This window comes from Rutidosis leptorrhynchoides, chromosome 2 (genome assembly GCF_046630445.1).
Source record: "Rutidosis leptorrhynchoides isolate AG116_Rl617_1_P2 chromosome 2, CSIRO_AGI_Rlap_v1, whole genome shotgun sequence".
Taxonomy (NCBI): domain Eukaryota; kingdom Viridiplantae; phylum Streptophyta; class Magnoliopsida; order Asterales; family Asteraceae; genus Rutidosis; species Rutidosis leptorrhynchoides.
In genome coordinates this window covers 485,751,391-485,823,479 of record NC_092334.1, presented here as the reverse complement: position 1 = coordinate 485,823,479, position 72,089 = coordinate 485,751,391, and the positions used below count along the sequence as shown (strand labels likewise).

Below are 72,089 nucleotides of genomic sequence, written 5' to 3'. Positions count from 1 at the left end.
GCCAAGTAAAAATCTAAGAAAACTCTTATCGTCTAACCTATCTACATCCTTATTTAAGGCTATAGTACTCATTAGCTCAACACATCAATGCTTATATACAGGCCTACGAGTGGTAAATAAATGTTTCCAATCAGAAAAAGAAGAGTTGTCATACCTTTGGATTAGATGCTGCCTAACTGGGTTAGCTAGGTGGACCCTTTCCAAAGGCTCCCAATCTATTACCCTTGGTACTTCTACATTTTTGGTCCAAAGCTTAAATTTGTTACTTTGGTACGTCGGGTAATCTCTCCAACTTCTATCAAATCTTAAATTGGGATGCAACTGTTCTTCATGAATTGTTGGGTGTTCTATTATATGGTGAACGGGAAATACTACGTAGGCAATAAAAATTGTGGTTCTGGTTCATAATATGGCACGTGTTGATCATAATGTTGTTGTTGTTCAGGTTGTTGTTCCGGTTCGTGATATTGCATCTCTGGCTGTGGTTTCGGATCAGATTTCCTAGATGATGATGCACCGTCCGTATCTGTATTTCTCTGCAAAACACATTAAACTCAAAATTTGTGCATCCAAGTATGCATTAGTGTTAGCAAAATAACAAATTAAAACAATTACAATAACATGTTTAATCCATATTAAACTTATACTCATTTTCATATTTTTATCAATTCTACACATTTTCAAATAATCATATATGAAAATGTTTACAAAGTTCATAAGCTTTTATCTCAAATAACATGTTAAAATAATCATTACTAGCAATTAAATAAGTTTCAAATGGCATTTATATCAAATTAATCAAGTTCATGAATTTTAGACTTAAAAAGTCCACTTTAATTCTCAAAAATCATGTTTAGGATCAAAGTTTGGATCATTTAGCTACCTAAACATGTTACACTACTTAATTTAGCAATAATTCATGACAAAAATCGGCCATAACTTGTTTATATCAAAAAGCCCCAAATTGCTCAAGAATACAAACCCTAGATTTCTAAAAAATTTGAAGTTTTTGACTTCAAATAATGTTAAATAGCATCAATCTAGGTTATACATGCATAATATACTAACAATTTAACTCTAATTACACTAGAAATTAACAAAATTAAATTAGATACAATAGTTGTAATTATCACAAAAATTAGGAAATTTATGAGTTTAGGGGTGAAATTTTTACCTTCCTGCATCCCTATCTGAATATAGGCATGATTATAGCGGATTATTGCAAGAAATTTCGAGTAATTTGGTTGAAAAATGATGATTTTAGGTGATGTTTTGTGAGAGTTTTCGTGTGTTTGTGTGTGTGTACTGTGAAGACAAAGAACCAGCTCGTTCCTTTTTGTTTCTGCCCAGTTTTTCTGTTTCATGCGATCGCATGGTTTCACAGTTCAAACCCCATGCGATCGCATGAGGTGTATTTTCTTTTTCTTTTTTCTTTTTTTTTTTAATAAAAACCTTATACTTATGAAACAAAAATTAATTAATTTTAAAAATTTGTTTTCTTTTAGAATGAGGGCGTTTCAGATCATTGTCCTAGTTCGTCTCTCGATAAAATTTTAAAATTTGTCATTTGTAAGCGTTGTTTTAAAAGCAAAGATTTTTGGGTTTTTTTAATATTTTTGGCATACTTTAATTCAATAAGATTAAAAATAATGATAACAAAATTTTTCGTCCCTCCCTTGGGTTAAGCAATTTCGGTTCCATAACCTAGTCTTCAACTTACGATGAATTTTAGATATCAAATTTTTAACTTAATGAAATAAAGTACATTTTTGTTTTTTTTTAAAAAATTCACACCAAACTTAAATTTAAAATGCATAAAATTAAAAATTCATATAAATATCATTAATATTTAAATATATTAGTTTTACAAACTTATATTAAAAATATTAGTTTTTAAAAATATTTACAAACTTAAATATATCGATTTTAAAAATTTACAATATTAATTTTAAAAATATGGTAAAAATAAAATAAAAAATCTCTTTGGTCTTTTACCCTACTTTAATTAATCAAATATTATCAAAAATATACGCCCCTCTTTTGGGTAAAGTAATTTCGGCTATTTTACCTAGTTTTACTCTTGAAGAATTTTTGAAATATTTTGGGTTGATTGATTAAAGATATTTATACCTTATGAATAAACGGTAAATTTCGCAGTGATGAATTAAATTTTTGCATGATATCAATAATTTCAGTTTCGCGTACCTAATTTTATTGAATATCAATTTAATACTTTACAACGAACGATTCAGCGTTTATTATCAAAAGGTTAAAAGCAATAAATAAAAACAAATAAAAACTGTACATACTTACCTGTGAGGTAGAATTCTCAGTGACCTGCTTTAGCCGACTCATAGGAGAGTCGTTCGATTTGGTTTTCCATAGCTACGTAAGCGTAACCTCGAATTTTCAATAACTTTTCTTCTAAACATATGAATGGTCCTTCTCTGCATAAAGTAACGAACTCGGTATTGGAATGTGTTTGATTGTTCGAACATTTCCTTTCGTGTGACCATTTTCCGCATTTATGACATCTTTCAAGGTGTCGTGCTCTTCTTTTTATTGCGGATTTTGATTTTTCTTTACCAAAATGTATCTTATTATGATTGTTCCTGAGTTCTTTCCTTACTTCGTCCATTTTGCTTCTTATGAAGGATACCACTTCACTCGGGAAGATGTTATTATTACGTTTAGTAATCATAGCATGTAGTAGTAGACCATGGTTCAGATCAAAGGAATTCTTCATCTCGTAAAACCTAAAAGAAATAAAAATTCAGAATGGAGGGAGAAGACTAGTTCTTTGAGGTCTGCTAGGGAAAGACCATTCGGATTCCATTTTCGAGAACTACACGAAAACAGAACATCTAACTCTAACAGAAATTCATATTACCCTTAAAAAATTCGAATCTTCCCACACTTAGTTAGCTGTGGTGTCGAAATTGTGATTAACTTCATTTTCAACTTCCATTGGATTATCTATGTAATGTTTAACTCTGTGACCATTAACCTTAAATTCAATCCCGTTTGAATTTATTAACTCTACTGTTCCGTATAGACCATCTTGATTTCAATTTTCCAGGAAATAGCTTGAATCGTGAATTAAAAAGAAGAACTCGGTCTCCTTCCTTAAATTCTTTTGAACTTCGGATTCTTTTATCATGCCATTTCTTCGTTCTTTCCTTATATATTAACGAATTTTTGTATGCTTCATGTCTTTATTCTTCTAATTCGTTATGTTGACTTAACCGTAGACATCCGGCTTCATGTAAATCAAGATTACATGTCTTCAAAGCCCAAAATGCTTTGTGCTCAATTTCTACTGGAAGGTGACATGCTTTTCCGTAAACAAGTCTAAAAGGTGTGGTGCCATTTGGATTTTTGTAGGCTATTCTAAAAGCCCAGAGTGCATCCTCCAATTTCATGGACCATTCCTTCGGATTTGATCCTACGGTTTTCTCTAGAATACGTTTTAAAGCTCGGTTGGTATTTTCAACTTGTCCACTTGTTTGTGGATGATAAGCGGTTGAGATTTTATGAGTCACTTCTGATGTCGAAGCTAAGTGTATACGAAATAGTTTATATTTTACTAGGAAATACTATTAAATACGATACAATTTTACACAAGATATTTATTTATTTATAGAATGGATATACTTAAACCTTGCTACAACACTTATAGGCAGTGTACCTAATCGTAAAGTAGTGTAGTTTTTAGTAAGTCCGGTTCGTTCCACAGGGAAATCTTTAAACAAAGCTCATCGCTATATTAGTTTACTTTTATAAAAATACAAACATATATATAAGTAATATTATTATTATAAAGGGGGGTTTTTACCGTTTAATGACCGGTTTGTCGATTTTAAAACTTTAGTCGCAGTTAAAACCTAATGTAAAATATTAAATAAATAAAAGACTTAAATTAAAACTTAAAGTAAATAACGATAATGAAATTGCGAATAATAAAAGTGCGATAAAATAAACTTGCGATAATTAAAAAGGACGATAATTAAAAGTGCAATTAAATAACAATAAATAAAGGTGCGATAATTAGAAGTGCAATTAAATATAAAATAAAGAAAATTAAATATGAAATAAAAGAATTATGCTTATTTAAACTTCCGTAATCATGATGTTCGACGTGTTGATTTTAGTTTTATGCCCATGGGTTAATTGTCCTTTGTCCTGGATTATTTAATATGTCCGTCTGGTTTTTGTCCATAACAGTCCATCAGTCATAAATATAAAGTGCGAGTGTCCTCATCAAATTATTCTTATACCCGAAGTTAAATATTCCAACTAATTGGGGATTCGAATTGTAGCAAGGTTTTAATACTTTGTTTAATGAATACACCAGGTTATCGACTGCGTGTAAACCAAGGTTTTACTACTTTGTTAACAATTACACCAATTACCCTTGATTGTAATTTCACCCCTGTTTTAATTATTCTAGTGGCTATTAATCCATTCCCGTGTCCGGTTAAATGAACGATTATTCGTACATATAAATACCCCGCCCATCGTGTCCGATTGAGTGTATATGGTAATTTATAGGGATGCCCAATTGTAAATCTTTATATTAACATTAACAAACTATCATTTAGTTAAACAAATATAAAGCCCATTAATAGCCCATAGTCTAATTTCCACAAGTGTCGTTCTTTTGTCCAAACCCCAATTATGGTACAAAGCCCAATTACCCAATTTTAGTAATTAGCCCAACATCATGATTACTTTGTTTTAAATAAGCATAATAATAACTTAGCTACGAGACATTAATATAAAAAGGTTGAACATAACTTACAATGATTAAAAATAGCGTAGCGTTACACGGACAGAATTTCGACTTACACCCTTACAACATTCGCTAACATACCCTTATTATTAGAATTAAAATTAAAATTAAAATATAAATTATATATATATATATATATATATATATATATATATATATATATATATATATATATATATATATATATATATATATATATATATATCGTTTACGTATGATAAGAAGAAAAAAAGATTATATTTTGCGTTCAGAATTCGGTTGGCTTTATAGGCATTTTTTCATTTTGGGGCTCCGCGACTCGCGGCTATTTTGGCCTTCAAACTCCGCGAGTCGCGGAGTTTGAAATTCCAGCTCACATCTTGGAGTCTTTCTCTGCCGACGGTTTTTATTTATAAATATAATATATATATAATTAATATAATTAATTATATATTATATTATATTTATATGCATAGTTAACTTGTAATTTTTAGTCCGTTGCGTCGAGCGTTAAGAGTTGACTCTGGTCCCGGTTCCGGATTTTCGAACGTCCTTGCGTACAATTTTATATTTTGTACTTTGCGTTTTGAATCTTGTACTCTTGTAATTTCGAGACGTTTCTTATCAATAATTGGAACCTCTTTGATTGTCTTTTGTTCTTTTGAGCTTTTTGGTCGTTTGCGTCTTCAATTCGTCGAATCTGTCTTTTGTCTTCACCTTTTATTATTTAAACGAATATCACTTGTAAATAGAACAATTGCAACTAAAAGCTTGTCTTTCTTGAGGAATAATGCTATGAAATATATGTTCGTTTTTAGCATTATCCACTTCATATCTTTTGAGAACTTTCTCAAGTTGATTATTACAAAAATGAGTACCTCGATAACTTATTAAAGCTTTCGGTGTTCCAAACCTTGCAAAAAGACGTTTTAAAAAGTTGACTACAACTCGTGCATCGTTAGTTGGGAGAGCTTGTGCTTCCGCCCATTTAGATACATAATCAATGGCAACGAGAATGTAGAGATTATTATGAGATTTTGAAAATGGACCCATAAAGTCAATACCCCAAACGTCAAATACTTCACATTCTTGAATGACATTTTATGGCATTTCATCACGTTGACTTATTTTTCCGGCCCTTTGACAAGCATCACAGGATTTACAAAGAAGGTGCGCGTCTTTGAAAATTGTAGGCCAATAGAATCCAGAATCGTAAACTTTTCTTGCTGTAAGTTGCGGCCCATAATGCCCTCCTATTTCTCCTGTGTAACAATGGTTTAAGATTTGACTAGCTTCATCTCCGAATACACATCGGCGTATTATTCCATCAGGACAACTTTTAAACAAATGTGGATCTTCTCAGAAATAGTGTTTTATATCACTAAAGAATTTCTTTCATTTTTGGTACGATAACCCTTTTTCAAGGAATCCACATACTAAGTAGTTTGCATAGTCTACAAACCATGGAATTTCATTATAATCTATCTTCAATAGATATTCATCAGGAAAGTTATCTTGTTTGGCCGATTCATTTAGAACTTCTAATTCAGGATTTTCAAGACGAGAAAGATGATCAGCTGCGAGATTTTCTGCTCCCTTTTTGTCTCGGATCTCAATATCAAACTCTTGTAAGAGTAAGATCCAACGGATTAATCGTAGTTTAGCATCTTGTTTCGAAAATAGGTATCTAAGATCAGAATGGTCGGTATAGACCACCGTTTTAGCTAGAACGAGATATGAACGAAATTTGTCAAAAGCAAAGACAATAGCAAGGAGTTCTTTTTCAGTAGTTGTGTAATTCGTTTGTGCTCCTTGTAACGTCTTACTAGCGTAATAAATAGGTTGAAATCGTTTTTCAATCCTTTGTCCTAAAACGGCTCCCATTGCAAAATCACTTGCATCGCACATAAGTTCAAACGATAGATTCCAATTTGGAGTTATCATGATCGGCGCATTAGTGAGTTTTTCTTTAAGAATATTAAAAGATTTGATGCATTCATCTGAAAAGATGAATGGAGCATCCTTTTCTAGGAGTTTATTCATAGGAGTGGCAAGTTTAGAAAAATCTTTTATGAAATGTCGGTAAAAACCGGCATGCCCTAGAAAACTCCTAACTCCTCTAACATTGGTGGGATGTGGAAGTTTAGCAATTACATCTACTTTAGCTCTATCCACTTCAATTCCTTCCTTTGAAATTTTATGACCAAGAACGATGCCTTCTTTAACCATGAAATGGCATTTCTCCCAATTAAGAACTAGATTTGATTGTTCGCATCTAATAAGCATTCGATCAAGATTAACTAGACATGTTTCAAAAGTATCACCGAAGACTGAAAAGTCATCCATGAAAACTTCCATGCATTCTTCTATCATGTCGTGAAAAATTGCCATCATGCACCTTTGAAAGGTTGCAGGGGCGTTGCAAAGTCCAAATGGCATGCGTTTGTAAGCAAAAGTACCATAAGGGCACGTGAAGGTGGTTTTCTCTTGGTCCTCGGGTGCGATTGGAATTTGAAAATATCCGAAAAAACCGTCTAGAAAACAATAGTAACTATTTTCGGCTAATCTTTCCAACATTTGATCAATGAAAGGTAAGGGAAAGTGATCTTTTCTGGTGGCATCATTTAATTTTCTATAATCAATACAAATATGCCATCCTGTTACAGTCCTAGTAGAAATAAGCTCATCTTTTTCATTTTTGATGACAGTCATGCCACCCTTCTTAGGTACGCATTGAACAGGGCTTACCCATGGACTATCAGAGATTGGATAAATTAAACCTGCATCTAGCAGTTTAATAATTTCTTTCTTAACAACATCTTGCATATTAGGATTTAGTCTTTGTTGGCGTTGCACATAGGTTTTATGGCCTTCTTCCATAAGGATTTTATGTGTGCAATACGAAGGACTTATGCCTTTAATGTCCTGTTCCTTGTAATTCTGGAAATTCTTCTAATAATTCTGCATGTGAATCTATAGTTTGAATGTAATAACATGTATCATTTGCAGATTGCGGTTGTTGCATGGCTCTATCAACAGAAAAGGTAACACTCTCGTCCTCTATACTTAGGGTCAGTTTCTTACCGAACACGTCTATTATTGCTTTAGCCGTGTTTAAGAATGGTCTTCCTAATATGAGAGGAACTCGAGAATCTTCTTCCATGTCCAGAATAACAAAATCTACTGGAAATACTAAAGTACCAACTTTAACTAGCATGTTCTCCATTATCCCTCTAGGATATTTTACTGATCGATCGGTTAGTTGTATGCTTATTCGTGTTGGTTTCAATTCTTCGAGGACTAGTTTAGCATATAATGAATATGACATTAAATTTATACTAGCACCTAAGTCTGCCAATGCTTCTACTGTACTAAGACTACCCAGAAAATATGGAATTGTGAAACTTCCTGGATCTGAGAGTTTTTCTGGTAGTTTATTCAATAGCACTGCAGAACAATTAGCATTCATTGTAACAGCTGAGAGTTCTTCCATTTTCTTTCTATTTGTGATTAGATCTTTCAGAAATTTAGCATATCTTGGCATTCCTGAAATCACATCAATGAAAGGAAGATTTACATTTATTTGTTTAAACATATCCAAGAATTTGGATTGCTCGGCTTCAAGTCTTTCTTTTCTCATTTTACTTGGGTAAGGAAGCGGTGGTTGGTATGGTTTAACATAAGATTTAGCCTTAACTGTGTTATCTTCATTAACCTTTTCAACTACCGGTTCTGTTTCCTTATCTTGCTCAGGCTGTGGTGCCTGTGTAGTAGGAATAGAGTCATCAGAAATTACAGGTATTTCAGGTGGTTTAAGTGTAATACCACTTCTCGTGGTAATGGCTTTAGCTGTTTCATTCCAGGGGTTAGCATTTGTATCGCTAGGTAGACTTCCCGGTTTTCTTTCACCTATCAACCTTGCTAGGTTACTTACTTCTTGTTCCAGATTTTGAATTGAAGCTTGTTGATTTTTAAATGCTTGAGCATTTTGTTCATTGGTTTGTTTATGAGATGTGAAAAATTGAGTTTGAGATTCAACTAGCTTTGACATCATATCTTCTAAATTTGGCTTTTTATCATCGGTTTGTGGTGGTTTAATTGAAAAAATAGGTCTTTGCTGGTTGTAAGCATTATTAGATACTTGTTGATTGCTAGGACCTTGTTGGTTGTTGTATGGAACATTTCGGTTATAATTCTGATTTTGATTGTAGATTGGTCTTGGCGGTTGATAATTACTTTGATAATTATTTCCAGGCCTTTGGTTCATGTATGAAACATTCTCTCTTTGTTTCATTGTTTGTTCAATACTGAGACAATCTTTTGTCAAATGTGGTCCTCCACACTGCTCACAACTAATTCGTATTGCGTGAATATCTTTAGTCATCTTTTCCATTCGTCTTTCGAAAGCATCTAACTTTGCGGAAATGGAATCAAAGTCATGGCTAGAATCGGCTCTAGCCGCTTTAGATGATCTAACGATGTCTTTTTCTTGATGCCACTCATGTGAGTGGGAAGCAGTGTTATCAATAATTTTGTAAGCTTCAGTTGCGGTTTTCTTCATAATGGAACCACCAGCTGCTATGTCGATGTCTTTTCTTGTAGTGATGTCGCATCCTTGGTAGAATATTTGTACTATTTGATAAGTGTCTAAACCATGTTGAGGACATCCTCTCAACAATTTTCCAAATCTTGTCCATGCCTCATATAATGTTTTATTTGGCTTTTGTGTGAACGTAACTATTTCTCCTTGAAGTCTCACAGCTTTAGATGCCGGAAAGAATTGTTTAAGAAATTTTTCAACTAAAACATCCCATGTATCAATTGCCCCTTCAGGTAACGATTCTAACCAATCTTTGGCTTCTCCCTTTAAAGTCCAGGGAAATAACATGAGATATATCTGTTCATCCTCAACTTCTCTGATTTTGAATAGAGTACAGATCCTATTAAAGGTACGAAGATGTTCGTTTGGATCTTCCTTCGGCGCACCACTAAATTGGCATTGATTAGTTACCATGTGTAGGATTTGTCCTTTGATTTCATAATCTAGTGCATTAATGTCTGGTTGAGTAATGGCATGACCTTGGCCAGTGCGTTTAGCCCTCATTCGGTTTTCCATACTTAGAGGTTCCAGATTTTCCATGATTGAATTTGTTGAATCTGAATCACTAGAGGATTCTGACTTAATAGTTTCTTCCTCAACAATTTCTGGATGAGTAATTTGTGGTTTAGGAGGAATGATTTGTGGTTCAGGATCTATGAATTGTCCCTGAATATCCTCTGGATTCTCAATTGTGAGGCCGGGTTCAAAAAATGAACTATCGGAAATTTAAATTGGAGTACTTGATTGACTAGATGATGATTCTAAAGAAAAATCAACGGCGACAATGTTGGCTAGATGTCTTGATCGAGTTACAGGTGGTGAACGTATGAAAGGTGGTGAACGTTTTGCTCGGTGCATTCACTGAAAATCCTATTAGTTATAAAGATAAAAATTATATAAGTTATCAAATTAATAGACTTTTCTCATTTGCCCACTTTTCGAATAGCCAATAGATGCAGCAGGTAGCCAGGACCCTTTAAATCGGAAGCCCACAACTCGCCGCTAACAAATCCAACTATTACTACGAATCAGAAAATTTTGGATGTCTATCAATTTAACCACTTAAAATAATTTTTCGTCGAAGTTTTAAAGAAAATAAAGAAAATTTTATGTCCTAAAAACTAGCGCGTCGAGAAATAAGAAAGAAAAAGAATGCGTCGAAAAACGTCGAAAAACGTCGAAAAATAAAAGGTCAAAAAATAAGCGTCGAAAAATAATAAAATGCAGCGTCGAAACTTAAAAGTCTAAAAACTAAATATTAAAAGTTGCATCTAAAGGAATTAAAACTTAAAGAAATTCTATATCCAAAACGGCAATAACTTAAAAGGTACTAAAATTTTAAAACGGCGTCGCAAAATTCTAAAGCACCTAAATCTTAGTCTAAAGAAAAATCACTTAAGGGATTTTACGGAAAATTTTAGAAATCTATAAATAAAAATAAACTACGGAAAAATACTAGTCTTAAAACTAATTATGAACGATAAATTATAAAATTTACGAATTAAACGATAAAAATATATAAAATATAAAAATAAGCTTAAAGTTATAAAAATACAATTTTTATAAAAAATATAATTTTTATATTATTATTTTATAAAAGTACCAAGTTATAATAAAAACTTAATTAAAACTAAATTATTAAAACTAAGAACTAAAATATTAAATAATTAAAACCCTAATTACTAATTAATTAATTATAATTATTATTAATACTCTAACCCTAATCGTACGTCCAAGGTTTCAGATCTGTCAAATTACCTCATGCGACCGCATGAGGTTCCTTTGTTTGGGTCATGCGACCGCATGGATCCAGAAACCAGGCCAGAAGTTAGGCTGCTACAGTACCTTGGCCCGATTACTTTTTAATTTAATTTTTATGATTTTTAATTTATAAAAATAATATATAAGTAATATTTAATTAAATAAATTTATATTTTTAATAACTAAAAAAAATACTTTTATACTTTATATAAATTATATAAAAATATATTTTCTTTTTATATAAACATTTAAATAGATAGATATATATATATATATATATATATATATATATATATATATATATATATATATATATATATATATTTGTATTTTTAAAATTTAAAACGTATTTTTACAAAAATAAATTAAACTTAAAAAAAATCTTTTTTTAATAGCGTTTCGCTTCGGCATTTAAGATGATCTCCGGCAGCGGCGCCAAAAATACTTTATGTTATGCCAGGTGTATACTAAATAGTTATATTTTTATTGCTAAATACTATTAAATACGATACAATTTTACACAAGTTATTTATTTATTTATAGAGTGGATATACCTAAACCTTGCTACAACACTTATAGGCAGTGTACCTAATCGTACAGTAGTGTAGTTTTTAGTAAGTTCGATTCGTCCACAGGGAACTAGCCAAGTTTAACGCTATATTTATTTTAAACTATATTTGTATAAATATATATAAGTAGTATTATTATTATTATAAAAGGAGGTTTTTTTTTACCGTTTAGTGATCGGTTTGTCAATTTTATGTCTTAAGTCACAATTAAAACCTAATGTAAAATATTAAATAAAAATACAACTTAATTTAAAGCGTAAAGTAAATGACGATAATAAAATTGTGATAATTAAAAGTGCGATAAATAAAATGACGATAAATAAAATTGCGATAATTAAAAGTACGATGAGATATAAAATAAAGGAATTATGGTTATTTAAACTTCCGTAATCATGATGTTCGACGTGTTGATTTTAGTTTATTACCAAGGGTTAATTGTCCTTTGTCCTGGATTATTCGATATGTCCATATGGTTTTTGTCCATAACAGTCCATCAGTCATAAATATAAAGTGCGAGTGTCCTCGTCAAATTATCCTTATACCCGAAGTCAAATATTCCAACTAATTGGGGACTTAAACTGTAATAAGGTTTTAATACAATGTTAATGATAACACCAGGTTATCGACTGTGTGCAATCCAAGGTTTTAATACTTTATTAACAATTACACCAAGTGTCCTTACATGTAATCCACCCCTGTTTTAATGAGTCCATTGACTATTAATCCATCCCCGTGTCTGGTTAAACGAACGATTATTAGTATTTATAAATATCCCGCCCATCGTGTCCGATCAAGTGTATATGGTTATTTATAGATACGTCAAATTGTAAATTTCTATATTAAATTAACGAACTATCATTCAGTTAAACAAATATAAAGCCCGTTAATAGCCCATAGTCCAATTTCCACAAGTGTCGGTCTTTTGTCCAAACCCCAATTATGGTACAAAGCCCAATTACCCCGTCTTAATATTTAATCCAACATCACGATTACTTCGGCTTAAATAAGCATAATAATAACTTAGCTACGTGACATTAATTTAAAAAGGTTAAACATAACTTACAATGAGTATTAATCGCGTAGCGTTACACGGACAGAGTTTCGACTTACAAACTTAAAATATTCGCTAACAAAACCTTATTATTATTAATCTTAAATTAAAATTAAAATTATAAATATAAATATTTATATAGATTGAGAATTAGAGAAAGGAAAAGAAAAAGGTGTGTTAAATTCGGCCAGAATTCGTGGTATTTATAGGACCTGACATGCTACAGTGTGCCATGTGATCGCTTGGAATTTCTTCCTCCAGGCCATGCGATCGCATGGCCGTCATTTCCTGCTCACAAAGCACAATAAACGTGGGCTGCTGTAATATATATATATATATATATATATATATATATATATATATATATATATATATATATATATATATATATGATAATATATATAATTTTATATAATTATATATATATTATATTATATTTTTGTGCATAGTTGACTCGTAATTTTAGGTCCATTGCGTCACGCGTTGATAGTTGGTTCATGTCCCGGTTCCGGATTTTCGAACGTCCTTGCGTACTATTTAATATCTTGTACTTTGCGTTTCGCAGCTCGTACTCTTGTAACTTTTAGAAATTTCTTATCAATAAATTGAACCACTTGGATTGTACTTTGTACTCTTTAGCGTTTTGGTCATTTGCGTCTTCAAATTGTCGAATCTGTCTTTTGTCTTCACCTTTTATTATTTAAACGAATATCACTTGTAAATAGAACAATTGCAACTAAACGCTTGTCTTTCTTGAAGGATAATGCTATGAAATATATGTTCGTTTTTAGCATTATCAAATACATGCGCTACTTTTATAACTGTTTTACGAAATAGACACAAGTAATCGAAACTACATTATATGGGTGAATGATCGAAGCCGAATATGCCCCTTTTTGCTTGGTAGCCTAAGAATTACGGAATATCACTAATTTTGAGAATTAGTACACCCCTAATTGACGTGAATCCTAAAGATAGATCTATTGGGCCTAACAAACCCTATCCAAAGTACCGGATGCTTTAGTACTTCGAATTCGTTTTTATCATGTCCGATGGATGTCCCGGAATGATAGGGGATATTCTTATATGCATCTTGTTAATGTCGGTTACCAGGTGTTCAATCCATATGAATGATTTTTGTCTCTATGCATGGGACGTATATTTATGAGAAATGGAAATGAAAATCTTGTGGTCTATTAAAATGATGAAAATGATCGTTTATGATAAACTAATGAACTCACCAACCTTTTGGTTGACACTTTAAAGCATGTTTATTCTCAGGTGTTAAAGAAATCTTCCGCTGTGTATTTGCTCATTTTAAATATATTACTTGGAGTCATTCATGGCATATTTCAAAAGACGTTGCATTCAAGTCGTTGAGTTCAGTAAAGATTATGATTAAGTAAATGACAGATTAGATCATTTATAGATGGATATTATGAAATGGTATGCATGCCTGTCAACTTTCGATGTAATGAAAGTTTATATTTTAAAACGAATGAAATGTTTGTAAAATGTATCATATAGAGGTCAAATACCTCGCGATGTAATCATATGTTATTGTATTCGTTCTTATGGATTAGGACGGGTCTTTACATGTGGTATCAGAGCGGTGGTCTTAGCAAACCAGGTCTGCATTAGTGTGTCTAACTGATAAGTCGTTAGGATGCATTAGTGAGTCTGGACTTCGACCGTGTCTGCATGTCAAAAGTTTTGCTTATCATTTCTAGTCGGAAATCATATACTTATCATCCGTAGGAAATTACATGCTTATCATTCTTAAGTCTAGACACATCCTACTGCATTGATTGCACGAATAGTGTATAGACAAAATTCATATCTTAGCGTATCTGTTGCTGTAAACTTTGCCTGACATATTCCGTAAATTCCTCCGTAATTTACGAAATCTTTTGCTCTATTTATATACATATATTCTATGTAATTAGAATACCATCCGATAACTGGAAAATCATTTCATATCTAAAAATCCTTTATTGATAATGCTAAAAACGAACATATATTTCATAGCATTATTCCTCAAGAAAGACAAGCTTTTAGTTGCAATTGCTCTATTTACAAGTGATATTCGTTTAAATAATAAAAGGTGAAGACAAAAGACAGATTCGACGAATTGAAGACGCAAACGACCAAAAAGCTCAAAAGAACAAAAGACAATCAAAAAGGTTCCAATTATTGATAAGAAACGTCTCAAAATCACAAGAGTACAAGATTCAAAACGCAAAGTACAAGATATTAAATTGTACGCGAGGACGTTCGAAAATCCGGAACCGGGACCAGAGTCAATTCTTAACGCTCGACGCAACGGACTAAAAATTACAAGTTAACTATATATATAAATATAATATAATATATAATTAATTATATTAATTATATATATATTATATATATATATTTAAAACCGTCGGCAGCAGGAAACTCCAAGGGTGTAAACTGTAAATACCTCTCCGCGACTCGCGAAGTTTTAAGGGTATTTGGCCGCGAGTCGCGGAGCCCCAAAAATCAAGTCTGGCTATAAATCAACCCGAATTCTGATCAAAATCATCATCAATTTTTCTTCTCATTCATACGAAGTAATATATATTTATATTTATAATTTATATTTTAATTTTAATTATAATTCTAATAATAAGGGTATGTTAGCGAATGTTGTAAGGGTGTAAGTCGAAATTCTGTCCGTGTAACGCTACGCTATTTTTAATCATTGTAAGTTATGTTCAACCTTTTTATATTAATGTCTCGTAGCTAAGTTATTATTATGCTTGTTTAAAACGAAGTAATCATGATGTTGGGCTAATTACTAAAATTGGGTAATTGGGCTTTGTACCATAATTGGGGTTTGGACAAAAGAACGACACTTGTGGAAACTAGACTATGGGCTATTAATGGGCTTTATATTTGTTTAACTAAATGAAAGTTTGTTAATGTTAATATAAAGATTTACAATTGGGCGTCCCTATAAATTACCATATACACTCGATCGGACACGATGGGCGGGGTATTTATATGTACGAATAATCGTTCATTTAACCGGACACGGGAATGGATTAATAGCCACTAGAATAATCAAAACAGGGGTGAAATTACATTCAAGGGTAATTGGTGTAATTGTTAACAAAGTAGTAAAACCTTGGTTTACACGCAGTCGATAACCTGGTGTATTCATTAAACAAAGTATTAAAACCTTGTTACAATTCGAATCCCCAATTAGTTGGAATATTTATCTTCGGGTATAATAATAATTTGACAAGGACACTTGCAATTTATATTTATGACTGATGGACTGTTATGGACAAAAACCAGACGGACATATTGAATAATCCAGGACAAAGGACAATTAACCCATGGGCATAAAACTAAAATCAACACGTCAAACATCATGATTACGGAAGTTTAAATAAGCATAATTCTTTTATTTCATATTTAATTTCCTTTATTTTATATTTAATTGCACTTCTAATTATCGCATTTTTATTTATTGTTATTTTATTTAATCGCACTTTTAATTATCGTACTTTTAATTATCGCAATTTAATTTTATCGCATTTTTATTATTCGCAATTTCATTATCGTTATTTACTTTACGCTTTAATTTAAAGTCTTGTATTTATTTAATATTTTACATTAGGTTTTAACTGCGACTAAAGTTTTAAAATCGACAAACCGGTCATTAAACGGTAAAAACCCCCCTTTATAATAATAATATTACTTATATATATATTTGTATTTTTATAAAAGTAAACTAATATAGCGTTGAGCTTTGTTTAAAGATTTCCCTGTGGAACGAACCGGACTTACTAAAAACTACACTACTGTACGATTAGGTACACTGCCTATAAGTGTTGTAGCAAGGTTTAAGTATATCCATTCTATAAATAAATAAATATCTTGTGTAAAATTGTATCGTATTTAATAGTATTTCCTGGTAAAATATAAGCTATTTTATATACACCCCGCTGCACATCAAGTTTTTTTGGCGCCGCTGCCGGGGACCTATCTTAAAAGCCGGAAGCGCAACGCTAATATAAAAAAAAAAAAAAAATTTTAGTTACTTTTATTAAAATTCGTTTTTGTAAAAATACGTTTTAATTATTGAAAAATATAAAAAGAAAAACAAAAATATAAGCATTTTTAAGATTTTGTTAAATATTTAAGTTTTATAAGTTTCTTTATTTTTATTTTAGTTTATAAAAATATAAGTTTTAATTTTAATATCTTTTAATTATTTAAAAAACAGAAAACAAAATAAAAAAAAAATAAAGAAAAACGCGTAAAAACAAAAGCTGTCAACTGAATTCCTGAACCCCGCGACTTGCGGGGTTTTCTTCTTTATTCGCCGCGACTCGCGGAGACCCTCTGACACACGGACAAAAACCCTAATCACGGGTTATTTTTAATTATTATTATTATTAAAACCTAAATATTATTATTATTATTATTAGTTTTAAGTTTTATTTTTATTTTTGTATTTAGTTTAAATAAGTTTTTATTAAATTGTAAAATTAATAGTTTTATTAAATAAATAATATAAAAATAATATTTTTATAAAAATTGTACTTTTTACAACTTTTTGTATATTTTTATATTTTGTACCTTTTTAATCGTTGTAGCGTAATATTTAGCTCATATTTAATTTTAAACTTAGTTTTTGCTATAGTTATTTTTACTCCTATATTTTTAGGCTTTGCCGTAGAATTCCTTAAGTGCTTTTTCTTTAGACTAAGATTTAGGTGCTTTAGAATTTTGCGACGCCTTTTTAAGTTTTAGTTTCTTTTTAAGTTATTTCCATTTAGGATTTAGTTTTTCCTGTAAGCTTTAATATTTTTAGACCTTTTACTATGTACCAATTATCATTCCAATTAGTAATTTCAATTTGCGATTATAATTTTAAGTTAGTTGTAGTAATAAGGTTAAATTAGTTAAGTATTTTTAAGTTTTTATAAGTTTCTTTTATTTTTCCGTCACCTTTTATTTTTCAACCATTTTTTCTTTTTCGACATTTTTCGACGCGCAATCTTTTTCTTTCTTATTTCTCGCCATTCTAGTTTTTAGGACTTAGAATTTTTTTTCTACTTCTTATCTAAATTTCTTAAAATTACGAAAATTTATTTTAAGTGGTTAAATTGATAGACATCAAAATTTTCTGGTTCGTAGTAATAGTTGGATTTGTACGTGGACCGGGTTATTGGAGCCAAACAGTCCTCAATTATATTGAGACCAAACGAATCCTGCCCCTCTGCTGCATCTTTTGGCTATTCGAAACGTGGGCAAAATCAGAAAAGTCTATTGATTGGATAACTTATTATAATTTTTCTTTCCTTTTAAAAACTAATAGGATATTCAGTGAATGCACCGAGCAAGACGTTCATCACCTTTTGTACGTTCACCACCTGTAACTCGATCAAGACATCGTTTAACAAATATAACCGCCGTTGATTTTTCTTTAGAATCGTCATCCAGTCAACCAAGTACTTCAGTTCAAATTTCCGATAATCCAGTTTTTGAAACAAACCTCACAATTGAGAATCCAGAAAATATTCAGGAACGGTTCGTAGATCCTGAACCATTAAACTTTCCTCCGGAACAACCAATCATTCAAACAGAGATTGTTGATGAACGAACTATTAAATCTGAAGCATCTAGTGATACCGATTCAACAAATTCAATTATGGAGAATCTGGAACCTTTAAGTATGGAAGACCGAATGAGAGCTAAACGCACTGGCCAAGGTCACGCAATTACTCATCCAGACATTAATGCGCCCGATTATGAAATCAAAGGACAAATTCTACACATGGTGACTAATCAATGCCAATTTAGTGGTGCGCCGAAGGAAGATCCAAATGAACATCTACGTACCTTTAATAGGATCTGCACACTATTTAAAATCCGAGAAGTGGAGGATGAACAAATATATCTCATGTTATTTCCCTGGACTTTAAAGGGAGAAGCCAAAGATTGGTTGGAATCGTTACCTGAAGGGGCGATTGATACATGGGACGTTTTAATTGACAAATTTCTTAAACAATTTTTTCCTGCATCTAAAGCCGTAAGACTTCAAGCAGAAATTGTTACGTTCACACAGAAGCCAAATGAAACTCTATATGAGGCGTGGACAAGATATGGAAAGTTGTTAAGAGGATGTCCGCAACATGGTTTAGACACCTGTCAAATAGTACAAATATTTTACCAAGGATGCGACATCACTACAAGAAAAGACATAGATATAGCAGCTGGTGGTTCGATTATGAAGAAAACCGAAACTGATGCTTACAAAATTATTGATAATACTGCTTCCCACTCACATGAGTGGCACCAAGAAAAAGACATCATTAGATCATCTAAAGCAGCTAGAGCCGATTCTAGCCATGACTTAGATTCCATTTCCGCAAAGATAGATTATAAAGAAATCCCATGGTTTGCAGACTATGCAAACTACTTAGTTTGTGGATTCCTTGAAAAAGGATTATCGTACCAAAGACGAAAGAAATTCTTCAGTGATATAAAACACTATTTCTGGGAAGATCCACATCTGTTTAAAAGTTGTCCCGATGGAATAATACGCCGATGTGTATTTGGAGATGAAGCTAGTAAAATTTTAAACCATTGTCACACAGGACCAACAGGAGGGCATTATGGGCCTCAACTAACAGCAAGAAAAGTTTATGAAGCTGGATTCTATTGGCCTACAATTTACAAAGACGCACACCTTCTTTGCAAATCCTGTGATGCATGTCAAAGGGCCGGAAAAATAAGTCAACGTGATGAAATGCCACAAAATGTCATCCAAGTATGTGAAGTATTTGACATTTGGGGTATTGACTTTATGGGTCCATTTCCAAAATCTCATAATAATCTATATATACTCGTAGCCATTGATTATGTATCTAAATGGGCGGAAGCACAAGCTCTCCCAACTAACGATGCACGAGTTGTAGTCAATTTTTTAAAACGTCTTTTTGCAAGGTTTGGAACACCGAAAGCTTTAATAAGTGATCGGGGTACTCATTTCTGTAATAATCAACTTGAGAAAGTTCTTAAAAGATATGGAGTAACTCATAAAATCTCCACCGCATATCATCCACAAACAAGTGGACAAGTTGAAAATACAAACCGAGCTTTAAAACGTATTCTAGAAAAAACTGTAGGATCAAATCCAAAGGAATGGTCCATTAAATTGGAGGATGCACTCTGGGCTTTTAGAACAGCCTACAAAACTCCAATTGGAACCACACCTTTTAGACTTGTTTATGGAAAAGCATGTCATCTTCCAGTAGAAATTGAACACAAAGCATTTTGGGCTTTGAAGACATGTAATCTTGATTTACATGAAGCCGGACGTCTACGATTAAGTCAACTAAACGAATTAGAAGAATTAAGACACGAAGCATACGAAAATTCGTTAATCTATAAAGAAAGAACGAAGAAATGGCATGATAAAAGAATCAGAAATTCAAAAGAATTTAAAGAAGGAGACAGAGTTCTTCTTTTCAATTCACGATTCAAGCTATTTCCTGGAAAATTGAAATCAAGATGGTCTGGACCATTCATAGTCAAAAGAGTTTTCCCATACGGAACGATAGAATTAATAAATTCAAATGGGATTGAATTTAAAGTTAATGGTCACAGAGTTAAACATTACATACAGGGTCCGATGGAAGTCGACAACGAAGTTAATCACAATTTCGACACCACAGCTAACTAAGTGTGGGGAGAATCAAGTCTTTAAAGGATAATATGTATTTCTGTTAGAGTTAGATTGTCTGTTTTCGTGTAGTTCTCGAAAATGGAACACGTATGGTCTTTCCCTAGCAGACCCTAAAGAACTAGTCTTCTCCCCCCATTCTGAATTTTTATTTTTTTTAGGTTTTTACGAAATGAAGACTGCCTGTGAACTAAACCATGGTCTAATGCTACACGCTTTGATCACTAAACGTAATAATGACATACTCCCGAGTGAAATAGTATCAGTAATCAGAGAAAGAATGGACGAAGTTAGAAAAGGATCCAGATGCGAAGATAATAAGTTACAATTTGGTAAAGGAAAATCAAAATCCGCAGCGAAAAGAAGAGCACGACACCTAGAAAAATGTCACAAATGCGGAAAATGGTCACATGGAGGTAAATGTTCAAATAATCAAACCTATTCAAATACCGAATTTGTTACTTTATGCAGAGACGGACCGTTCATATGTTTAGAAGAAAAGACAATGAATGCTCGAGGTTACGCCTATGCAGCCATGGAAGACCAATTAAACCGACTATCTTATGAATATAATAGATCATATAACTAAGAAATCTATTTCACAGGTATGTCTGTACAGTTTTTATTTTTATTTTTATTTTTAACCTTTTGATAATAAACGCTAATTTGTTCGCTAAAAAGTATTAAATTGGTATTAAATAAAATTAGGTTTGGCGACCGAAATTATTGATATCGTTCAAAAATTTATTACATCACTGCAAAATTTAACGTTTATTCTTAAGGTATAAATATCTTTAATCAATCATCCCAAAATATTTCAAAAATTCGTCATGAGTTAAATTAGGTCTTGGAACCGAAATTACTTTACCGAAAAGAGGGGCGCATATTTTTGATAATATTTGATTGATAAAAGTGGGATAAAAAGACAAAAAGATTTTTAAATTTATTTTTACCATGTTTTTAAAATTAATATTTAAATCTTAAATTAATATTGTAAACTATGTAAAAACAATATATTTAAAATTGTAAATATTTGAAAAATTAATATAAGTTTGGTGTGAATTTATAATATGAATTTTTAAATTAAGTTTGGTGTGAATTTTTAATTTTTAAAATATTAATTTTTAATTTTATGCATTTTAAATTTTGAGTTTGGTGTGAATTTTTAATTTTTTTTTTATTTTGAATTTTATATTTAAGTTGTGTGAATTTAAAAACAAAAATTTACTTTATCTCATTAAGTTAAGAATATGATTTTTAAAATTCGTCGTAAGTTGAAGACTAGGTCTTTGAACCGAAATTGCTTTACCCGAGGGAGGGACGAGAACTTTTATTATCATTATTTTTAATCTTATTGATTTAAAGTATGCCAAAAACATTAAAAAACCCAAAAATCTTAGCTTTTAAAACAATCGCTACAAAAAGACAAATTTTAAAATTTTGTCGAGGGACGGACTAGGACATCGATCCGAAACGACCTCGTCCTAAATAACAAGGGAAACAAAATTTTAAAATTAATTTCTTAATTGTTTTAAGAAGTTAAAGATTATATAAAAAAAAAAAAAAAAAAAAAAAAAAAAAGGGTAAACTCCGCGACTCGCGGAGTTTGCAGTGCAAACCTCCGCGACTCGCGGAGGGACCAAATTACAGAAAAAAAAATAAAACAGCTGAAACGATCAGTCACTCCCACACACACAAAACACAGAAAAATACTGCGAAAAAGAGCTCGAAAAAACCCGAAAATCACCCCCAAAAATCTCAATTTTTAACCGTTAATCACCAAATTTTTTGCTAAAATCATGTTGAGAAGGATGATATCTAAGAACTACTCAAGAAAAACAGGTACAATTACACCCCAAATCACCTTTAAATCCGAATTTTAGTGTGTTCTTGAGCATATTTTCATAATTTGAATTTTGTTAATTTTTAGTGTAATTAGTGTTAAATTGTTAGTATATTATGCATGTATAACCTAGATTGATGCTTGTTAACATGATTTGAAGCCAAAAACTTCAAAATCTTTAGAATCTAGGGTTTGTGTTCTTGAGCAAATTTGGGGCTTTTTGATATAAACAGGTTATGGCCGATTTTTGTCATGAATTGTTGCTAAATTGAGTAGTGTAACATGCCTAGGTAGTTAAATGATCAAAACTTTGAGCCTAAACATGATTTTGAGAATTAAAGTGGACTTTTTCAAGTCCAAAATTCATGAACTTGATTTTTGAAAGATAATGCCATTTGAGACTTGTTTATTTGCTAGTAATGATTATTTTGACATGTTATTTGAGTTAAATGCTTATGAACTTGGCGAAAATTTTCATATATGATTATTTGAAAAAGTGTAGATTTGATAAAAATGTGAAAATAAGCTTAAGTTTGATATAAATTGATAATGTCATTGTAATTATTTTGATTGATGATTTTGCTGACACTAATGCATATTTGGATGCACAAAATTTGTGTTTGATGTGTTTTGCAGAATGAAAGGGGTGAATCTTCATCCCAAGCCCGCCATGCTCCTGCTGAGAACTTGGAACAACAGGAGGTAGATAACTACTACAAGCAGGATGTACCTCATCCAGTCATGACCTTTTCAGATATGCACTTGGAACAGTTGCACCCGAACCTGCGATTTGACAGACTTTGGATAGATTATCCAAAATATCAACGGGGTTTGCATACTCTTCATTCCAAGGTTGTTGAGGTACCGAGGGTCATAGAATGGGGACCCTTGGAAGCTGTAGAATTGGCCGGGCCAATTAGGGAATTACTGGTACAGAGGTATGGTAATTCTTCTTTTAATGACTGGATATGTTTATTCACCATACGCAGACCTGTATATAAAGTATGGTGTGAAGAGTTGTTATGTAGTATAGAGTTGAATGATCGGGTAACTAGTTTAACCGATCGTTCTTTTATTAGATTTTTGTTAGGCGGTTCGATGCGCCACATGTCTTTATTAGACATGGCTCAGGCTTTACGTATATATACGCCTGAGGAGTTAGCGTCTGCCGATTGTAGAGGATTGATACTAAACGGTAGGAAAATAGATGAGAATTTTGATACACACGGTGTGTGGAGTCAAATGACAAGCCATCACCGTTTTAAAGGGGGAAACTACTCTTATTTGGATATAGATAGAGCCGAATTAAGAGTAATACATAGGTTTTTAGCTAATTCGATTACACAAAGGGGTAAAAACAAAGAAAAGGTAAATGAACAAGATTTGTTTTACCATATGTGTATTCGAGACCCACACAGCGCTGTAAGTATACCATATTGTGTGGGTTATTATTTATCAGCTATGGTTCGAGGGATGCGTCCACATAGCATAATAGGGGGTGGTATTTTTATTACTTTGATTGGTGAATATCTCGGTGTGGACATAAGTCGAGGGGGATTATTAGTAGAAGAGCCGGAACCCCGCGACACTATAGGTTTAAATGTATACCATGGTGCGAAAGTGTTGAAGCGGCGAAATAACGCCGCAGTACGATACAATGGTAGACATCCACAGGTAGAGAGAAACCAGGAACAAGGTAATGTAGGAGGGGGGAATGAGATGCATAGGTTTATAGCTTCTCAGGAATACGAAAATGCTAGACAGAGAGCATTTGAAGATTGGCAAGTTCATCAGAACCAGATCATAGCGCATTGCCAACATATAGGTAGAAACTATGTTCCTACACCAAAACCCGTCTTCCCTCCTTGGTCGATAGAGATGCAGCCACCATATCCTACGTATGACCCTGCCGAAGCATTCTATAGCACGTATGGGTATGCCTGGAACCCCTATTGGTACCAATATCATCCATAGTTTACTTATTTTTATTTTTATTTTGTAATTTGTAATTATTGATAAATTTAATATTTTTGTTAATATTGTAATCATTTTTATAATTTCTAACTTTTATTCTTAGATTTTAATAATTTTTGAATGTGGGGTAATAAACCAAACTTCAAAAATATGTATATATGTTTGCAGTCTATCTTATGTACACAACAGGGTAAAACAACGCATTTTCAAAGACTGGCATTAAGTTCAGCAAAAGCAACTAATTTTGACGACAAGATGCAAAATACATGTGAAATAACAACAAGACGGAATGAACAAATGATGTGCACCATTTATCATTCAGCAAACAAACGCCAATATATTTGGAAACTTTGGTAAAAATTTAATCATTTTCACACAAATCACCCTCAATAATTTAAATTGTTACTGATTTCTTGCAAATGAGGGCATTGCAAGATCTTAAGTGTGGGAAGGGATTAAATTCTTTCGGATTTTAAAATTTTTATATTAAACACTTGGTTACCATTAAAAATACTAGTAAAGCAGTAGTTGTATTAGAATCTAGTGCTCTCTGATAAAAAAGAACAGCCCTAGTCTTATATACTGACTACCCAATTCTAGTAAAATTTTTCAAAATTTTCAATTAAATGAATTAAAATCATGTTTATACATATTTATGAACGATAAAACTAGGTTTTAACACCGAAATTATTGTTACCTCAGAAAGGACATAAATTGAGAAACAAACTAAAATGTTATAATTCATTTAAAATGGAATAGAGGACGATAAAAAGAAAAATAAAAGCCAAGTGTGGGAAAATTTACCAAATTATTTTAAACATATGTCACATATATCTGTAACAAATAACTGAAAATACTTTTGCTTTGGACTAAACTAAACTGTTTTACCCAATGAAAGAAAAGAAGAGATGGATCTACACGATGAATCAATTCCATCATTAAAAGGAAGTAAAGTCTTCCGAAAAAGACACGCGCTTCTTGATTTAGGTCATGAAGTTGTCGTCCAGACCAGCTGTAGGTTGACGAAAAATCTAGAAAAGTCATCACTAAAATCAGCAGGAAATCCACGGACCTCAGCATTAAACAGGGTCGCCAAGTGGTCAGATTTATCCTAACCATGAGAAGGATTTATCTCGTACAATGGGGAGGCACCGTGCAAATTAGCTGGATAAGACTAATGAATCAGATCCCCAGAAAGGATAATCTCCTTAAAAATCAAAAATCAGCTTTTAAGCCTGATATTACTCAATCCTTGAGATTGACCTTAAAGATTGAGAATTACAAACTCATGGAATTCAATGATATCTAAACTCGAGCTTAAACGAGAAAATATTTTGATCAAAAATACAAACCGATTTGTTTTCTGAAAACCCTATTTTCAATGCGTTCATTACCATTGAACGTAAAATCCTAGGAATTCACCTGGAATTCATTAGGTCACCTGAACTAAATCGGGTGTCAACCGTAAGAACGGTGGTTGCATAACATGGTCAAAGACAGGACCTTGTGCCAGACCGAAAAATTATAAGGGTGAGCTTTTACTATTGCTCCTACCAAGGATAGTAATTGCGTCCGACACGTTATAGACCATAATCAAAAGCATGTCACGGGACATTGCCTTAAACAGTTGCTTGTTCAACGCTTTCCTTTACAACCGGACGGTAGTTTGCCGAAAGGTAATATACGGAACAAGTAAACTGGACGTGTTGCTTTCCAAATACAAGGTTAGCAAGTGGGTGACACAAAACCGCAAGTTTTGAGCTAAAATTTTCAAATCTGAAACCCACCAAACCCACAAAAATATTTTGCAAACACCGGTAAAGGGTTATTCCGGAAAACTAATCTAGGGTAAAAACTAGATTTAATTTTCAAAAGATCAAATGTTTTCATAAAGATCCAATTTCCTTAATGGATCTAAATTTTTATAGTCATGTGGGACTGTAAACCATATCGTTACTACCATTGTTTATACCGCCGTATAGAAATCACTGATGTACAAAGTGTGAAGAATAAAGAAGTGATTCTAGTATTTCAAGACAATATTGCTTGAGGACAAGCAACGCTCAAGTGTGGGAATATTTGATAATGCTAAAAACGAACATATATTTCATAGCATTATTCCTCAAGAAAGACAAGCTTTTAGTTGCAATTGCTCTATTTACAAGTGATATTCGTTTAAATAATAAAAGGTGAAGACAAAAGACAGATTCGACGAATTGAAGACGCAAACGACCAAAAAGCTCAAAAGAACAAAAGACAATCAAAAAGGTTCCAATTATTGATAAGAAACGTCTCAAAATCACAAGAGTACAAGATTCAAAACGCAAAGTACAAGATATTAAATTGTACGCGAGGACGTTCGAAAATCCGGAACCGGGACCAGAGTCAATTCTTAACGCTCGACGCAACGGACTAAAAATTACAAGTTAACTATATATATAAATATAATATAATATATAATTAATTATATTAATTATATATATATTATATATATATATTTAAAACCGTCGGCAGCAGGAAACTCCAAGGGTGTAAACTGTAAATACCTCTCCGCGACTCGCGGAGTTTTAAGGGTATTTGGCCGCGAGTCGCGGAGCCCCAAAAATCAAGTCTGGCTATAAATCAACCCGAATTCTGATCAAAATCATCATCAATTTTTCTTCTCATTCATACGAAGTAATATATATTTATATTTATAATTTATATTTTAATTTTAATTATAATTCTAATAATAAGGGTATGTTAGCGAATGTTGTAAGGGTGTAAGTCGAAATTCTGTCCGTGTAACGCTACGCTATTTTTAATCATTGTAAGTTATGTTCAACCTTTTTATATTAATGTCTCGTAGCTAAGTTATTATTATGCTTGTTTAAAACGAAGTAATCATGATGTTGGGCTAATTACTAAAATTGGGTAATTGGGCTTTGTACCATAATTGGGGTTTGGACAAAAGAACGACACTTGTGGAAACTAGACTATGGGCTATTAATGGGCTTTATATTTGTTTAACTAAATGAAAGTTTGTTAATGTTAATATAAAGATTTACAATTGGGCGTCCCTATAAATTACCATATACACTCGATCGGACACGATGGGCGGGGTATTTATATGTACGAATAATCGTTCATTTAACCGGACACGGGAATGGATTAATAGCCACTAGAATAATCAAAACAGGGGTGAAATTACATTCAAGGGTAATTGGTGTAATTGTTAACAAAGTAGTAAAACCTTGGTTTACACGCAGTCGATAACCTGGTGTATTCATTAAACAAAGTATTAAAACCTTGTTACAATTCGAATCCCCAATTAGTTGGAATATTTATCTTCGGGTATAATAATAATTTGACAAGGACACTTGCAATTTATATTTATGACTGATGGACTGTTATGGACAAAAACCAGACGGACATATTGAATAATCCAGGACAAAGGACAATTAACCCCTGGGCATAAAACTAAAATCAACACGTCAAACATCATGATTACGGAAGTTTAAATAAGCATAATTCTTTTATTTCATATTTAATTTCCTTTATTTTATATTTAATTGCACTTCTAATTATCGCATTTTTATTTATTGTTATTTTATTTAATCGCACTTTTAATTATCGTACTTTTAATTATCGCAATTTAATTTTATCGCATTTTTATTATTCGCAATTTCATTATCGTTATTTACTTTACGCTTTAATTTAAAGTCTTGTATTTATTTAATATTTTACATTAGGTTTTAACTGCGACTAAAGTTTTAAAATCGACAAACCGGTCATTAAACGGTAAAAACCCCCCTTTATAATAATAATATTACTTATATATATATTTGTATTTTTATAAAAGTAAACTAATATAGCGTTGAGCTTTGTTTAAAGATTTCCCTGTGGAACGAACCGGACTTACTAAAAACTACACTACTGTACGATTAGGTACACTGCCTATAAGTGTTGTAGCAAGGTTTAAGTATATCCATTCTATAAATAAATAAATATCTTGTGTAAAATTGTATCGTATTTAATAGTATTTCCTGGTAAAATATAAGCTATTTTATATACACCCCGCTGCACATCATTTATTCAATCATACGAAATGGAATTCGTCATTAGTTCAAGTCCCTCGGATTCCAAAATGGAATCCCACTCAAGCTCCAAAAGTAGTGTGACTGGAATGGATCAACCAATCAGCCATCATCTATTCTGGATGAATTGGGGATGGGTTCGTAGTCTCCTCAATCATTAGAGACAAGAAGAAGGTGATCCTTTCCATCCACCACATTGTCCTCTTGACGAAGAACCTGAAGCACTTACTGGAGAACCTGTCTGAAATACCATTTTTTCTCTCATTTCCAGAGTATCTCGTCATGATTATATACTACATCAAATCCTAGATTTTATTTATCCACTCGTCCGAACAGACAATCACCCCGGTGTAATAGAAGAAGTCAACAAGCTTCGCGCTCGGGTAGTGGTTTTGGAGAATATGGTGCAAAGATTACAAACACCAGCAGCAGCATCAGCAGCATAAACAGTACCACCATCAGCAACACCAACAGTACATCACCACCACCAACAACAACATCCGCATTCCACAACACAACATCACAATATGTACCTCAAGTATCAATGTCATATGCCCTGTAAATATCAAGAAATACCAACAGCAACAAACGATGAAGTATTAATTTATAACTTCATTGAAGAGGTATCTTTGCAGCGATTATGTAATCTCCAAAGTCTTAGAGATTGTTTAATTCTGACCGTAAAGTAGATGAGTAAACGGAGACGGTAGAGTAGAAACTTTGATCGAAAATGGTGCACGATTTACAAGCTAGACTTGTTTTACCAACAGCATCAACAGTACCGTTAGCATCACCAGCACAGTCAGTGCAGTCAGCATCGTCAAAATCAACAGCACCTGTAACATCACAAACTCCGTCAGTTCAAGAATCACTGTGGACATCATTACGAATCAACAACAAATATATTGTATCAACGAGTTATGAAGTATTAACTCATTTCCACCGAAAGGAGTTATATGTATATCTTATACATATAAATCTTTAAACCATAATAAATCTTTCCGTACTAAGCTATTATGTGTGAATCTTAACTACTCGGTTAATTCATATTACTAATATGCAATAATGTACGTCCTTCATCCGCAACTTAACCTTCGTTAACTATAATCTCTGTTTTAAATTTAATGAATTCTATCTTATAATAAATCAAATGTATTCTTCAAATATATGTTTGATTTTACACTTTCATCAACGATGTACTCGAAACTTTTCAGACAGCATCATTCGTATCTTGCGAAGTTCACAAGAATTTCACAAAAACCAACATCATGCATCAACAAATAACAAAGTATTGATTCATAATATCATTGAAGAAATACTTATATGATTTCTAAAGTTTTAGGGATTACTCAATTCTAGTTTCAACCGTAAATCAATGAGTTTAATTTAATATTAACTCATTAAATCTATGTTACATCTAAAGGAAATATAAACATATATATTTTCCTAAAGACTGTAATAAAAATTTGTTTGTAAAAAATATTAATAGTGAAATTTTTTTAACGGGTAGGTAATACCCGAGATATATATAAATTCACAATTAATATGTTACATTCTTCAAATCTGATTGAGCAAATCATCAACTATACTCACTACTTTCACAACAATATACCCTCTTTTATAGAAATCAAAACAATCATTCTCATCCAAAAATTGATTACAAATTCTGATTTTTTGACAAATCAAAATCCAATTCGAGATATAACTGGTATTATCATTTTTAGATTCCTACATCTTTCAAAGCTATACTTTGATTTCAAAAACTGTGTTAGAACATCATATGTATATTAACGATTACAATCTGTGTTCAAACCCTCCAAAATTTCTGAACACACTTCAAATAATGAGCAATCGAGATGATGATCCAACCACATATTACCCACAGTTATATACCTAAAAAAACTCTCGAAACCAAAGTCATAATTTAACACGTATCCGCGTCAAATCCTTTGGCATTTATTAGCAAAAATGACTTTTCAATTCCTTTCCAAAGTAGTCAGTTTAGTCACAGCTTCAGCAAGTCAACCTCGATTTTCAGTTGAAACAATCTTATTATAACCTCGATATACACGTTGCCTTTTCACCATCATTACCTGGGAACCATTTATGTTTCACCACATTAGCAGTAAACTTACCAACAACTTCATTGATCTTTAAGCCTCTCTGGAAAAAAAAATATCACTGTACCTATTCATTGGAAACCCCATAAATTACTCATCCGCATTTTGTAACAAGAATTTTCATACCAATTATTGAGAATCAGCAATCAATATTTTGAAATCTCGCTGCATGTCTACATCAACAGTTATATAACGTCTACCTCCAAGATTTACATACCTCGAATATGAAGTTTCTAAAAAACACCCGAACTGCGGAATAGTTCTCGAAATGCTGATGAAGCAGCAAAAACTATAAACGACCGTAACAGTAAAAAAGTTTGATGATAAAGAATAGTGTATTGGCAAAGCTCAGAAAAAGAGAAGTTTTGGAACTGGAAAACGGATTGAGCAAAGTATGAAGGAGGCTGTGGACAAATCACAAAGGCTGAACCTGCCTTCAAAGGATCCAAATAATTCAGTATCTGCTGAAGTCATTATCGAATACCTTGCTCCTGACTCTAAACCCCTACGAACAATATCCTTCATCATCCTCTGATATTAGCAATTCTAAGATATCATCGTATCTTTCAATATAAATATCCTCCATATTTCTGAAGATATTTCCATAATTATTCTTATCTAAAATCATTTACCTCTTCACGCTATCTGTATTACATCATAAAAGAAACTATTTTAGTTTCTAAATTATGAAACTTTCGAGTTTAAAATAGGAATATTTTTGAAGTAGTGTTGGGAACTGAAGCATGAGTTAGTATAATATAATGATACTTGATCAACGTGATTATATTACAGTAAGTCATGCTGAGTTTCTAATGGAACTTGATGATTCACATATCATAACGTCAGCATGTGCCATATTACATGACTTTTACATTCTACCAAATCTCCAAACAGATCGAGAACATATCTTCCTGATAGTTCTATCTTATCTCTCGAATTCTGGTAATTTAACCAATCAAGATCATTCTATTACAATTTCTATCTTAGAACATTAACTATGTTCATTCTGAAATTTATATCTACGAATTCTGGACCATTTTTTGCTTGACTTAAAGACGGGAAGAGAAAACAAAAGGATGGAACTCCAAAATAGAAAGGAAATGAAGAGAATGGATTTATAGTGAAATATCAGACAGAGCAATCTAGACAGATCATCGTATTTAACCAAAGGGGATTCTAATTACCTTAATTATCGAAGAACCAAATCTTATTACGAAGATTTCCTTTAAATCCCTTGAATTTCGGAAATCAACCGTGACTACGTCACCGGTTAAGATGAACTTGCATTTACCCATTTCACTCTTTTGTGATAGCTTCATTCGTACTCTTCGAATAATCGAATTGTTTATTCTATATTACTCAATGATAATAAAACTCTTTTTATCAACTCATATTCGTCATGAATACATTTTTATTGTTAGACATGACCACCTCACTCAAATTTCGGGACGAAATTTCTTTAACGGGTAGGTACTGTGACGACCCGGAAATTTTTGACCAAATTTAAACTTAATCTTAATATGATTTTGTCACGATAAGCAAAGTCTGTTAAACTGAATCTCAAAAACTTTGAACTGTGCTCATGTGTACATTTGACCTTTGACTAATCTCGACGATTCACGAATAGTAGTTTACGATTAGATAAGCATATATACATATAACAATTTGCAAAACAATTACAAAGTATTAATTGATATACTATGAGATAATTGTATCAATACATGATTAATATATTTAACTACTCAATATTTAAAACATAATTATAAATCTATATTAGTTTAATTATATATATATATATATATATATATATATATATATATATATATATATATATATATATATATATACATATATATATATATATATGTATATGTATGATTTCTGAAAATGATTACTGACTATATTATATTAAATTAAAATGTATAACTATTAATATATACAAGATATCTTATTATGTGATATATAAGTAGCAATATATAATGTTAATACATTAAATTTAAGTATGAATTAAAACATAGTTGTTTATTTAACACTAATATCATTATATTTATATTATTATCAATATTAGTATTAATGATATAATTATTATAAATATAGATATTAAAATTCTAATAAAAGTTATGATAATAAAAATAATAATTTTAGATATAAATATTCTTAGGAGAATAATTAAAACTATAATTTACATTTAGAATAAATTATTAACTATTAGTAAGACTTATCATATTATTTTTTTCATTATTATTAGAAAATAATACATTTTATCATTTTTATCATTAATAACATTATTATGATTATTAGTATCATTATTATTTATAATTATTATTAATATAATTATTATTATTATTAATATATTTATTAATTATATAAATTATATAAAAATTGAATATCGTACCATATTGTTACATGTATCTATCTTTCTGTATTTGATTTTGTCTCCTGCCTTTGATCTGATTATAAATCGAATATGAATTCAGCTACACAACAAATTCAGTTGTCAACCACGATTGAATTTTAATTTTTTTTCTTCTTTATTCTTGTTTCTTCTGCTTGGTTTGTCTGAATCGAATCTTTATACGTCGACCTTTAATAGAACGTGATTACATTTAGTGTTAGATAACACCACTCGACCTAAACCATCTATTATCAATTATTATTAGTAACTGCATTTTTTTTTAAACAGAAAAGAGAACTGAACTCAGTTCATCTTCCTTGTTCTTGTTTAATTTTCCAAAAACTCAAATACGAATTCCATTTCAAAATCTGTAAATGTAGTTTTGTTAGTAATTGTCTAAGTAAACTATCTGCAAAGATCGAAATCTCAATTTTTCTTATCGAAGTCTAATTGTCGAGTCAAAGTTTTGAAATTAAAAAGTCAACAGAGTGTTCATAGTGAGATTCGAGTTCAATTCAATGATTTAGGATCAATTGATGATCCAGATAGTTTATAGGTGAGATTTTAAACCTTTTTCATGTAGTAATTGAAATCTAAAACTGTCTAAATTTTAAGATTGATGTTTGAGTTTATATACGAGTGTTCTTCATTCTGTTCAGCTCTTTTTTTTTCAATCGTCAAACGTTTCTGTAACAATTATAAGTCCTAAGGTAAATAAGAAATTCATATTTAGTGAGTTTCGATCCCTGGTTGATGCAAAAATGGTGATGAATCGACTTGTAATTATGAAGAAGAAGGGAAACAGTTTAATCGAATTAAATAGATTTCTGTTGGGTTTTAATTCAGAAAAAGGAGAAGTGGTGGGGTGGTGTTGAGTGTTTTGGGTTAAGCTTGAGGTCGCGGGTTCGAGCCCGACTGGTGCCATTTTTTTTAAAACCGATTTCTTTTGAGGTAGTTTTCAAATTTTCAAATTTATTATTATTATTAATATTATTATTATTATTATTATTATTATTATTATTATTATTATTATTATTATTATTATTATTATTATTATTATTATTATTATTATTATTATTATTATTATTATTTGTATTGTTATTTTTATGATTATTATTGTTATGATTATTATTGTTATTGTTATTAATATTTGAAGTATAATTATTATTGTTATTTATATTACTAAATAAATAGTAATTATCAATTATTACTATTATTAGGTATTAGTAATATTATGATTATTATTATTATTATTATCATTTTGCTACTATGTAACATCATTAAGTATTATTAATGTTATTATTAGTATTATTAATATCAATATAAGTATTATTATGATTATGATTATGATTATTATTGTTATTATGAAAATAATACAAACTATTATTACTAAGATTAATATTAGTATTAGTATCATTGTAGACTTATTATTATTATTTTATTATTATTATTTTATTATTATTATTATTATTTTATTATTATTATTATTATTATTATTATTATTATTATTATTATTATTATTATTATTATTATTATTATTATTATTATTATTATTGTTATTATTATTAACAAAAGTATTGTTATTAAGATTATCATTAGTAATGAGATTGTTATAATAATTATTATTATTATTAAGTATTATGTATTATTATCAATATTATCTTCATTACCATTATTATTAAACTTTTCGTTTTATTAAAAACTATTGTTATTATCATTATTATAAAATTTATCATTAAAATTATCATTAATATTATTAATTAATAAAATCATTAACATAATTATCATTATTATTAACACTAGTATTATCATTATTATTATTTTAATCACTACTAATATTATGTTAGTATTAATATAATTACTGATTTAATAAACAAATGAAATATATACGTATAAAATATTTGATACATATAACGTAACAAAAGTTATATTTTTGTATAGTAATAATAAGATATATAAATTAATAATATAAAAATTATATCACTAATAATAATATATATATTTGTTCGATTACAAGTATATGTTTTAATATATATACGAATGATATACGTTCGTGAATCCGAGGCCAACCCTGCATTGTTCAGTTGTTCAATGTCGTCATGTGTATTTTTACTACAAAATACAGTATAGTGAGTTTCATTACTCCTTTTTTAAATGCTTTTGCAATATATATTTTTTGGAACTGAGAATACATGCGCTGCTTTTATAACTGTTTTATGAAATAGACACAAGTAATCGAAACTACATTATATGGGTGAATGATCGAAGTCGAATATGCCCCTTTTTGCTTGGTAGCCTAAGAATTAGGGAACATCACTAATTTTGAGAATTGATGCACCCCTAATTGACGCGAATCTTAAAGATAGATCTATTGGGCCTAACAAACCTCATCCAAAGTACCGGATACTTTAGTACTTCGAATTCGTTTTTATCATGTCCGATGGATGTCCCGGAATGATAGGGGATATTCTTATATGAATCTTGTTAATGCCGGTTACCAGGTGTTCAATCCATATGAATGATTTTTGTCTCTATGCATGGGACGTATATTTATGAGAAATGGAAATGAAAATCTTGTGGTCTATTAAAATTATGAAAATGATTGTTTATGATATACTAATGAACTCACCAACTTTTTGGTTGACACTTTAAAGCATGTTTATTCTCAGGTGTTAAAGAAATCTTCCGCTGTGTATTTGCTCATTTTAAAGATATTACTTGGAGTCATTCATGGCATATTTCAAAAGACGTTACATTCAAGTCGTTGAATTCAGTAAAGATTATGATTAAGTAAATGACAGATTAGATCATTTATAGATGGATATTATGAAATGGTATGCATGCCTGTCAACTTTCGATGTAATGAAAGTTTATCTTTTAAAACGAATGAAATGTTTGTAAAATGTATCATATAGAGGTCAAATACCTAGCGATGTAATCATATGTTATTGTATTCGTTCTTATGGATTAGGACGGGCCTTTACATGTGGTTGCCTGGGTGGTTTCCGTTTGGTCTGTTGAGCTGGAGGTTCAAAGTTCGAACCTTGTATGACGACCCGTCAAAATCCCTATTGACGCAGCACAACATTCATCGGTCCCATTGCGAGGTTTGCCCTCTATATGATACATTTTACAAATATTGCATTCATTTCAAAAGACGCGCTTTCTATATAAGAAAGTTTTTAAATCAGTATACATTTTTAAAGCATGTACATAAATGTTTTCGACCTATGGTGATTTCTACATATAGACAATCCCAATAAATGATACTCCCTCCGTCCCAGATTAATTGTCCCCAGACAAAAAACACACAGTTTTAGAAAATCCCACTAACTTTATTTCTCCACCAATGAAATATCTTCTCTCTCCAGATCCACCAATGAAATATCTCCTTTCCTTTCTATTTATGGAAGTAGACAATTAATTTGGGACATCCCAAAATGGAATACTGGACAATAATTTAGGGACGGAGGGAGTAGTTCATAATAATACATCAGTTGACTAAACAGTCAAAATATAATACATATTAATGTATGAATGCAAAGTTTCCTTGAAAAATATGTCATGTAAGACTCCATGCACATAGCAGTTAAACAGCGGAAGCTTCTTTATACCTGAGAATAAACATGCTTAAAAGTGTCAACCAAAAAGGTTGGTGAGTTCATAGTTTATCATAATCAATCATTTTCGTAATAGTAATAGACCACAAGATTTTAGTTTTCATAAATATCCGTACACTTGCAAGTGTATAAAAGTATTCTATAAGTTGTTGAGCACTTCGGTAACTATACTTAACAATTAATGTGGCATATTCCCTTTATTATGAAATCTCCCTACACTGTACCAAGTGTAGTAAAAACGAAGTACTATGCAACATTTTACGATACTAGAGTGACTAGCCCGATTGGGGTTGTCAAACCCGATAGATCTATCAATAGGATTCGCGCTTACATGCTCTTACAACATGTAAATATTAGTTACCAATCTATTAGGGAAAAATATGCAAAGTGTTACAACTCAACGTAGAATATGTTTTTAGTACTTGTGTCCATTTCGTAAAACAGTTATAAAATACGCATGTATTCTCAGCCCAAAAATATATATAAAAAGGGAGCTATGAAAACTCACATATCAATATTGTGGTTCAATATTGCAGGAAAAGTATGCAGACGCAACGGAAATGATAAATGCAAGGTTGACCTTTGATTCACGAACAATACCCCAGATCAATACCCATAACCTCCTTATTTAATACCCATGAATTCCTTAGCTTTAAACCATTTGAAAAACCCATTTTGAAATCACTTGAACATAACCTCGTCGTAGTATTTTATGTATATTTTGTAACCATAATACTAATACTACTAATTAAGAATAATAATATTAAGGATAATAATTATAATAATAATAACAATAATATAGTTAATTACGGAGTAACATATGATCTATATGTGATATGTGTGATTTCAACTAGAACATGAACGTAGTATATATAAGTAAATATAATAAAAGCATAAAACGACACGGGATTTAACGTGGTTATATTCCAACTCCAAAACACGGAGAATGGTTCACTCCACGGGCGCAAACCAGAGACTTTTCATTATAAATTTCGTGCACAAATGTTAGGGTTACAATAGGGTGTTTAAATAGTCAAAACTCAATAAGGATACAACTTAACGAACAAGAAAACACGATTCTGGTGGTCGCGAGTTTTGTTTTCTCAGCAAACTCTTTCTCTGATGTGATTCTTGCGACCATAACTCTAAACTCGCGGTCACAAATTTTAAAGATTCAGCAAACCTTTTTTAATTCGAATTTCGCGCTCCAATATAATTTTCATCCTAGATTCGCCCAACAAAAGAACTTAACACGGGTAAAAGCATTACACTTCTATGTCACTCTTTGTTTTGTTACCACCCTTATGTGGGACAAGTTGGAAGCAAACAACTTGCTTTCAATTTTCACCAAACAACTTTGAGATTTATTATCTCGTTTATCTTCATTCTATTTATAGTATGTTGTTAAGCTTAAGCAAATATCTAGACTTGCATTTCAAACCACTAAACAAGGTAGTCGTGTAAGCACAATATAGTATTCTTAATCCCTTCATTAGATGCTACAAAACTCATTTAATAGTCATTGATATATATTACTTTGTCATTTAATTAGTATTCAAACTTTATGAAACACACTTTTAACTAAATTTTCCAACTTTTTTCAAGATATTGGGTAACTCAAGAAACAACAGCTCAAGATTTGAGAAAATTAGTCAGATAAATATAACAGTGCAAAATTTTCCCAAAACATTGAATTTTAGTGAGAAAATTTTGTTTGTTAAATTCAACTGCCACTGAACAGAAGAAGCCACACTTACACATCGAAGCCTGTCCCTTCTTCTCCAAACATCAATTTGACTTTCTGTCAAATAAGATATTATAATTCCTTTTACGTATATATTTATTTTAATATTTACATAAATACTCCGTATAATTAGTTTATGTGCATGTTTTAGTTTTGTCATTTTTTCCATCTCAAATAGTAACTCAATCTCATGAAGATTTCTAACATCACATCCCTTTACCAGCACCATTTGAAAATTAAAATCAACTGTTCCCATGCATGCACGGAATAATAGTATTAAATTATCCACTGTCCCCTTGATTATAATTTCATCTTCTATATATATATTTATTACTCTTGTTCTACTTATAGATATATATTTCATATTTCGTATATGATCACTGTTAATACATAAAAAATACCCTTCAAGCTGTTAACTAATTGATGGCACCTGCAAGTACCTACCTACTTGGTTTCAGGGTAGTTGTCACAGTCTTCTTTATCTTATCTCTCACTCTTTCCTATTCCATTTCAGGTAATACTGAAAACCAGTCTAAAGAGGTGTCTGGATTTGGTTATTTACACATTTTGTTATCACTTTATTTAAATACAATAAGATGTTTTTCTGCTTACAAAAAGCTTATGTCTTAACAATTTATATGAGCACAACAAGCCAATTTTAACATGTCACAATTGACATCATTTTACAATTATCATGTTAGTTATTATATATATTGATTTTTAAATTTTTATTTTCTATTTTTGGTAATATAGGTGATGATGATGAAGGGTTGGCTCCAAGTTTTAGGCAAAACACGAAAATATTGGGATCAAGGCCACCAGGGTGTGTGAATAAGTGTTGGAATTGTAGGCCTTGTGAGGCTACTTTGGTAATTCCACCACATCCAAAGATGATGAATTATAAGTCTCAATCTCATTGGGAAGATAATTACTATCTTCTTTCATGGAGATGCAAATGTGGTGACAAAATATTTCATCCTTGAACAATTTTACTTGTTATTACTGTGCTATATATATGTGTGTGTGTCATATAAGTATTGTGTTATATAGTTAGAGATGCAGACAATAACCAATTATGTGATTATCTGTTTTTCTTTCTGATTCAGTTGAAAAACTAGTTTAAGTGTTATCTAATTGAATTCAAGTATTAATTGCATATTTGCTTTTATACTTTGATTCTTTGTTAAGAGCAACCGGAGTGGACACTGTTATCAACAGTGTTCCACTTTCGTTACCCTGCAAATAGTGTCTCCTTCACTCCCCAACAGTATTACAAGCAAAGTCTTGAGCTGATCACAGCCACATAATGTTCTCCCTCCTTTTTAGAATAGTTTCTTCCGAAAGACACTGTCGGTGATGCTATCACACTCTCTAATTAGTAGCATGATAAACAAAGCGGCCACAAAATGAACGTACAACAAGATGTAGGGGGGTCGCGCTACGCAGCGGAACATTACGAGCCATAAGCTCATAGATTGCATAGATAATTTACTTGTTTAACGGTTGCAAAATATAATGTGCGCAAAACTACAAACATGTACATAAGTTTCTTTTAACCACCATTAAAAGTTAACAAATATTCTAAACCAAAAAAAAAACAAAAAAATGTTCACAAAGGTTAATATGTCTAGTAAGATTAAAACATAACACTACACAAACAGTAAAATTAATAATAATAATAATAACACAAACAAAAGAACACATGATGAGTCAAATGCAACAGAAATACTATACGCTGATAGGATCGATACATGAGCCGAAGTAGCACCAGCTGCAGCACGTCAGTAGAATATTGGTATCGTGTGAAATGGATCAGTAGAGAAAAGTTGTGTTCCCCACATTCAATTGAACATCCTACAGACTACTAATATTTTTAATTAAAACAACTAGCTTATTTGCTCTGTAAATGAAAGATAAGAAACAATATAGACAATAGATTGAAAACTTGAAGTGTTTTGGAATGAATTTCTTATGGTTACAACACTCCTTTAAATACAAGTTAAAAGTAGAAACAAGATGATTAGCACACACTTAATACACTCATTAAAGCCATAAATCATTGAGACAAAGTGCCCATTAAACAAGAAAAAAAAAAAAAAAAAAACTAGAAAACCCGGAGTGGGAAAGTTGGTGAGTGACCAACTGGATACAGACATAGATGCGCCGCATCTATAGAGGATGCGCCGCATCCTCTCCTTCAGACACGCAGCATCCAAGTGAGGCTCCGCATCTAAAACTGTCGGGACATTTTTGGTGAAGAGATGCGCCGCATCAGTGAAGTGATGCGCCGCATTCAGGTGAATCACGCATACCGAAATCTTCAAAATTCGTACAAGACATAGGTTAACTTTTAGTGGCACTTAAATATTGCATTTCACTTTTAGTGACACTTTGCACTAACATTTTAATATTAATAACTTAGATTCACTCTTATAAACGTAAACTTTAGTTATTAATATTAATATTGATAATCTCACGTAATAAGCTAGAAATTGTAAAAGCGGGTGTCTCAAGTAATAAGCAATTGAAGAAACAGCTAATAGCAGATATAGGGACTCACAAAGATCTGACAGATAAATTTATCTTCATCTTCATGTGAAGATTACGATACATAAGTCACCAATTTCCGTTTATAACTGGTATTCAATTCAGAGAGTTCTCGAATGACATTTCTCTCTTCATCACTCTTCATATTGTTTTTCCGCACGATTGCCACTACTTAAATGTCCAGTCACCTCACGTCGCGATTGCCGACAAAAAAAAAAAAAAAAAAAAAATTTGTCGTCTTTCTTCTACTTCTGCATATGCGACTTTTTGATATATAGGAGTCCTTTTAACAATTTAAATCATGTAAAGAAGTTAAAAAGGGAAACAAACTTTAGACTTATAATTGAAGATTTATTGTAATTTCCCGTTGAAAAGTACCTGCTTATGTTAATTGAAGAAGAGATCTTTAATCTCACTTGTAAAGAGAAAGTTCAAATTTAAGGTTTGTTTGAACATATCAGCCTCTGTATTTCTGCAAAAAAAAAAAAACTAAAAGACATTAAACTAAACATCATCTAATACTGTCGATAATCATAAATCATTTAGCTAATCTAAATAATTATATCTAGCAATTTAGTATACCACCTAAAATTAACAAAAAGAATAAAAAATAAAAGAAAAACTGAAACAAATCATATATTTTCAATTTAAGAGCTTTAGTTTAATTTGCAACCTAAATAACCCCTTTATCATATTTCGATACAACTACAGCTAAAGGGACGGAGGCGAATTTTAAAAAAATGCATAAGGTGATTCAATAGCAACTTCAGCAGCAGCTGCAGTAGATTCCCATGTGTTCCAAATTGATGTAAAATAAAACCAAATACTCAAACTTTGCTTATAGAAATATATATATTGTGAATTCAAGAAATAATAACATTTTACGAATTTGTATAAACATTAAATAGTAGGGTAAAAAGCAACCTGGTGATATTAACCTAAAGCCCCTGCAAACAGCAAATGCATTCGGCAACAAAAAGTGTGGCGAAATCAACTACAACAACAATCAATGTTACCAAACGATAACCATGCAGAATAATCGAAGCAACCGTAAGCAAATCGTAAGTTTTGACAGTGAAACGGTGTTGACGATGACAGCAAATATTAATTCAATAATTCGAAAGGAAACCATGGATTCCTATCATTTACATCAATAAATGTTTAGATTGCTATCATTCATGGTTTTTCTACTATTATTACTGAGTTGTACATAACCTCACAAGTTTGGAATCCATCTTTTTAACCTATCACTAACAGCTAGACGCAATTAAACTCTATTACTATAAATGACATCAAAACTTGGCTTCAAACATCAAAGTGATTGCAATTAAACTCTATTACTATGGACTATGTATTTTTTTTTTTATGAAATTGCTCTAATAAACTGATGAAAATAACATAACAATGCTAGCGCACATTTTGATACAAAACATGGCTAACTAACAAAAAACAAAGAAGAAGAAAAAGCCATGTAGCAGACAAAAATATGAGTTAGGGTAAAGGAAAAAAGAGGGGAAAGTAGAAGAAAAAAAGAAGATACTTTCGCGACATCAAGAAGATTAACGATAATGGCAGAGTGAAGCGGCGATGGCGGCAGACAAGGCTCTTTTAGAAAGCGTTAATTTATCAATCGATTTCATAGAGTGTTGTTGCGGCGATGGTTTAACCGGTTCAATCACCATGGATCAACTCAAGTTCTGTTTATTTTGATCACCATAACTGAAAAGTATCAAATAAAATATATTAGGCAACAAATTAATGAGATGTGAGATATTTAGCAGCTTGAATTATACATTAACTGGAAAATTAGTGGATATACATACAGCTCCGTCTAAAGTCATCATTATGCTATCGGAAACAACACTCTTAAAAGGAATATGAAAGCGAATTCTTTGAGACAAATAATCGAACACTTGGACTACATAATAAAGGCTGCAACTCAATATACTTATATAAATAAAAAACATTATGCAACAATTATGAAAACCTATAACAAAACAATAACACAAATGGAATGCAACACTGAACACATAATGAAAAACAACTGTAAACAGTAGCAATTAGTTACAATACAAGCGAGAAAACGCAACCTGAGGAATCAAACGGTGCAACGAGAGTGTATAACGTTCCAATTACTCGACTTGACGATTTGATAGGGAGTCCAACAGCAGACATAGACCCACCAACACCTGCAAAGAAGTAACTATAAGGACATAAAAAGAGACCAAACAGATACAAAAATAAAAATAAAAAAATTGGCAGGAAATAGCATATCACTTTGATAACATACAAAACCAGGGATACCATTATAGGGATGGCAATGGATCTAAAAAAATCTGAGATCAACCGTGATGGGCGGATAAAATCAAAAATCTTTACCCGCGGGTGGGCGATGGATTTAATCTTCTACCCGTTAGCGGGTCGCGGGCAGGTGATGGATGTATTACATCTGTTGCGTGTAAAATCCGATCCGCGGATCCAATACATCCGTTTGAAGAATCCGCGGTTATACCCGTTAAATATCCGTGGATCCTTACATTATTGTAATATTCATTGACTTTAAAAAAAAATCATACAATAACATAGAAATTTGGTGATAGATCACTATTAAATTCCAGTAGTTTGATGCGTGCAAGTAGTACTAGACTACTAGTATAACGTATTTTGAGTAATTTAACTTATATTGGTGTAGCTTCTAATAGAACCGGAGTTGGCTAAGTCATTAAAATGTGTCAGACTCGTGTTTTAGTCTCTTTTCTGCATTCTTCATTTTTCAGTATTAGCCTAAATGTAATTTAAGGGCCTGTTTGTATGTAATGCGCATCATACGTTGTAAATATTGTTTATCTTTATAAAATTTATAGCTTTTTTTAAAAAAAAAAAAAATTAGATACAAATGTAGTACTAATTTATGAAAAAGATCCGCGGATAAATCCGTAGCCCGCGGATATTCGCGGGTACGGGCGATGGATCCAAAATTAAATCCGATAATGAAGATCCGCGGGTTGACGGGTTGACAAAAAATTCGTGGGTACGGGCGATGGATCCAATGGATCCGCATCCGCGACCCGCGGGTGCCATCCCTAGATACCAACAGCAGAAAACCTCGAAAAATGATCCATCAAACAGAGGAACGAATTGTTGTTTATTATCGATTTCGCCTTCGATCAGGGAGTTTCTATCGGTAGGTTAATCGGGAATTATAATCTCGTTGTTTATATCAATCAATTATCGATTATTGGTTCGAGGTGATCTCCACCGTCACCTTTTTTAATCAATGTGTATGGGCCGAAGGAATGGGTGGAAGGATGGTGAAGTTTGTACGCTACTCAAAGTCAAAGTTACACTACCCAATTTTATTTTATTTTTATCAGACATTGGTGTAAATAAGCCCAATTTTGCAAAATTGTCGCCCAATTAATCTAAAAGAGCCCATCTAAAGAGTATTTGATTAGAAAACAGCCCAAATAGGCAAGAAAAAAAAAAAAAAAATAGGAAAACACATTATAAAGCCACAAAAAAAATGCTGAAAAAATAAAACCAAAACGTGAATGGTGTTTTTTTGGCCAATGGAAGCCATCAAATAGGCTCACAAATAGAAGATGGATAATATTCTTAAATCATTCATAATAACATAAAAAGGTTGTCTTGCAGCGGAATAGCTCAGTTTTTTTATGGATAGTCTTGTTGATCCGAATGGCTAGAAGGTTTAGCTCATTTTAGTGTTGTGTTGTTTGATTTGTAGCTTTGGTGCTTCGTTGCGTTTTTATTAGTCATGTCCTGGTTTGCTTTGTTTTGTTTTTTTTGGTTTGTCCGGTTAGTTTTTATGATTGGCTAGATTATGTTAGGGTGTGTTAAGTTTGATTTGGTGTTTCGTGGCTTGTATTTGGATGGTTGGTTCTTCTGGTGAAACGCCCTGGACTCGAGATTTTTTTTCTTAAGTCTGACACTTGTGCGGAGCGCACGGATGTATGCGGAATGCACTATGCTGAAAACAGAAATTTTGTAAAAAGCAGGTGCGTAGAGCGCACTACAGCAGGTACATAAATTTTGTTTTTGACCCAAATTGACACCTGACCCATTGGACTTCAAGGAACGATTTCAAACACTTCCCGACACCTATTAAATGACGAAATAACCCACTATAGATGTCGAAACAATAATATGGCCAATCACCAAGTTAGCGACATCAAACACTTCATACAATTTACCAACTTGGATAAATGATACCCATTTGACAACTTTTACACTTTTGCATACTAACATGTCAAGCTGCAATTTGACCATCATTTCTACAGTTCAACAAAACATACCAAACTCGACTTCTACATATGACATCATACAAAAAGACTTCCAAGAACAATATATAAAACGAAACAACATGACTTCAAAAGTTGGCATTACATATTCAAGTGGTTTTTATCTTCGCAATGATAAGAGATTAAGAGCCAGAGTATCCACTTTCCAAAATAAGTCTTCTAACACGTCTAATCTACAATTTATCTTTTCCTTTCGATCCGACCCAAAAATCACCTACATCAACATAATAAAGCTACATGGGCTAAGCATATGCTTAGTACATAAACAAGTAACTGTAAATAAACTACAAATAGTAATGCATAAGCTCATATACGTAACTTTTTCTACAAGCAACTAATGAATCCGTAGTCTTCGACAATCGAGGTAATTGCACATGGCAATTACCACCTACAAACACTAGCCTTGGCTAGTAGCATGGCCTCGTGCCAAGCTACAATATAACATGGGGACCCATCCCTGATAATCATACATCACCACTTGCACGAATGCAAGTTAATGACGTACGACCCATTTACCCACCAATGTACTCACCTTGCAATTAAGCGTTCACAATTCCGGCACAAAACAAGCAACTCATCAACGACCTAATAACATGAATGTACATACACTTATTATTCACGAAACTTCTTAATTACATTTCTTCATTTCAATTAAGGATATGTGGCTTAGCACACTTCCTTTCATACCAGTCTTCTTACTAGATAACTTCTTGACTCAAACCCCATCTTGACACTTTTAGAGGTACAACAAACATTGAACATTACATCTTTTCTACAACTCCCCCTTTTTGTTTATTTGACTTTATCACAAGGAATTCTTACAAACACGCCCATTTTTAACATTAAATCATCATGTTTAAGGGAATAATTTCCATTTAACACGAGATTATAATTTATAAAGTCCCTTTGTAATTTAGTCATCCTTTAACACAAATATGACTAACAAAGTTAAAAAAGATATGACTTACAACTAGTGAACTAGACAAAAGAAAATCCTATGATTAAAACTCATTTCTTAGGTTTTCTACAGCATCCAACTTCATGTTCTAGCTTACAAAATCCACAAATCAACATACGTTAATAAAACCCTAAGAAGGCCATCCTATTGCATTTCTAAGTAAAACATTGGCAACACGACATCAAGCGTTATCTACTTGCGAAAGGAAGATCCTTGCTATTATTCACGCATTGGAGAAATGGCGTGGGTACTTGATGAAATGACATTTCAAAATTGTTACTGATCACGTGAGGCTCAAATAGTTACCGTTTATCAACTCCACACAATTGAAGTGGTTGCAAAAGCTAATTGGGTTTGATTATGAGATACACTATAAACGTGTTCAAGAAAATGTGTGACCGATGCTTTATCACGGGTTGGTGGAAATGCCGAACTATTTCACATGTATGCTACTACTATTGCCAAGGATGTGTTTGACCAAGTTGCTTTGAGTGTGCATAATGACATTGATTTGCAATTGGTAATTGCTAAACTTCAACAGGGGGATTCCAAAGTTCACAGTTAAACATTGCAAGATGGCAAACTATACAAAAAAAGGCAAGTTAGTAGTGGGCTCAGATGATTCATTAAGCCAAAGAATTATTCAACACTTCCATAACGATTCAATTGGTGGCCATGTGGGTATTGCCTCAACATTCAAAAGATTGCAGCTTGTGTTTATTGGCGTAAAATGAGAAATCACATCAAGCAAATTGTTAGAGAATGTCACACTTGTCAAAGGTTCAAAGCGGAGATTTAGCTCAATACCCCAGTTTGATTCAATCATTGCCGATTCCCACGACGGTGGTCGGATATTTCAAAGGATTTCATTGAGGGATTGCCAAGATCAAATGGTAAAAGCGTTTTTTTTTTTGTCGTGGTCGATTGTTTGAGTAGATATGGTCATTTTATGACTTTGGCACCCGTTCACCGCATCAATGGTTGGAACTTGTTTCCTTGACAACGTTTATAAGTTGTGCGGGTTGCTAAAGACGATTGTGACTGATCGTTACAGAGTCTTTTTGAGCATTTTTTGGAAGGAGTTGTTCAAAATTCTCAAAGTTACGTTAAACTTTTCAACGGATTACCACCCACAAACCGATGGTCAAACGGAGGGGTTAACCGATGTCTTGAAACTTATTTGCGATGCATGAGTGTGATCAACCAAAGGAATGGACCAAATGGTTACCACTTGCGGAAAATTGGTATAATACCAACTTCCACACTTCCATTCAAACCACACTATGAGGTGCTTTATGGTCAACCACTACCACTTTCTATTGCTTATTCCGCTGGAGATAGTTGAGTTGAAGCGGCGCACTGATCTTCACAAGCGCATGAAGATGGCATTAAAATTTTAAAGTTTCATATGGGGCGAGCACAGGATCGAATGAGGGGTTATGCTAATCGTAGCCATACCAATCGGGAACTTGATGTTAATAGTTGGGCTTATGTGAAACTACACCCACATCGTCAAGTCACATTACACACAGGCAAATACAATAAGTTGTCACCCAAATACTAAGGTGCATTCCAAGTTGTTGAGCGTATTGGGAAAGTAGCTTACCGACTACAATTACCTTCTCAAAGTCAAATTCATCCGGTTTTTCATGTTTCACAATTAAAAGTTGTATAAAGGTGTTATGTCTCCAACGATGGGCACTATTACAAACGTTGATGTTCATGGTGATGGGAAAATAGGTCACAACGGGCAATCTACAAAGCGGAAACGAACCCGTTTGACAAGCATTTCCCGACCCGTATGAACCCGTGAGGAAACTAACAAACAAGCTATATCAAATCCAACCCAAATCAGTCACCAAATCTGTTCCAAATCAGTAGCTAAACAATAATCAAGCACACACTAAATACACGAGACTTTTTACGTGGAAAACCTCTCAAAATCGAGAGTAAAAACCACGGGACCCGTAGGCCACTTAAATTCCACTATCACCAACAAGAGAGCAATACAATAGGTCTTCTCTAGATCAACTAGAGGCATACAACATCATCATACTCTTGAACTACAACAATCAACAAGTATATGAAAAACTAAAGACAAAAGAGGAAATTCGTCACCCAAAAAAACTGCTACTGTTTGACCGGCTGTAACTTGAGTTAGAGGCCACTTGAGACGAATTCAACGGTTGAAAACCTTGGCCCAAATGTAAGGAACACGCTTTCCAAAAATAGTGAATATTCAACGGTCGGATCTCCGGGGATCGTCCGATTTGTGAGCTGCAGTCTTCAAAAACGGGAATTGGGGTTTCTCTCTTTTTCTTAATCTCACAACTCTCTTGATAGATCAAAAATGGCTGCACACTTGGAGGTTTTAATGCCCTAAAATGCTTGACCAAGTCAACAAGCATATGGGCCTAATTTGTTGGGCTTTGGGCTTGGGCTAGCATTCCTCATATTTGGAAACCCATATAAAACCCAACAAATCTCCCCCTTTCCAATTATGAGGAAGGGATCGCCATCCCGGCAATCGAGCAACATACCTTGAGCTTCTCACTTGCTAAAGCCTTTGTGAACATGTCGGAACCATTATCATCGGTGTGAACTTTATCAAGTTCAAACGAACCATCTTCAAGACGTTCTCTAATCCAATGATACCGCACATCTATATGTTTTGTCCGCTTATGATACATAGAATTTCTAGCCAAATGAATCGCACTCTCATTATCACAAAGAACCACATATCGTGGTTGCTTAAACCCAAGGTCTTGAAGAAACCTTTTCATCCACAATAGTTCTTTGCACGCTTCTGTTGCTGCCATATACTCAGCCTCGGTCGTAGACAATGCAACACACTTTTGTAACCTTGATTGCCATGAAACTGCTCCCCTTGCGAAAGTCATCAAATATCCAGAAGTGAATTTCATGTTATCTTTGTTTCCTGCCATATCTGAGTCTGTATAACCAACAAGCACCGGCTCTCCATTTCCGAATGTGATACCTAACTTTGAAGTACCTCGTAAGTATCTCATAATCCATTTAACTGCTTCCCAATGCTTTTTACCCGGATTTGACATAAACCGACTAACAACACCTACCGCATGAGCTATATCAGGCCTAGTACACACCATAGCATACATCAAGCTACCAACCGCTGAAGCATATGGAACTTTATCCATCTCCTCAACATCCTCCTTTGAAGTAGGACAATCTCTATCTGTTAGCTTAAAGTTGTTAGTAAGAGGAGAACTAACCACTTTAGCATTCTCCATGTTGAATCTACTAAGCACCTTTTCAATGTATTGCTCTTGTGATATATGTAACGTCTTAGCACCTCTATCTCTAGAAATACGAATGCCAAGAATCTGTTTTGCTGGTCCCAAGTCTTTCATAGCAAAAGACTTGCTCAATTCTCGTTTCAACTGCGCAATTCTTTTAATATTTTTACCAACAATCAACATATCATCAACGTATAACAACAATATGATGAAATCATCATCACCAAACCTTTGAAAGAAAACACAATGATCTGAAGTTGTCTTTCGGTAGCCTTGCTTTTCTATAACCGACTCAAACTTCTTATACCACTGTCTCGGTGCTTGCTTCAACTCATATAGACTTTTCTGAAGTCTACAAACATAATTTTCTTTACCCTTAACCCGAAAACCTTCAGGTTGCATCATGTAGAATTCCTTATCCAAATCACCGTGAAGAAAAGCAGTCTTGACATCCATCTGTTCAACCTCAAGATCAAGACTAGCAGCTAACCCAAGAACCACACGAATAGATCCCATCTTCACAACCGGAGAGAAAATCTCATCAAAATCAATACCCTTTTTCTGGCTGAATCCTTTAACGACTAACCTAGCTTTGTACCTTGGTTGTGAAGTAAGCTCATCTGTCTTCACTTTGAATACCCATTTGTTTCTCAAAGCTCTTTTGCCTTTAGGTAACTTCACCAGGTCATAAGTATTGTTCTCATACAAAGAATTCATCTCATCTTGCATAGCTTCACCCCACTCTTTCTTATGCTCATCTTTCATTGCTTCTGAATAACACTCTGGCTCTCCCCCATCAGTGAGTAATACATACTCATCAGCAGAATATCTAACAGAAGGATGACGGTCTCGAGTAGATCGCCTAAGTGGGACAAATGAAGGAATATCTGGTACTGGAATCTCTACCTGCTCCGGATCATCACCAACATCAGTACCATGTTCATCATTCTGAACATCATCTCCAACATGTTGTGGAGTAACTGGATCCAAATCAACAAGATCAGTACTAAGTTGAGGAACTGAATCTGTCTTCTCAACATCTTTTAACATCTGATCTTCTGTAAAAACAACATCTCGGCTTCGTACAAGTTTCTTCTGAACTATATCATATAACCTGTACCCAAAATCATCTTCACCATAGCCGAGGAATACACATGGCTTAGTCTTCATATCAAGCTTTGACCTCTCATCTTTGGGAACATGAACAAAAGCTTTACATCCAAAAACTCGTAAATGACGGTAAGAAACATCTTTGCCACTCCAAACCTTGTTAGGAACATCAAAACGCAAAGGAACACAAGGGGTTAGATTAATAATATGAACTGCCGTATTTAAAGCCTCACCCCAAAAGAAATCGGACAACCCTGCATGTGAAAGCAAACATCTAACTCTCTCAACCAAAGTTCTGTTCATCCTCTCTGCTAAGCCATTCAACTGAGGTGTCTTTGGTGGAGTCTTTTGATGCCGAATACCATTCTCCTTACAGTAAGCATCAAATCTGCCAATGTATTCACCGCCATTATCAGTCCGAATACACTTGAGTTTCTTCCCCGTTTGCCTTTCAACTAGTGCATGAAATTCCTTAAACTTCTCAAATACTTGATCTTTTGACTTTAAGGTGTAAACCCACACCTTCCTGGAATGATCATCAATGAATGTAACAAAGTAGGAACATCCACCAAGTGTTCTAGTCTTCATAGGCCCACAAACATCCGAATGAACTAGATCAAGTACGTTCTCCATTCGAAAAGAAGAATGACTCTTAAACACAACTCTGGTCTGTTTCCCTGCCAAACAGTGAGAACACTTACTCAAATCAATACCACTAACACCCGACAACACATTCTTCTTGAACAAGATAGACATCCCCTTTTCACTCATGTGGCCAAGTCTTTTATGCCACAACTCAGTAGAATCAACATTGTCCACTGCGTTAACAATGCTCTGGATGATCTTCGGAAGCGTGATGTATAATCTTGAGTCTTTCTTGCCTCTTCCCACTATCATAGAACCAAGAGTTAGTTTCCAAATACCATTACCAAAACCGTTATAATAACCATCATCATCAAGAATGCCTGTTGAAATAACATTAAGTCTCATATCCGGAACATGTTTTACATTATGCAAAACTAACTCCATTCCCGTGTCAAATTTCAAACAAACATCTCCAATACCAACGATCTTTGATAACCCGGCAATACCAACGATTTGTGAGCTGCAGTCTTTAAAAACGGGAATTGGGGTTTCTCTCTTTTTCTTAATATTACAACTCTCTTGATAGATCAAAAATGGCTGCACACTTGGAGGTTTTAATGCCCTAAAACGCTTGACCAAGTCAACAAGCATATGGGCCTAATTTGTTGGGCTTTGGGCTTGGGCTAGCATTCCTCATATTTGGAAACCCATATAAAACCCAACACATGGTCTCAGAACCCCTGTGCCAACGAAAATTTTAGATCGAAAGTTAATCAAAAAACAAATTAGGCCGGTGGTGTTTCTTATACAATGGCAACAAGGGAGTGTTGATGATGCCACTTGGGAACCACTTGACGAACTATTGCAACGTTTTCCTGAATGTACTTTTTTGACCAATGCTTGAGAACAAGCATTATTTCAAGCGGCAGGGATTGATGTGTGCAGCAAGTGCGAAGCTACGCGATTAGTTAAAATCCCACATGCGAGGCACATGAAGTTGGTTAGAAGAGGATGGACCAACAACTTTTCCCGCCTAAATTCTGTTTGTTTTAATTTCAGTTGTAGTAAAATAGCAAGCTCAAGAGCATTGTAATTCAGTTTTTGATCTTGTAACAGAATTCTCTCTTTTCTATATTTCGGTTATCAATAAAACTGTGTGGCGAAATTACTATGAAGCTTTTCTTGTTATAGACTTTAAGGTTCTTTCGTTAGTCCATTTAATATTGGTTAATCTAGATTGGACATTGTTGTTAAAATAATAAGTGGAGGTTGGTGAATGGTTGGTGAACGATGGTAGGTGTGGTCAAATATTGAGGCCACATTCCATTGAAGATTTGTACGTGCCTAACTCTCACCAACCACAATTCTAGCACTATAAATACAGACACCATGAAGCACATTCAATCCATCCCAAAAACACATTCTCCATTGTATACTAAAAGAGTTAAATAGAGAGTTAGTGAGTATTAATCTCCTAATTACAAGAGATATAAAGATTAGTGCTTATCCTTGTAATTAGAGAGAAATGTAATTCCTATTATTTTTATTAGTGAAACGTTTCTTTCCTTGCCCATGGTTTTTACTCTATTGGGGTTTTCCACGTTAAATCTCGGTGTCTGTATTACTAGCGGGTTGATAATGGAGGAGAATACACTGGTGATGAATTTGATAAGTTCTGCAAACAAGAAGGTATCAAAAGGCAGTTCACGACGGCATACACTCCTCAACAAAATGGAGTGGCAGAGCGGATGAACAGAACCTTGTTAGATAGAACAAGGGCGATGTTGGCAACTGCAAGCCTGGGGAAATCATTCTGGGCAGAAGCAGTAAGTACTACCTGTTATGTGATAAATTGGTCACCATCAACTGCAATTGAGTTGAAATCACCGATGAAGATGTGGACTGGAAAACTAGTTGATTACTCCGACCTTCATGTATTTGGAAGTCCTGTGTACGCAATGTACAATTCTCAAGAAACGACAAAGTTGGATCCAAAGTCCAGAAAGTGTTTGTTCTTGGGGTATGCTGATGGAGTTAAGGGGTATCGCTTGTGGGACCCCACTGCCCACAAAGTAGTCATCAGCAGAGATGTTGTCTTTACGGAAGACAAAGATCTTGAAGATGTTAGTACTTCAAAAGAAACTACACCGATACAGGTTGGAAATGAATTTCATAAAGATTCTTCTGAAGCAGTACCAGAGCACGATGAAAATCAAGTAGTCGTTGATGAAGCTCCAGCGACTCGTATTTCTAATCGGGAACGAAAACGTCCAGGGTGGCACTCGGATTATATTATGGAAAGCAATGTTGCATATTGTCTTCTAACAGAGGAAGGAGAGCCAACAACTCTTCGCGAGGCACTGAATCATTCAGATGCATCTCAGTGGATGACGGTGTGATGACCCGGGAATTTCCGACCAAATTTAAACATAATCTTATATGATTCGACTCGATAAGCAAAGTCTATTAAACCGAGTCTCATTATGTTTGAACTATTTCATGATAACATTTGACCTTTAACTATTTCCGACGATTCACGAACCTTTAATTGTAACTAAGAATGTAAATATAAATAATTATATATAAAACTAATTATATTAGTATTAATGAACTATTAAGTAATTTTGTTATTATAAAAGATAACATTTAATAACTAAAGATTTTCATTTTGAATATATATAGTATATTGTATATAAATGATTCAAACATATTTTACCAACGTTATCAAAATATTAAATGTACAATGTTATACTTTGTAGTTAATTGTAAAAATATACATAATTAATCATCTACTCAACATTTAAAACATGATTTTATATATATGGTAGTATACATATATACATAAATATAACTATATATATATGATTTTATACATAATTATTATATTATGTATATGTAGAAATTTATAATATATCTATGATGAAATAATGTACTATTTTAATAAATATATATAATACTTACATATATAAAACATTTATATTTTTCATAATTACATACATAAGTATAATATAATTAGTATGTAAATAAATATTATAATATATTTATATTAAAATGCATAAATATATAATATTCAGTATATGTTACAATACATATTACATAATTATTAAATATTACATAATAATAGATGATATTAATAAATTAAATTTAAATACAAATATAGTTATTGTAGTAATGTTATTTGTATCGTCAAATATCAATATTTGTATTCATAATATCACTTTATATCATATAAAGATGAAATTGGATGTATATATTAGATTATTATTACTAATATTATTATTATCGATAAAATATTAATATTATCATAATTAGTATGGTATTATTATTATTATTATCATTTTTACAATTATTATTATCATTAATATTATATTTATCATTATTATTAATTTTATTAATATTATTAGATATTAATAGTATTGTTATTATATATTATTATTATTAATTAAAAAAAAAACAGTAGGGATCTATATTATACGCGTGACCTCTGTATCCTTTATCTCTATTATTATTATTTTTTTGTTTCTTTCCTGCTCCCAACTCGTGAACCTGTGTTGACATTTTCTCCATTTTTTATCAACCGATCTCTATTATTACAACATGATTATGTATAATTGCAAATCAAATAAAAAGGAAATCCAATGGGATTAAAGAGCACAGCGATATTTTTTTTTCTTCTTCTCTGCACGCTCCAATTTTTTTTTCTCTTAATTCAATTTCGAATAAAGTTTCAAAATCTAAAAATGCAGAAAGGTTAGAAATCTTTCTTTGAATCTATCTGCAAAATCTCAACTCTCAAATCTTTATATCGATCTTGAATTTTGAAGTCAAAGTTTAGTTTAAAAAAAGTCAACAATTGTTCTTGAGACAAATTCGCGTTCGTGTATATGTTTCTGATCAAATTGACGATTCCAGTAGTTTTTATACATGTTTAGAAAACTATTTCGTGTTATAAACATTATCTATAATGTTATCTATTACGAAATCAATTTTTTTTTTGTTCCAAGAACCGACGCTGCAGTAGGCCTTTAGTATTTTTTTTTTATTTTAGAACCCAAATTATTTTTTTTCTGTAATGTTTTGAAGCTTTAAAGGGAACCCCGATTTTGTTTTTTTTTTGGTTATTGATGTTTTGTTGAATCCATGAGACTTGTGGAGAAGAAGAGGAATAGAAGAAAAACAGTTTATATATAAAATTTAAATTCGATATTAGTACAGAGAATCAGAATTGGTGGGATGGTCGAGAGTGTTTGCGTGTGAGCATGTGGTCACGAGATCGATTCCAGAGGACGGTAGTTTCTTTTTTTTTTGAAACTCTTTTCATGTGAGGTAGTTTTCTTTTCTAATTTTATTATTGTTATTATATATTAATTATTATTAGTATTATTATTATTATTGTGATTGTTTTGATTGTTATTGTTATTGTTATTATTAGTATCATACTTGTTATCATATTTGAAAGTATTATAGACATTACTATTATTATTATGATAGGTATTAATAATATTATTATTAGTAATAAACTTATCATTTTAGTATTTTATCATCATTAGGATTATGATTATGATTATCATTATTATTATTATGAAGGAAATAAAAATATATTATTATCATCAATATTAGAATTTGTACCGGTTTATAAATAATTGTATCATCAGTACATTTACAATTAATAATATCATATTTATCAGTATCATCATTAATATTTACTAGTATTATTATGATTATCATTTATCATTTTATAAATATTAGAACCCTTATTATTAACATAAGTATGGTATTAGTATTAATATTATTTTAGAGTTATTATTATTAGTATCATTAACAGTTATCATTTTCATTTTTTTTGCTATTAGTATTATCATTATTAATAAAATTATTATTATTATTAGTAAATCATTATTATCTAAATTATTATTTTAACAAATAAATCTTTTGTACACTATATATATACTTATGGTATATACTAGGATTGTATTAATAATTCACATAACAAACTAATAAAATTTCATAAATACAATACTAACCACAAATATATGTATATAAATATATTAATGTCACTATTTATATAAACGTAAATCATTATAGATATATATACATAAAATCGATATATATATAAAATATAATATAAGTATACGTTTTAAAATAAAGGTTAGAATAAATTCTACAAAACTATAATATATAAATAATACATATTAATAAATGAAATTTTGTAACTTACATTATACGTATTAATATATACACAATTGATATAGGTTCGTAAATCCGAGGCCAACCCTGCATTGTTCAATGACGTCATATGTATTTTTACTACAAAATACAGTATCGTGAGTTTCATTTGCCTTTTTACCCTTTATATTTTTGGGCTGAGAATACATGCGCAACTTTTATAACTGTTTTACGAAATTGACACAAGTACGTGAAACTACATTCTATGGTTGGATTATCGAAGTCGAATATGCCCCTTTTTATTAAGTCTGGTAATCTAAGAATTAGGGAACAGACACCCTAATTGACGCGAATCCTAAAGATAGATCTATCGGGCCCAACAAGCCCCATCCAAAGTACCGGATGTTTTAGTACTTCGAAATTTATATCATGTCCGAAGGAGGATCCCGGAATGATGGGGATATTCTTATATATGCATATTGTTAATGTCGGTTACCAGGTGTTCAATCCATATGAATGATATTTTTGTCTCTATGCATGGGACGTATGTTTATGAGAAATGGAAATCTGAAATCTTGTGGTCTATTAAAATGATGGAAACGATTGTTTAAGTTAAACTAATGAACTCACCAACCTTTTGGTTGACACTTTAAAGCATGTTTATTCTCAGGTACGAAAGAAATCTTCCGCTGTGTATTTGCTCATTTTATAGATATTACTTGGAGTCATTCATGGCATATTTCAAAAGACGTTGCATTCGAGTCGTCGAGTTCATCAAGATTATTATCAAGTCAATTATAGTTGGATATATTATGAAATGGTATGCATGCCTGTCAACTTTCGATGTAATGAAAGTTTGTCTTTTCAAAAACGAATGCAATGTTTGTAAAATGTATCATATAGAGGTCTAGTTCCTCGCGATGTAATCAACTGTTGTGAATCGTTTATAATCGATATGGACTTCGTCCGGATGGATTAGGACGGGTCTTCACAGTTGGTATCAGAGCGGTGGTCTTAGCGAACCAGGTCTTGCATTAGTGAGTCTAACTGATAGTCGTTAGAATGCATTAATGAGTCTGGACTTCGACCGTGTCTGCATGTCAAAAGTTTTGCTTATCATTTAGTGTCGAAAAATTATTTGCTTATCATCCTTAAAGTCTAAGACACGTCTTACTGCCTTTATTGCATAGACAGTGTATAGTTAAATTCATATCTTAGCGTATCTGTTATTGTTACCTTTGCCTGACAGCTTCCGTAGATTCCTCCGTAGCTTATGGGATTTTAGTATTATATATGCATATGTAAATTATGTATTGCAGGGTACTAATCTACATCCTATAATCTATTTCTTATCGAAAATCCTTCATCTGATCGTACGAGATGAATCCCTCAACCAGTTCGAGTCCATCAGATTTCGATAGCTATTTCGATAGTTATTCCGACAGCTATCTCGATATGGATTTCCACTCGAGCTCCGAAAGCAGAGTAACCGGAATGAATCGATCAATTTGCCATCATCTATTCTGAATGAATTGGAGATGGGTTCGTAGTCGACTTAATCAATGGAAACGCGAAGAAGGCGATCATTTCCACTAACCAAAATCACCTCTTGACAATGAACCTAAAACGTTTACCGGCGAACCTGTTCGAGACACCATTTTCTCTCTCATTTCCAAAGTATCTCATCACGATCATATACTATCTCAGATTCTAAACCTCATTCATCCGCTCGTCCGAACCGACAATCATCCCGGTGTAATAGAAGAAGTTAACGAACTTCGCGCATAAGTTGTAGTCTTGGAAAATATGGTGCAAAACGTACCAGCTTCATCCAAATCACCGGCACCAACAGTACCACCAACAACCCAAATTTCAATATCACATGCCTCAACATCTCAATCTATACCTCGAGTATAATCATCATTCTACATGACATTCTACATCAGTTATCTTCGTTCGACATGGTGATTATGTAATCTCTAATGTTTTAGAGATTATTTATTCTAGTTCCAACTGAAAACTAAATGAGTTTAATATCATGTTAACTCATTAAATTCATGATTACATCTGAAGAAAATATATATGTATATATGTTTTCATAAAGATTGTAATTAAAAATTCTTTTGTACAAACTGTTAATAATAAAAATATTTTAACGGGTAGGTAATACCCGAGGAATATTTAAATTTCACATTAATAAGTTACACTGTATATTCTTCGAATCTGATTCAACAGTTATTCACTATCCTATTTAAAACCACCGGGATACTTATCCGTTCACCAAAGAATAACTATTTTCATTCAAATTCAATTTCATATTTGAATTTTGACCTATCAGAATCCAACAAGTGGCATAATGAAGAAATAATGGACACAATAAAAATTGATTAGAAACAGACTAATTAACAATATTAAATTTTATTAAGAAACCACGCTAACAAAATCCTAGCTAACTGTTAATTCCGTATTACATTTTATTTATCGCAATTTATTTATCGCAATTTATTTTATCGCAATTTATATTCTCGCAATTTTATTTATTGTCATTTAATTTATGTTATTTACTTTACGCACTTTATTTATCGTCATTTAATTTCTGTTATTTATTTTACGCACTTTAAATATCGGGACACGTATACAAGGTTTTGACATATCATATCGACACATCTATATATATTATTTGGAATCACCATAGACACTCTATATGCAGTAATGATCGAGTTCTCTATACAGGGTTGAGGTTGATTCTATAATAATATATATACTTTGAGTTGTGATCGAGTCTGAGACATGTACACGGGTCACGATACGTATTAATTAATTCAAATATTATATATTAAACTATATATGAATGATTGCACTGTCAACTGTGGACTATCGACTGTGGACTAATAACATTGGACAATTAAAATGAATTAAAATATTGAATATAACATATGAAACTAAACAATTCTTCAAGTTTGCCACTTGATTTCGTCTTAAACCTCATTTGTATCTTCACGATTACATTCTGCGTTCAAACCTTTCATGATTCTTGAAAACACCTCAATCGATAGGATGAATCAACCGCACTTCATCTACGGAAGGAAAGATTTATGCATATAGTTATGCACCTGAGAAACTCTCGGCAATTGAGTAAAAGTTCAACACGTAGCCGCGTCAGATCCTTTGGCATTTATTAACAAAAACAACTTTGCGATCCCTTTTCAAAATTAGCCAATTTTGTCACAGCTCCAACAAGTCAACTTCGACTTTTTGTACGAAACAACCTTATTATAACGTTTATATATACGCGTGCTCTTTTATTGTTACCAGGTAACCTTTCATATTCCATCATATTACCATCAGCGTTTAATCATCTAAAAACACAATTCTCCTGAAACCACCTCGAATTAATAACCGATGATTCAGATATCATAGCATTAAATGCAGAGGAAACAGAAAAATGGTAGATGGTCTAAACGGACCAAAGTTTGATGATAAAGAAAGGAGTGTTAGGAACGCTCGATAGAAAATTGGGTATTGAAAAACAGATTGAGTTACCCATGAAGGAGACCAAGGACAAATACAAGGACCAAATCATATATTCAAAGGATTCAGGTAATTCTGGATCCGTTGAAATCTTTAGAGAATATCTTGCTCCGAAGTCATGTTAAAATCTTGCGGAAAATCTTTCTCCATCAACCGTCGAACTTAGAAATTCCAAAATATCATCATCAATATCTTTGATATTTCTGAGGATATTTTCATAAATATTCTCGTCCGAAATTATATACCTCTTCGTGCTTCCTGTGTATCAATATATTGGAAACATTCAATAGAAAATATAGTACCGAAAAGCAGATTATGCGAAACTATGAAGAAAGCCGTGGATAAATCACAAAGAATAAGTTTGACTTCAAAGAATCCAAATAATTCAATGTCTGCTAAAGTCTATAGTGAATAACTTGCTCCTTACTCTAAACCCTTGCAGACAATAGTTTCTATCATCCTCTGATCTTAGATATTCTGAGATATTATCGTACCTTTCATTATAAATATCCTCCATATTTCTGGAGATATTTTTATAACTATTCTTATCTGAAATCATTAATCTTTTCGTGCTATCAGTATTACATCATATAGAAACTGTTAGTTTCTATATTCTGTAAATTTTCAAGCTTAAAATATGAATGTTATTGAAGTAATGATGGGAACTGATGCATGAGTTAGTATAATATAATGACACTTGATCAACGTGATTATATTACAGTAAGTCATGTTGAGTTTCTAAATGAAACGTGATGATTCACAGATCATAACGTCATCATGTGCCATGTTACATAACTCTTTCATCCTACTTAACTCCGTAACAAATCAAGAAAATGTATTCTTGATGGTTCTATCTTCCGTGATGTTGATAAATTTGAAAATCAAATCGTGCTATCACGTTCCTTCATGCTTAGAACATTATAATCATTCGAAACTCTATATCTATAAATTCTGGACCATTATTCGCTTGACTTGAAGTCGGGAAGAGAAAACAAAAGCATAGAGCTTTGAAATATAAGGGAGAATATAAAGTCCGATAACAACACATAAATTACAAACCGTGTATATCAATGTTTATCGCAACATAAAGACACGGGAGAATTAAAAACATTATAATCCCGAGGGCGAAGTAGAAGAAAGCAGATTCCTCTGGTGGAAGTTGAAAAAGGAGAATGATTGTTGCGATAGTAAGGATGAGGACAAGGATCAGAACTGGATTAATCATTTTCAGAATCTTTTGGATGTATGAACTAAGAAAGAAAGTATAAGAATGATGAGAATAATGGAAAGGAAGAGCTTAATTTATACTGGAAATATCAGACGTAGTAATCGGGGCAGATCACCGTATTTAATTAAAGAGATCTTAATTTCCATAAATCCCGAAGAATCAGATTTTATAGATCTTCAAGATTTTCTTTAAATCCCTTAAATTTCGGAATTCAACCAAGGCAATGTCAAAAGTTAAGACGCGCCTTATTTTCTAAATTCAAACTTGACTACGTCAAAAGTTAAAAACAAATCTTTGTTTCTCATTTCATCCTTTTGTGAATAGCTTCATTCGCACTCTTCGAATAATCGAATTATTTTTATCCATATTACTCAATGATGATAAAACTCAAGTTATCAACTCATATTCGTCAGGAAAACATATTTATTGTTAGCTATGACGACCTCACTCAAATTTCGGGACGAAATTTCTTTAACGGGTAGGTACTGTGATGACCCGGGAATTTCCGACCAAATTTAAACATAATCTTATATGATTCGACTCGATAAGCAAAGTCTATTAAACCGAGTCTCATTATGTTTGAACTATTTCATGATAACATTTGACCTTTAACTATTTCCGACGATTCACGAACCTTTAATTGTAACTAAGAATGTAAATATAAATAATTATATATAAAACTAATTATATTAGTATTAATGAACTATTAAGTAATTTTGTTATTATAAAAGATAACATTTAATAACTAAAGATTTTCATTTTGAATATATATAGTATATTGTATATAAATGATTCAAACATATTTTACCAACGTTATCAAAATATTAAATGTACAATGTTATACTTTGTAGTTAATTGTAAAAATATACATAATTAATCATCTACTCAACATTTAAAACATGATTTTATATATATGGTAGTATACATATATACATAAATATAACTATATATATATGATTTTATACATAATTATTATATTATGTATATGTAGAAATTTATAATATATCTATGATGAAATAATGTACTATTTTAATAAATATATATAATACTTACATATATAAAACATTTATATTTTTCATAATTACATACATAAGTATAATATAATTAGTATGTAAATAAATATTATAATATATTTATATTAAAATGCATAAATATATAATATTCAGTATATGTTACAATACATATTACATAATTATTAAATATTACATAATAATAGATGATATTAATAAATTAAATTTAAATACAAATATAGTTATTGTAGTAATGTTATTTGTATCGTCAAATATCAATATTTGTATTCATAATATCACTTTATATCATATAAAGATGAAATTGGATGTATATATTAGATTATTATTACTAATATTATTATTATCGATAAAATATTAATATTATCATAATTAGTATGGTATTATTATTATTATTATCATCATTTTTACAATTATTATTATCATTAATATTATATTTATCATTATTATTAATTTTATTAATATTATTAGATATTAATAGTATTATTATTATATATTATTATTATTAATTAAAAAAAAAACAGTAGGGATCTATATTATACGCGTGACCTCTGTATCCTTTATCTCTATTATTATTATTTTTTTGTTTCTTTCCTGCTCCCAACTCGTGAACCTGTGTTGACATTTTCTCCATTTTTTATCAACCGATCTCTATTATTACAACATGATTATGTATAATTGCAAATCAAATAAAAAGGAAATCCAATGGGATTAAAGAGCACAGCGATATTTTTTTTTCTTCTTCTCTGCACGCTCCAATTTTTTTTTCTCTTAATTCAATTTCGAATAAAGTTTCAAAATCTAAAAATGCAGAAAGGTTAGAAATCTTTCTTTGAATCTATCTGCAAAATCTCAACTCTCAAATCTTTATATCGATCTTGAATTTTGAAGTCAAAGTTTAGTTTAAAAAAAGTCAACAATTGTTCTTGAGACAAATTCGCGTTCGTGTATATGTTTCTGATCAAATTGACGATTCCAGTAGTTTTTATACATGTTTAGAAAACTATTTCGTGTTATAAACATTATCTATAATGTTATCTATTACGAAATCAATTTTTTTTTTGTTCCAAGAACCGACGCTGCAGTAGGCCTTTAGTATTTTTTTTTTATTTTAGAACCCAAATTATTTTTTTTCTGTAATGTTTTGAAGCTTTAAAGGGAACCCCGATTTTGTTTTTTTTTTTGGTTATTGATGTTTTGTTGAATCCATGAGACTTGTGGAGAAGAAGAGGAATAGAAGAAAAACAGTTTATATATAAAATTTAAATTCGATATTAGTACAGAGAATCAGAATTGGTGGGATGGTCGAGAGTGTTTGCGTGTGAGCATGTGGTCACGAGATCGATTCCAGAGGACGGTAGTTTCTTTTTCTTTTTTGAAACTCTTTTCATGTGAGGTAGTTTTCTTTTCTAATTTTATTATTGTTATTATATATTAATTATTATTAGTATTATTATTATTATTGTGATTGTTTTGATTGTTATTGTTATTGTTATTATTAGTATCATACTTGTTATCATATTTGAAAGTATTATAGACATTACTATTATTATTATGATAGGTATTAATAATATTATTATTAGTAATAAACTTATCATTTTAGTATTTTATCATCATTAGGATTATGATTATGATTATCATTATTATTATTATGAAGGAAATAAAAATATATTATTATCATCAATATTAGAATTTGTACCGGTTTATAAATAATTGTATCATCAGTACATTTACAATTAATAATATCATATTTATCAGTATCATCATTAATATTTACTAGTATTATTATGATTATCATTTATCATTTTATAAATATTAGAACCCTTATTATTAACATAAGTATGGTATTAGTATTAATATTATTTTAGAGTTATTATTATTAGTATCATTAACAGTTATCATTTTCATTTTTTTTGCTATTAGTATTATCATTATTAATAAAATTATTATTATTATTAGTAAATCATTATTATCTAAATTATTATTTTAACAAATAAATCTTTTGTACACTATATATATACTTATGGTATATACTAGGATTGTATTAATAATTCACATAACAAACTAATAAAATTTCATAAATACAATACTAACCACAAATATATGTATATAAATATATTAATGTCACTATTTATATAAACGTAAATCATTATAGATATATATACATAAAATCGATATATATATAAAATATAATATAAGTATACGTTTTAAAATAAAGGTTAGAATAAATTCTACAAAACTATAATATATAAATAATACATATTAATAAATGAAATTTTGTAACTTACATTATACGTATTAATATATACACAATTGATATAGGTTCGTAAATCCGAGGCCAACCCTGCATTGTTCAATGACGTCATATGTATTTTTACTACAAAATACAGTATCGTGAGTTTCATTTGCCTTTTTACCCTTTATATTTTTGGGCTGAGAATACATGCGCAACTTTTATAACTGTTTTACGAAATTGACACAAGTACGTGAAACTACATTCTATGGTTGGATTATCGAAGTCGAATATGCCCCTTTTTATTAAGTCTGGTAATCTAAGAATTAGGGAACAGACACCCTAATTGACGCGAATCCTAAAGATAGATCTATCGGGCCCAACAAGCCCCATCCAAAGTACCGGATGTTTTAGTACTTCGAAATTTATATCATGTCCGAAGGAGGATCCCGGAATGATGGGGATATTCTTATATATGCATATTGTTAATGTCGGTTACCAGGTGTTCAATCCATATGAATGATATTTTTGTCTCTATGCATGGGACGTATGTTTATGAGAAATGGAAATCTGAAATCTTGTGGTCTATTAAAATGATGGAAACGATTGTTTAAGTTAAACTAATGAACTCACCAACCTTTTGGTTGACACTTTAAAGCATGTTTATTCTCAGGTACGAAAGAAATCTTCCGCTGTGTATTTGCTCATTTTATAGATATTACTTGGAGTCATTCATGGCATATTTCAAAAGACGTTGCATTCGAGTCGTCGAGTTCATCAAGATTATTATCAAGTCAATTATAGTTGGATATATTATGAAATGGTATGCATGCCTGTCAACTTTCGATGTAATGAAAGTTTGTCTTTTCAAAAACGAATGCAATGTTTGTAAAATGTATCATATAGAGGTCTAGTACCTCGCGATGTAATCAACTGTTGTGAATCGTTTATAATCGATATGGACTTCGTCCGGATGGATTAGGACGGGTCTTCACAGACGGCTATGCAGGAAGAAATTGAAGCTCTTCATAAAAATAAAACATGGGAACTTGTGCCATTGCCAAAAGGTAGAAAACTTATTGGAAATAAATGGGTGTATAAGATCAAGCGAAATAACGATGATCAAGTGGAGCGGTATCGTGCAAGACTGGTGGTTAAAGGATATGCTCAGAAAGAAGGTACAGACTTTAATGAAATATTTTCTCCTGTAGTTCGACTTACGACAATTCGAGTAGTTCTAGCGATGTGTGCTACATTTGATTTGCATCTAGAGCAGCTAGATGTGAAAACTGCATATCTTCATGGAAATCTTGAAGAAGAAATTTATATGCTTCAACCAGAAGGTTTTGAACTACAAGGAAAAAAGAACTTGGTTTGCAGGTTAAAGAAATCTCTGTATGGTCTCAAACAGGTGCCGAGATGTTGGTACAAGAGATTTGATTCTTTCATAATGAGCCTTAAATATAACAGACTTTATGCAGACCCTTGTGCATATTTCAAGAGGTTTGGGGACAATGATTTTGTCATTTTGCTGTTATATGTAGACGACATGTTGGTTGCAGGCCCCAACAAAGATCGTATTAATAAGCTGAAGGCTCAATTGGCTAGGGAGTTTGAAATGAAAGACTTGGGTGCCGCAAACAAGATTCTAGGGATGCAAATTCACCGAGACAGAGATAATAGGAAGATTTGACTTTCTCAAAAGAATTATTTAAAGAAAGTCTTGCAGCGCTTCAATATGCAAGATAGTAAGCCAATCTCAACCCCACTTCCTACTAATCTCAAGTTATCCTCCGTTATGTGTCCTAGCAGTGAATACGAGAGGAAGGAGATGTCTCGCGTACCGTATGCATCAGCAGTGGGAAGTTTAATGTTCACAATGATATGTACAAGACCAGACATTGCACATGCAGTGGGAGTAGTTAGTCGGTACATGGCGAATCCTGGTAAAGAGCATTGGAATGCGGTAAAGAGGATCCTTAAATATATCAAGGGAACCTTAGATGTTGCATTATGTTACGGGGAACCGAAATTTATTGTCAAAGGGTATGTTGATTCTGATTATGCGGGTGATATCGATAAAAGTAAATCTACCTCCGCATATGTTTTTACACTTTGTGGTGGAATAGTAAGCTGGGTTTCAAAACTGCAGTCAGTTGTGACGACGTCAACAACAGAGGCAGAATATGTAGCAGCTACTCAAGCTACTAAAGAGGCAGTATGGTTGAAGATGTTGTTGGAGGAACTCGGACACAAACAAAAAAATATCACTCTATTTTGTGACAACCAGAGTGCTTTGCATCTTGCAAAGAATCCAGCATTTCATTCAAAGACAAAGCATATACGAGTTCAGTATCACTTCGTTCGTGAGAAAGTGGAAGAAGGAACCGTGGATATGCAGAAAATTCATACTGATAAAAATGTGGCTGATTTTCTAACAAAGTCAATCAATCGTGACAAGTTTATTTGGTGCCGTTCCTCATGCGGCCTAGCGGAAACGTAAGTAACATCATTGGCAAGGAAGGATTATCATGTGAAGATTGATTGAGCTTCAATCGAATCTTTAAGTGGGAGATTGTTGTTAAAATAATAAGTGGAGGTTGGTGAATGGTTGGTGAACGATGGTAGGTGTGGTCAATATTGAGGCCACATTCCATTGAAGATTTGTACGTGCCTAACTCTCACCAACCACAATTCTAGCACTATAAATACAGACACCATGAAGCACATTCAATCCATCCCAAAAACACATTCTCCATTGTATATTAAAAGAGTTAAATAGAGAGTTAGTGAGTATTAATCTCCTAATTACAAGAGATATAAAGATTAGTGCTTATCCTTGTAATTAGAGAGAAGTGTAATTCCTATTATTCTTATTAGTGAAACGTTTCTTTCCTTGCCCATGGTTTTTACTCTATTGGGGTTTTCCACGTTAAATGTCGGTGTCTCTTTATTGTCGCTATTTCATTTATTACTAGCGGTTTGCTATAATTCGGTGTCGCTTTTCTCAACAGACATAACATAGAAATCTAACCTAGAATTCTAAATAGTTCAAAATTCGTATAATAAATCAATTTCAATAATTTTATGCAGTCTTTGTGGTAAAGTTGAAGATTCTCACTCACACTTGTCTTTCATTGTGATTTCTCAAGTCAAGTATGGGAGAATACAAAGAAAATGCTAGTTTATAAAGGACTGCAAAATGATCTGAGGTATATAATTCATGATATTGCCAGATATCCTGCTGTGAAGGATATAAGGAATATTTTGAATAGAATTGCAGTTGCTTCAAGCCTTCAACTGTATACTATGTGTGGATTGGAAAGAACAAAAGGCAATTCATGAATATTAATAAATCTATGGATGCCGTAAGTCAGGAGGTGAGGAATTTTATTCGGGTTAAGATGACTAGTTTGAAAATTAAAGATAACAAGAATGTTGCAAAAGTGGCATCTATATGTGATTTGAAGATTGTTGATCATAAACTACAGATGATGTAATGATAGTTGATAGAGTGTAGTTGTATTGTTTAGTTTGTGGTATTTGGGTCTTGTATGTTGCTGTCATTTGGGTAAGGATATACCCTGCCTGGGTTGTAAGTTGTGATATGATTAATATATTCTTAGCTTTGAAAAAAAAAAAAAAAAAAAAAAAACTATGCACAAACTTTATATGTATAACTACGAACGCAAATATTAAACAGGTAAAGAGATATCGTAAGCATAATTTGTTGATAATAAAGTACTCAAATAAAGAAGAAAAAAAATTATACATGAATCAGAATTATCCTCATCTCCAGACGGTGGTCCTGGTCCAAACTTGGTGGAGACGTCGTAGCACCACAACGGCCACGCCATATATTCGAACTCTGCGGCAGAAGTCGATACAAACGGTATGATGATATGATTTTACTAGTATAGAATTGAAACTGCAGAATGAAATTAAATTTATTGACGGTAGATGAGGATCTGCAACGGTTAAAATGGGTAAATTCCAGCGGTGATGGCGGTTTCGGTGGCCGGAGGATTGCAGGAAGACGACTAGACATCATTCGACCTACAAGTCTACAACTGAGATTTTCGTTGAAATGGATACGTGCTATCTGTAATCCGTTTATCATTTGGCATTCACCATTCACAATACTTGGGCCTTAACGTTCACAATACTGGGCTTAAGTGAACTTAGGAGTTAGGCCTATCAGATGTTCCTTTTATTACTTGATCACGGTAATTTACACCTCTAATGATTAACCAACACACATAAATAACGAGGATTATCACTAAAATGCTCATTTTTTCTCCCATATTTGACTCAGAGCCCATAAAAATAAAAATTTGACAATTTGCCCGCGCAAGACGCAAGGACGCAAGGTGCTCTTTGCGACCTTGCTCCCCGGTGGATGCAAGGACGCAAGGTGCCTCTTGCTCCCTTGCTTTCCGACGACGCAAGGACGCAAGGTGCCTCTTGCGACCTTGCTTTCCGGGGACGCAAGGACGTAAGGTGCGTCTTGCTCCTCCCTGATGTCATAATCAATGTTTTCTTTCAGACATTTCATCAAACACCTTACGTGCATATCTTTGTTTTGCTCTAAAAAATCAGCAAAATGATTATGTAAAACCCTTTAATTGTGATGACAAACTATTACAAACACCTTACGTCATTTTTGATTATGTAAAACCCTTTCCCAAGGCTTACTTACGCTGAAGCAATGAGTCGATACGGTTCAGACAGGCCAGATACCCGCTTTGATCTTGAACTCAAAGATGTAATTTATTTTATTTTTTATTTGTTTAGTATTATTTTTCTTTTTGGTGTTTACAGTGCAAAGCTTCTTCTTTAAGCTTTGTTGTATTGAAACATTCATGTAACTACTTATCTTGCTTTCAGTTACCATAAAGATTCCGTTTGTCATCACAATTAAAGGGTTTTACATAATCATTTTGCCGATTTTTTAGAGCAAAACAAAGATATGCACGTAAGGTGTTTGATGAAATGTCTGAAAGAAAACATTGATTATGACATCAGGGAGGAGCAAGACGCACCTTGCGTCCTTGCGTCCCCGGGAAGCAAGGTCGCAAGAGGCACCTTGCGTCCTTGCGTCCCCGGGAAGCAAGGGAGCAAGAGGCACCTTGCGTCCTTGCGTCCACCGGGGAGCAAGGTCGCAAAGAGCACCTTGCGTCCTTGCGTCTTGCGCGGGCAAATTGTCAAATTTTTATTTTTATGGGCTCCGAGTCAAATACGGGAGAAAAAATGGGCATTTTAGTGATAATTCCAATAAATAACGTTAGTTAATTGCATTACACCACCGGCCTAGTAGACGAGTGGTATCAAGCCCCATGTTGTTGTGGGCCTGTATCCATGAAATAATTGGTGCAGGTTCAATCCTTTGGGGGAGGTTTTTTCAAGGGTTCCGCTGTGGTGATAAAGGTGTATGCCTCAAGTCTTCGGTTTAATTCGAAGCACACCGAGTACCCATTACGGCGATGATGTGTGATGAGTTTACTCCTACGCTGAGTAGGTGACAAATGAGAGTATTCGATGCCGCTATAAACTGTTCAAAAAAAAAAAAGTTAATTGCATTACACCAATAAACAACTAACCAATAATTACAAGCAAACAGGTTAATAATTATGAGCAAAACGATAGGGATGGCACCCGCGGATCCACTACATCCATCACCCGCACTCACAGATTTTTTTAAGATTCATTAGCCCGCAGATATTGGTTAACGGATTTATTTTTGGATCCATGCCCGTACCCGCGAATATTCGCGGATCACGAGTTTACCCGCGGATCTTATTCATGAAGCATATGTAAACTAAAGTATTCAAAAATTAAAAATAAATATAATTACATAATTCAAAGTAAGATGAAAAACATCATCCAATCATATACCCATGTTTATAATATAATAAAATGAGAAAAAAAATGTTAATTATATTTTTTTTGCTAATATATGTAAAGCTACAATCTTTAAAATTAACAATCAAAATTTTATTGCAAAACCTAATCATACAGTTTGACGAATTACTTAAGTGATAGGTTAAAATTAAATTTATTAAGATGGTCTAATAAACGAAACAACCAACATGCTTTGATTATATAATACATTTAATGTGTAGTTATGAGATGTTCTAGTTACTATAAAGTTCGATACCACAATAATATGAGGAATGTAGAAACTTATACGGAGTAAATTATTACCTATTGGCCGTTTATTCAAGGTGGAGATTTTCACACATTTAGAACGGGTATATACGTGAATTATTCAAACGGGTATTATCGTTTTTTAGATCGGATTTTACCCGCAACAGATCTATTACATCCATCACCCACCCGCGACCTGTCAGCGGGTACAAGATTACATCCATCGCCCACCTGCAGGTAAAGATTTTTGATTTTATCCGCCCATTAGGGGCGCGGGTATCCGCAAATCTCAGATTTTTTTAAATCCATTGTCATCCCTAAAAAACGACACAAGAATTTAACTTGATTATTTCTCATATCTATTTATACGAAATTTTTAATCAAGAGCCAAACAGAGATTAGCTTAAATAGTACTCCGTATTTAAGTTAATATTATTTATTTAATATTTAATATTTATTTATTTATTATTAACTAGTTGTGGAGCCCTCGCTTCGCGCCGGGGGCTCCGTTTTTGAATGCGAGTTAAAAAAAAAAAATCTTGATCTATTTTGTATAAAAGAATTTTTTTTCGACATCTAATATTGAAGGGTTGTTCCTTTTGTGAAAGTTGCTTCTTTTAGCGTTCGGAGTTTATTTTTTAAAAAAAAAAAGTTAGTAAAGTGGGGGTGCGATTTGTATTTTAATAAAAGTTAGAGGGTTAAGTTTGTGGAATTTGAAAAAAATATACGTATAAAGTGGGGGTTTGATTTGTATTTTAATAAAAGTTAGAGGGTTGAGTTTGTGCAAATTGAAAAAAGGAATAGAACTATTCATAAGGTTTTGTCGATTAGTTATGTTTGTAATGTAATGTAATGTAATTACTCTACATACTCTACATACTATGACATAATGTGGTACTATTCACTTACTATTCATCGACAGCGACATTTTTTAAGCTTTAATAACTTGTACGTTGCGCACTAGAGTTTTGTACTCACAAGGAGTACTGCACTATTCATCTACAGTGATTTTTTTCCCAAATTGTCCATCTCATTCTTCTCTACAAATTTTACTAAAGGACTGCAAAAAAATGTTGGCCTGATTTTTTTTAAACTAATTTAAAAAAATAAAAAATAAAAAACGATTGAGGAATTTCTTTCCCCCTCCTTTTCCCTACAATTTTCTCTACACTTTCATCAACAATGACTCCATGACATTGCCAAAAAATGACCACAAGAAGGCGCGGCAACGCGCGCCCGACAAACACTAGTATATACAATTGAGCAAATTTGGGTTACTATTCATGAATAGTAACCCACTTTCATGCTTAGAGGAGTTGTATGTTCCGCTTAAATCGTTGTACCCACTAGCACCCTTTACTACCAAATGTCAAACTGTAACAACCCAAATCAAACCACGAACAATCCACTTAAAATACCAAAATAAAAAAAAATTTGTTCGTTCAGCAACTGGCGCGGCGCGCCAAACTGGTCTGTCCCAAAAAGTTTGAAATGCGAAAATGTTTGGCCACTTCCCGACCTAATTAGACAAAACGCTTTTAACCACATGTTCAAATATGTAAAACTAACACGTTCCATTTATAAAAAGGGTTTTACGACACCGGACCCACATATGCCCAAATTACCCCTTTAAATACAAATACAAGTTTTCGACCACAAGATTTTTAATACAAAACAGAGTCGAGCATGGCGATTGGGGATACGCTACCCAATCC

At 32.2% G+C, this 72,089-nt stretch overlaps 1 protein-coding gene, 1 long non-coding RNA gene and 1 other non-coding gene across 4 annotated transcripts; 2 read left to right on the top strand and 1 right to left on the bottom strand.

The window, feature by feature from the left end:
* Window positions 1-9,420: 9,420 nt before the first annotated feature.
* On the top strand, window positions 9,421-9,527 carry LOC139895251 (small nucleolar RNA R71). Its single transcript, XR_011775711.1, has one exon. It is a non-coding gene; the product is annotated as a small nucleolar RNA R71 (small nucleolar RNA).
* Window positions 9,528-38,670: 29,143 nt separating this feature from the next.
* LOC139889448 (EPIDERMAL PATTERNING FACTOR-like protein 6) lies at window positions 38,671-39,230 on the top strand. The gene is made up of 2 exons (XM_071872400.1): window positions 38,671-38,800; window positions 39,001-39,230. The coding sequence occupies exons 1-2, from the start codon at window positions 38,671-38,673 to the stop codon at window positions 39,228-39,230; spliced, it is 360 nt and encodes a 119-aa protein (XP_071728501.1).
* A 670-nt stretch (window positions 39,231-39,900) lies between these two features.
* On the bottom strand, window positions 39,901-42,981 carry LOC139892658 (uncharacterized). 2 transcript variants are annotated; one of them, XR_011774187.1, is made up of 5 exons: window positions 42,885-42,981; window positions 41,719-42,513; window positions 41,173-41,266; window positions 40,808-41,077; window positions 39,901-40,565 (listed from the first exon to the last, which is right to left on the bottom strand). It is a non-coding gene; the product is annotated as an uncharacterized lncRNA (long non-coding RNA). The 2 variants fall into 2 exon arrangements; XR_011774186.1 differs by lacking the exon at window positions 39,901-40,565 and having other exon boundaries at window positions 40,727-41,077.
* Between the last annotated feature and the right edge of the window lie 29,108 nt (window positions 42,982-72,089).

Excerpts from the sequence above, each read along its gene's own strand:
- LOC139889448 (XM_071872400.1), top strand. The coding sequence starts at position 38,671 with ATGGCACCTGCAAGTACCTACCTACTTGGTTTCAGGGTAGTTGTCACA. Across the intron at positions 38,801-39,000 it reads TAAAGAGGTGTCTGGATTTG|GTGATGATGATGAAGGGTTG; the intron begins GTTATTTACACA and ends TTGGTAATATAG.